Below are 58,186 nucleotides of genomic sequence, written 5' to 3'. Positions count from 1 at the left end.
AGTAGAAATTATAGACCCACATGGGTTAATGGGTTTAGTTGGGTATCAATCGGTCAGGTATAAGCGTAACATTACGCTACAATAGAAAAACAGCATCTTGTCGTTGGGCCTGAAATACACTGCCATACAATCCACACGAATTCAGATCATCAACAAACCTTAAGCTTGACAAACACATACAATTCAAACATGGGAAGCTGCGGATTCTGCCAAATTCGAAACCAATTCAGTATGGCTCCTTATAATCAGTAGCTCAGTCTTTGATTCAAAATGCAAAAATCATAAAATTAAATACTGCAGAAAAACAAATTCTTGATTTCCTTGGAAAACCAAATAAATTCCCGAACCTCAGTCACTGAAGGTAAGATTAGAACATAACTTTCTCTTCCAATTAATTATTAATTGGCCACAAAAATAAGAACCCTTTATTCTGTACTAATGAAAACAGACGTGAATACTCATTCAAAAAGAAAATATACACAATAATTACAGTCTTCCAACTCTATCTCTGTCTCTGGAAAACACACACACACACACAAGCGCACAAACATGACACAACCATGCGCTGCTATCCCTTAGAATGTCAGGTCCATCGTAGAGATTACCAACAAAAACTCTTCTCGATTCAGGCAGACCGATGTCAAATCTTCATGGCTCGATCACAAACAGAGGCTGCAAGTGGAAGTTCAACAGTTGAGAATAAATTCAGACAAATAGAAGTGTAAAAAGAAAGTTTTGAACGAACAGATGAAGCTTTACCGTGTCTACACTGACTGACTTGCCGTCATCCACAAGGATCTCAACTATTGTTCCTGATTGATCAGCCTGCCCAATTTACAAATTACATTGTTTAAGTGCTTCAAAAGCTAACCATCCTAATTGTACTGCATGCATGATGCGTGTGATATCCTCATGACATTTCATATCTATAGTTGGTAAAATAATGCTTATTGGGATTTCCACACCCACCCACCGCATATTCATGTGGGCACGCGCACACTCTTTTATGTGCTTTCCAAACACCTTTGCACGAATGCAGTATTAATTGATGAGAACCACACAACAAAGTGAAATATACTGACAAGCATGTAATAAAGTGCAGGACTCGGTAGTTTCAAATTTTCTCTTCTTTGATATCAACATATTATTAAAAGTGTTACAAGAAGAACATGCAACATTCCTAAGTGTTAAGTTTTTTAATGAACAACTAACATGACATGCCACTTTCAAAACGTGAATTTCACAAGATTTGACAGTTCAATGTTGAAAAATGGTATAAAGTTATAAACTTATTCTGCATGTCCTATCCATGGTTTTGTGCATGAAAAATGAATGGAAAGGTCGGTTCAGTATTCTAGAAGGCCTTCTCTCTAATGAAAACCAGGAATAGATGTTAACACCACAAAATCACGGTTAAGAGTTTGTTGATCATAAATAGGTCGCTGACTTGACCAAATTCAAAATCATTAACACTGCAATAATAAGCCACTAAATATAATTTCTCCGAGAAAACACTTGATATGTAAAGCAGGCTATTGGCAAATCATGATGCACAAACATTAGTAACACCAGAAAAGGTTGAAAGTATGGAATCAGGGTGCATTCCAAACTGCTCTAAAACTATGATGAAATCATAGGAAGTCTTTTCACACTATATCATGTGGTTAAAAATGTGAAGCACACGAATGCCCAAGCTAGAAAAAACAATAGCAATGCTTCAAGATTTCAGCAGCTCAACTTAATCAGCTCATGTCCTAGCAAATAGTAGGAATTTGAGAACTCAAAAGTCCAGAGTTCTTCAGCATGGACGTAGACAACCTAGTTTGACACTTGAAAGAACATGCCATATTGTATTTAGGTTTGTTGCATTGACCAAGATAAAATGAGATTGCAACTTGCATGCACTCAATCATATTTCACTAATTTGAACATTTGAATGACAAGTTAGTTACAAATCTAACTGACACTCAAGTTTATAGTCATTTAAGCTATGTCTCAACACCATCAGAAGCTACCACTAAACTACCACCAATATGATCATTTAACATAAAGGTATCACAAAGCCACATCTTTTTTATACTCTTTCACCATTGACATCTAACAAAAACAACTAACTTGGATAAATGCATGCATGATTCAAATGAAATGAAAGAAACCTTCATTTAAGTTACAAAATCAGAACAGTAGCAAATCAATATAATTTTAAATATAGCCATTGAAAAATATGCACGCAAGCAGATGGCTAGATGACTTTGTAAGAGAAACTATACGTCACAAATATGAACACATAAACTGCAAGAGTGACACAATTTCGATGTTCCAATCAAGCCAATACTCCATGGGTACAACACATCATCGATCTGCCAACAGTGTACATGCAAAGCAGATGCAATTTCAAATCTGTTCTTATACCACAGCTTTAGAGTCACATCATCTCAAGAGGAATCGCAGGGTTGAACTCCACTGAGGGCAAATACTATCTTGGCTATTCAGATATTTGGAGGGAAAAAAACCACAAAAACTATACAAAACAAAGAAGGAAAAAAGGGTCCTACAAAAAGCCACATTATTTTCTCACGTACAGGGGTAAACGTTACCTTTAAAAGTTACAAAACATGAGTATTTCACTTACATTATGTTTCCCATATTGGTGCAATATAACATAGACAAAAGAGGTGTTGTAACACTCTGGGCAAAATCAACTAGTGCTGAACACCAACAAAAACAATGTTCTTGACTTTGATAATGTTTTAATGAAATTCAACCTTATTTTGTCATTGGTGTTTCTCTTCTCTGATTTTCCATTGACATGTCTCTTTATAATCTTTTAATGATATATATAAGTAATTATATTTATTTATTTATAAATTCAAATTTCTAACCCAAGGCACCACTCAATCCTTCTTAGGAATTTATCTATGTTCTTAGTCCCAGTCTTCTTAGTGCAGAACATGAATCAGTTGTCAAGTTCATAAAAAAGAAAAGCCAATTCTTCAGTAGTACCACAAGGGCAAAACATTTTGTCCTATGTTCCAGTGTCACCAATATTGCCGATATTTTAAAAATATGGCAATAATATCGGTGATATCAAGTCAGCCAAAATTATTTGCAATTTATCGTGATATTTTCAAAATATTGTGATATTATTGCAATAATCATGATAATATCATGATACTTTTGGGGGAAAAACTCATTCTTTAATATTTTAAGCATACATTTTCTATTTGTTTGTTTCTTTTATATTTTAAAGCCATCTAAAACTTATTTTTTTATATTTTTGCAAGAAAAATCATGCAAGACTATTATTTTCTTATCTTTTTTCTTATTATTTTTATTTTTTTCCAATATCTTTAAACTCTTGAGATTTTTGAACTTTTGAAAATCCCTCACAGAAATACCCTTGCCGAGAAAATACCTTGAATGATATAGGTGACTATGCTGTGTTCTATCAACTGTAGATTATCCTTAGACAAATTCAAGTCTTCCAAACATCTGTGGAGACACATCCTTCTAGTCTACCTAAAACAGACCTCTGAAGAATCATATTTGTCTATAGAATGCTTACAGACAGTATGGTTCAATTTGAACAGAAATATCAGATGAACCACGACTGACCATCAAAACATGAACTGGTAAGTCAATCCATGCAAATAGATGTAGAAAAAAATAGAGTTGAGCTAAAACTATCTGAAATTTAGTTAGGCCAAATTGCATGACAAAATCCTTAACATAGAAGTTCTGGAGAGTGGCAACACCAAAAGTTCCTCCAGAGTTCTGCAACTAAAGGTCAACATTGTCTTGACAAAGCACATTCCCATACTCCTTGAGAGTTCTTGGATAGTTGCACTCATTCTTATTAGGTTTCTCAGTTCTTCTTTAGGCAGTTTTTGGATATAGAATTGGGTGAAATTAGGAAAACCAAATCCCATCAAATTCCACTTTTTATGTTTAGAAGGGGCTCAACACAATGAACCAGGTGTGGTTGGAATTCTCCCAAATGATTCCATCGAGATTCATCTTGTAAAAACAAAAGTGCATTTAGATAGGCCTCCCTTCAATGCATTGCATTTGCAAAAGTTTGATCAATGCTCATCGCCACCACATGTGACCATTTCGTCCTCCTAGAGCATCCAAATGCTCGAAACAGAATTTGCATTTTCAGTTCAGTCACTCTCCATACCATACTCAAACAAAGGAAAGTATTTAAATTATGAGAAACACCATCAATTAGGGCATGTTTGATAACGTCTCATGATATTCATGTAAAAGTATCTTCAAACAAGATACTAAGATCAAGACCTTAATATTCTTGATAATAAATCCGACACACATGCACAATAAGAACACTTTAGAACACTTGTGCACAAAAGTACAACTCACAAAAACTCACAAATGCACAAAGGCATAAAAAATATTGGAATCACTTTATTGAGCACTTGGGCTTTGACTCAAAGCCTTAAGAAAATACAAAGGGGAGAGCCCCTATTTATAACAACCAAAAGGAGCCTTGGAGGGGCTCCACTCATAGACGTTGGAGCCCCTCCAACGGTCACAAATGTGACCGTTGGAGGGGCCCAACGTCTATTTGAGTGGGCCCCCCAAGGTACCTTTTGGTACTTTTAGAAAAGAAATAAAAAAATAAAATTAATTTACAATCACATTCATAAAAATGAATGTGCGCAAAACAGTGAAAAAGACTAAACTACCCCTACGGCTAAACAAATAGAAATATATATTTTATATATATAATAAGTAGATACATATACATATATATTAATATATGTATATGTATTACCTTATATATATAATATATATATTAGGTTACATGATTAATTACATAATTTAACACCCCCCTTCTCAAACTTAGGGCATGATGACCGAGAGTTTGCTAAGAAGGAAGTTGAAGCGCGGAGCACACAAGGCTTTAGTGAAGAAATCCGCCAACTGATATTCTGACGTGACATATGGAAGGTCAATGACTCCTTTGAGATACACCTCCCGAACATAGTGACAATCCATCTCTATGTGTTTGGTCCGCTCATGAAAAGTGTGATTCTTAGCAATATAAATCGCACTTTGTTGTCACAGCATAGCTTGGTAGGCCCTTCAATGTGATCCTCATGTCTTTCAGCAACTGTTGAATCCATACAATTTCCATGGTAGTAGTTGCCATGGCACGATATTCGGCTTCAGTTGATGATAGAGACATTTTTTGTTGTTTATTGCATCTTCATGAGATTAATGAGTCTCCTAAGAATACATAAAAACCAGTCAGAATCAGTATAAGCAATTAATTTTAACTCAGAAGAGGATGATAGAAAAACTCCCTTATTAAGAATACGCTTTAGGTATCTTACGACACGTAAGACGGCACTCATGTGAACAGAAGTTGGAGCATGCTGAAACTGACTTGTCGTATGCACTGCATGTGAGATATCTGGTCTGGTAATACTCAGATACATCAACGATCCTACAAGTTGTCTGTAAGGAGTAGGATCAAAGAGAAGAACACCATCATCAATCTTCATTTTAGCTCCTACTATAGCAAGAGTTTCACAAACTTTATCATCTATAATACCTGACCTATCAATAATCTCAAATGCAAGCTTAGTTTAAGACAAAAAATACCCTTTATGAGAGTATGCTACCTCAATACCCAAGAAATAAGTTAAAAACCCAAGACAGACATTTCAAACTTATCCTTTAAAATCGATTTTATGCTTTTAATCCCTTTAGAGTCGCTTCCGGTTATAAGCATGTCAACCACATATAGAAGTAAAATAACAATCTCTGCATTAAATTTTCTAACAAACAAAGCAGTATCAGTAAAACAAGATAAAAAACCATTTTCTAACATTACAGAGTTAAACCTATCATACCAAGCCTTGAGAACTTGTTTCAAACCATAGAGAGTCTTTCGAAGGCGAAGCACTTTTCCTTTAGGGGACTCCATTCCAGGAGGAGTATCCATATACACTTCTTCGTTTAGATCTTCGTTTAAGAAGACATTCTTAACATCCATTTGATAGATGTTCCATTTGTTGATAGAGGCAACGGTTATAAGACATAGGACGGTGACCATTCGAGCTACTGGGGCAAAAGTCACTTCATAATCAATCCCATATTCTTGACTATATCCTTTTGCAACTAAACGGGCCTTATATCTCTCGAGGGACCCATCACTCTTAGTCTTAACCTTAAACACTCATCTACACCCTATTGTTTTCGTATCTTTAGGGAGGTCTTGAAATTCCCATGTCTTTGCTCTCTTTAGAGCTTCAAGTTCATTATTCATAGCAACTATCCATTCCGGATATTTTCGTGCTTCCTCGAAGTTTCTAGGTTCTATGTAAGAGTGAATGGCGCTTAGACAGGCTCTATATTTAGGTGAAAAATACTCATATGAGATAAACCTAGAGGGGGGTTTTCTCTGTCTTTCGGTCCTACGAGGGTTTTCCTCACTTTAGGGAGTAGTCCTACTAACATCATCATATCTTTCGAGGGCATTTCTGAAAGTATTCCTATCTCTATGAGTGTAGGTTATGGGATCTCTATGTGGTTCTTTATTGACATGTTGATGAAGCGTTGGGGGCACAGAATTGGTTTCATTATTACTTGAGTCATTTTGATTTGACTCATCATCACTAATATCATCATCTTCAGTCAACAGATCAAACAGAAAAGAATAGTCTATATTTTCATCATTACATTCAAATTTTTCGAAACCACTGATATTTTTCAAGAAGCTTACATTTCTGGAAACATATAGTTTATCATTTTTAATATCATAACAACGAAAACCTTTTTGAGTTTTGGAATAGCCAAGAAAGGCACAAGGAATGGCCTTGGGGGAGAGTTTGTCATTTTTATTAGTAAGGACAAAGCATTTACAACCAAAAACCCTTAACTTGCTATAATCAGGTTCTTTTTCATATAATTTTTCAAACGGGGAAACCTTGTTCAAGTTTTTTGATGGGAGTCTATTTATGAGATAGACTGAAGTAAGGGTTGCCTCAGCCCAGAGTCTTTTTGGAATATTTTGTGAAATGAGCAAAGTTCGTGTTGTTTCAATAATATGTCTATGTTTTCATTCAGCCAACCCATTTTGTTGTGGGGTTTTAGGACAAGACTTTTGATGGAAAATACCATGATTTTCAAGATAGCTTTTGAATTCATTGGAAAGATATTCGCCACCCGAATCGGTTCTAAGAATTTTTAAACTTCCATTGAATTGATTTAAAATCATCATATGAAATGTTTTAAAAATTGAGAAAACTTCATGTTTATGTTTAAAAAAATATATCCAACTAAATCTAGTGTAATCGTCCACAAAGATAACATAGTATGAGGAACCTCCTTTAGATATCACCGGAGTCGGACCCCATACATCGGAGTGAACAATTTCAAAAGATTTTGTTGTAAACATGGATCTTTGAGAAAAAGGAAGACTTTTCATTTTCCCAAGAATGCATTCATTACATACAAAATTTTCATTACAAAGATGCTTAATAAAAGACAAATAAGAGATTTTAACAATGTTGGGATGACCCAATCTCTTATGCCATACATGAATATCTTTGTTTTGAGCAACATTACAAAATTGATTCTTGGGAATTTTAAGAAAATCAATATAGTAGAGGTCTCATCTCCTAGAGCCTTCCCCAATCAACTTCCCGGACTGGCGATCCTGTATCCAACATTTATTAGAAGAGAATTTTATATCGCAACCATAGTCCGAGAGTTGAGAAACGGAAAGTAAATTTAAGTTTAGTTTTGGTATAAGATGAATTTTTTGAATAAAGAAGTCTTGTTTTTCAAAATTGCTCATTCCTTTAATTTCAAAAGGTGTTCCATCCGTCGTTGAGACAAAGGATGGAAGAGAATTTTTAGAAAAATCAGAAAAAGAACAAGAACTTGGAGTCATGTGAAATGAAGCACCGGAATCAAGGAGCCAAGATGTCTTACCGAGAGAGGAGGAGGATGACATAGTGGCTCCGGATATGCCTCCTTTGAGAAGAGGTTGAAGAGCATCCACAATTTTTTGAAGGGAAAGAGGTTCATTTGATAAAGAAGGTCGTTTTTCTGGTTGGGATGCCATGGCAAGAATTTTCTTCCATTTGGGGCAAATGGGTTTGATATGCCCGGGTTCTTTACAAAAATGACAACTTAATTTGCTATAGTCTCTTTTGCCATATCGATTGTTTCCTCTTTGTCCTTGATTTTTGAAATGAGGAGGTTTGTAGGCCTTCATATTATTCCCGGGCCTTGACACAGCATTAACCGCTTCATAATCATTTTGAGAAGGTGCAAGAAGGATGCTAGGATTATTTTTACTAATCCTCATCCGGGTTTCCTCACCACTTAGCTTAGTTATAACATCTTCAATAGAGGGGGATGTGAAGGCGGATAGAAGAGAGGACCGAATTTGCTCAAATTCGGGTCAAAGACCATTTAGAAAATTGAAGAATCGATCTTCCTCTAGTTGTTTGTGTCTTAACTCGATTGCTTCTCCGCTCCATTTTGGTTCGAGCATAGCAAGCTCGTCCCAAATAGATGATAGTTCGGCAAAATATTCTCACATAGAGAAATCGTTTTGTTGAAGGGTCAAAGCCTTCTTTTGGAGGTAATATTTGTGAGATAAGTCACTTAAAGTATATATTTTTTCAAGGTATAACCAAGCTTCGGAGGCCTTTTTAAACTTAATGATGTTAGCGTTGATCTTGGTTTCTACGGATGAAAAAATTCAAGACAAAATTTTGAAGTTCTTCATCTCCCACTCATCATGTCTTTTGGAATAATCTTCTGGGGCCTTTTGTCTATCTTCACCTTCAAGAATCTTAATATCCCCTTTTTCTATGATTGTAAGTTTGGGTTCGGGTTCCGATATTGAACCTTGAACGTACCCCCAAAGACCTTTCCCTTTGATATGGGCTTCCATATTGCCGACCCAAACATGGTAGTTCGAACCACTAAGTTTAAAACCAAGGGAGAAGTGAGAGTCTTTTTCACCCATTAGAGAGGGAAGAGGATAGAAAATAATGCGTACCTCAAATGATTATCAATCCTTTCTTGATAAAAGATGCTCCTAAAATATTGCCCAAAGAAGATGATCCACTTCAAAACTTCAATAACTTGAAGCACGTTTTTCGAGGCACTTCACAAGTGAAGAGATGCACGATCCTCCTTCTTCAACGAGGCTCTGATACCATGTAAAAGTATTTCCAAACAAGATACTAAGATCAAGACCTTAATATTCTTGATAATAAATCCGGCAGACATGCACAATAAGAACACTTTAGAACACTTGTGCACAAAAGCACAACTCACAAAAACTCACAAAGGCATAAAAAATATTGGAATCACTTTATTGAGCACTTGGGCTTTGACTCAAAGCCTTAAGAAAATACAAAGGGGAGAGCCCCTATTTATAACAACAAAAAGGAGCCTTGGAGGGGCTCCACTCATAGACGTTGGAGGGGCCCAACATCTATTTGAGTGGGGCCCCCAAGGTACCTTTTGGTACTTTTAGAAAAGAAATAAAAAAAAGAAAAAAAAGAAAAAAGAAAATTAATTTACAATCACATTCATAAAAATGAATGTGCGCAAAACAGTGGAAAAGACTAAACTACCCCCACGGCTAAACAAATAGAAATATATATTTTATATATATAATAAGTAGATACATATACATATATATTAATATATGTATATGTATTACCTTATATATATAAAATATATATATTACATTACATGATTAATTACATAATTTAACAATTCAAACTCATGCAAATGAGAGAATGAAATTCAATGGCATTGGCTAACCAAATATCAAAAAATGGGTGGTGAGAAATCAACTCTCATTTGCAAAGGCAAATGAGAGTCGTTTTCTCATTTACATGAGAATCAGAATCACAAGGAGCCTCGTGGGAATCTGATTCATACTCCAAATCAGATTTGATTTGGAGTCACATGTGGGACCGGGACCAGCAAACCATATTTACCCTTAGATTCCCATTTACATGAGTTCCATTTCCTCATGTCTCAGTACATCCTCAAACAGAAGGGGCCTTGGCTTTTCACCAACATAGTCTCAGTGAGTTTATCCGTCATCTTAGACAGTAGCAAGTGCCATCCTAAAGTAAATTCTAATGTTTTCTCAGTGAAGCATTACTTCATCTAAGCTACTCACATTGTCGATAACAAAAGAAAGAAATGTTGCCCGAAACCTAGCAGACAAAAAAGGTTAATGTGATAGTTGGACTGGCAGAGTTGAACCATCTAGACCTAGGGTTATTGTGTTTTGAATCCCATTTGAGGGCCACCAGCCAGCTTGGCTGACAAAAAAGAAAAAGTAAAAAGAAAAGAAAAGAAGCCTAATAGAAAAAGCTGATCATGAATTGGATTCACTGATTGTATTAATGTTCAACCAGGTTATCATCTTGAAGTCTTCTTGAATACTTTTACATCAAATATAAAGGTACACTTAAATGTACCAATACTAAAAACTGACTGCTAGATATGAGACAATTTTGTGTGAAAACAACCAAATTACGATAAAGTTTACACGAGAGGAAGGCTCCAAAAAGCATAATGAACATTACATAATTCAGGAAAACAGTTCTGAACCTTCAACATAATTTGATGGGTAAAGCATAAAAGCCTAAAGCTAAAACAAAATCAACCAGGGAAGGACTTACTTCAATCTCATTCATCAGTTTCATTGCTTCGATGATGCATAGAACCTGTCCTTTCTTTACCTTATCTCCAATCTAATGAATAACACCAACAAAGGTTGATGAAAACAAATAAAGCTACTATCAGACATAAACCAACAAATATAGAAAAGTTAGACAAAGCCACCTTCACAAATGGTGGTTCCCCAGGTGCTGGGCTACGGTAAAATGTTCCAGCCATTGGGCATTTCAGTGGTGGATGAGATGACTTGGAAGATTTGGCAGCAGGAGATGGAAGGGCAGGAGCTGACGGTGCTGAGGGGCCAGGAGTTGGTGCAGGAGGCAACTGAGATGGAACCACAGATTGTGGGGATGTTGGCTGCATCATAACCACAGGAGCTGGAGATGGTGGCTGAGGCAAAGCTTCCTTCTTTCTGACAATAAGCTCACAATCAAGTTGCTTCCACTGCAGCTCCACAATATCTCTAGAGTCAACCAGCCTGGAGAGATGGACATTGCCAATCTTGGTCAAATTGTCAACCACCCTAGACTCACGGCTAACATAATTGTGATCATGCAAGAGCAAAGGAAGAAAAAATGAGGGAAAGATAGTGTCTTTTATCAGAAATTCTATCGTGTTCATCTTAGCGCCTCTTCATCCCCAACAGTCTAACAATTAGAAACAACAGCACAAAACCTCATGGCCATCCAGAAAGTGAAGCCACCACATCCATAATGCTAAAACAAGACAAGGTGAAGGTGTTATTACTTGACAAGGGTTGCTACTTCAGCCATAAACTCTGAGATTGATGAGTCTGAGATTGGCGCAGATGACACTTTCTCCTTTGTTGAGTCCACATCCTTCTCTTCAGGTTTTGGCACTTCTGACTTGTTTGCAGAAGTGACAGATCCATCAACAGAAACCTTACAGAAACAAAATCAGTCAGTATAACCATCTATAGCTAACAGCAGCAATAGCAGCTCACCTCATTCAACTGTGCCTTAACAACAGCGGATCGATGCTGGAGGGAACCCTGCAATATGAACTCAAATTATTTTATGGAAAAAATTGACACACACATGGAGATATGCATGCAGTTAGCCATTCATGTGGAGGTAACATTTCCATCATTCTCATGTTTGACCTCTGCGGTTTTGGGCTTTCTCATGGAAGCCAAGAGCTTCTGTTCCTCGGATCTATGATTTTTTAGAGTGGGGTTGAAATTTTTTTAGTTTTTCTCCTCCCCATTTTCTGTATCATATCAAATTGGTGAATGTGAGTCGGAATCTGTACAATTGTTGAGGAAAATCATCGAGCCAAATGATAAACATCCATGATGCTATTACTTGGTAGGTTCGATAGCAAACAAACTACTGGATGCTTATTTGGTGCATTTTGTTACCAAATTGGTGAATTCTGGTTGAAACCTGTACAATTATTGCGGAAAATAGGAGAAAAAAGTGAGCGTCCACTGTTGGAGGTCCGTGGGTTTTTCCTTTGTTTGTTGGTGTGAACTATGAAGTTACTGAATCCTGCTTAACTCCATGTACAAGTAAAAGCATCTATGGAATCGTCTAAGTGAGCTCTATTTTGATCGTTTAGGAATAGGCTAATAGCAGAGCATTGATAGAATTGCGGATTAATTTTCAATTTTGAAATTTGTTGATTTTTTGCTTTTTGTGGCATTGTGGCTGGTTAGGGGAAAAACGTGTGACTATGGATATGCTAACATGGAATGAAATTTATGTTGGGGGGGAGTTAACCTTCGGACCGGAGTCGCCGACGCCTCAGCCACCGGCTCGTCGGAACCCCTGCAAAAGAAAAACATACAGAATGCATACCTGAAGCGGGCATTGCCGGAGGGCGGAGGATGTTGCCGGAGAGGGGTTTCCTTCAACTCAGCCGGTATGCAGCCACCACAAGCGCAGGCCTCTGAATGCCACCGATGAGTCGACCCTATTCCCTCTTTCACTGTGTTTTTCATTGTATACACAGTTTTGATTTTTCCACACTGTTTTTCTCCCGTATGAAGTTGCTCATGAAACCTCTTTCTTATAGTCACCGAATGAGAACGGTTGAACAACTGTTCCCCCTTTTATTCGATGATGGGTTTAACAGAAGGAGCATTTTATGTGGGGAAACGTTATCCACATCGTGGGTAACCACCACCAACGTGGTGGTTTAACCCAACATTCTCTCACTTGTTCTGACGATAAACCCTTTAACCAGAAAACCTTATGGGAATAACTTGATGAATAGAATGGTCTTTTTATTCTATTCTATAGGTCCTTAGTAGAATCTCTAATCTTTATGAGATTAACAACAATCATAATGAGAATCAAAAACTGAAAGTGGTCACTTTATTTGTGTGCATATGGCAAAAAGAGTTTAACAAGCCCATCCTCTTTACATGTTCGGAATATAATCCCGGTGCTAGCCCTTTAGTAAGAGGATCAGTGATTATCTCTTTTGTACCAATATTAACAATATGCACTAAATGATTCTTCGTCCTTTCTTTAACAACAAAATACTTCAATTTCATATGCTTGCATGACGTAGTATTTTTGTTGTTGTTCGAAAAGGACACCGCAGCTTCATTATCACAGTAGACCTTCAGTGGCTTCCCAATGAAATCGATCACCTTTAACTGTGATATGAAGTTCTTTAACCATATAACCTGCGAAGTAGTCTCGTACAATGCTATGAATTCTGCCTCCGTGGTGTGGGCAGCAGTGGTTGTCTGTTTTCCACTCCTTCAAGAGATCGCGCCCCCAGCAAATAAGAAGATGTACCCAGTAATAGACTTTTTACTATCAAGGCATCCTCCTAAATCCGCATCTGAGTAGCCAATAACCTCGAGGTGATCAACTTTATGATACGTTAACATATAATCCTTTGTTCCTTGCAAGTACCGCAAGACTTTCTTGACAGCCTTCCAATGGGGTAAACCTCGGTTAGACTGAAATCTGCCAAGTACCCCTACTGCAAAAAAAATATTTGGTCGAGAACATGTCTGCGCGTACTGCAAGCTGCCAACAACTGATGCATATGGATAAGCACTCATCTGTGCTTTGTCAATATTGTTCTGTGGACAATCCTTTAGGCTCAGTTTATCACCTTTTGATATGGGTGTAGAACTAGGAGAACAATTCTTCATCCCATATCGCTTTAACACCTTATCTATATAAGATCTCTGGGAGAGACCTAGAACACCTTTTGCTCTGTCTCAACGGATCTCAATGCCAAGAACATAAGCAACATCACTCATTTCTTTCATATCAAAATGTAATGCAAGAAATTGTTTTGTCTCTGAAAGCAACTTTATATCGTTGGTTGCAAGTAAAATGTCATCCACGTACAACATCAATATAATGAACTTACTCCCACTTTCCTTAAGGTATATACATTGATCAATAATGTTTTCTGTAAACCCGAAAATCACAATGAATTGGGAAAATTTAATATACCACTGTCGAGAGGCCTGTTTAAGTCTATATATTGATTTGTTAAGCTTGCAAACCAAACGATCATTTTTAGAGAAACCAAGAGGTTGTTTCATGTATACCTCTTCATTCAGATCCCCGTTGACAAACGTTGTTTTCACATCCATCTGATGTAGCTCTAAGTCATAATGAGCTACGAGGGCCAAAATTATCTTCATTGACTCCTTAGTTGAGACAGGAGAAAATGTCGCATTATAGTCAATGCCCTCCATCTGGGTGAATCCTTTAGCAACCAATCTAGCTTTATGTCTCTCTATGTTACCTTTGGAGTCCTTCTTGATCTTAAAGACTCATTTACACCCTATGGGCTTTACTCCTTTAGGTAACGTGACAAGATCTCACACTTGATTTTTAGCCATAGAGTCTAACTCTTCTTTCATGGCTTTTATCCAGTGCGAAGATTGTTTGCTTTCAACAGTTTCCATAAAAGTCAATGGGTCATCATTCATATCTATGAAATCATCAGGCTCCTGAAGGTACACCACATAATCAGGATGTATGGCAGATAACCTAATCCTTGTAGATCTCCAAACAGGTCGTTCCTCAGGCTCGGATTGAACCTGATCATCCTATTTATGCTCTTTCGCATCGTCCACAATAGGTTCACTTTGGATTTGTGCATTAACAATCGAATGATCAACCACACCATCATTAGGAATAACAATGTGGTATCTTTCGATGTTTTCCTTAACATGTGACGAAACTGGATCATGTACTTCCTCAAAACCAAGGCTTTGAAGTGCACTCAATCCTACTGAACCATCTTCTAGGAATTTTGCCTTATCCGTTTCAACAATCTGTGGTGAGTGAGATGGGCAATAAAACATGTACCCTTTTGATCTTTCTAGATAACCAATGAAATATTCACTGGTTGTTCTTAGATCAAAGGCTTTAATGTGAGGGTTATACAGTTTAGCCTCTGCAGGACATCCCCATATGTGCATATAAAACAGTGATGATTTCCTATCTGTCCACAGCTCGTAAGGAGTTTTAGGCACAGATTTCGTAGGAACCTTACTCAAAATATGCACAGCAGTCCTTAAGGCTTCACCCCACAACTTTATGGGAAGTGTTAAATAATTCAACATAGCTCTGAACATTTCTTTAAGCATACGATTTCTCCTTTCAGTTACACCATTATGATAGGCACTACCAGGTATGGTATATTGAGGCACAATACCTTCCTCTTTGAGAAATCGCGCTAATGGTCCTTCCCTTTGCCCCATCTCAGTAAATCTACCATAATATTTGTCACCTCTATCAGACCTGACTATCTTAATAACCTTATCAGTTTGTTTCTCTACTTTTTTCTTAAATTCCATAAACATCTGAAAAACATCAGATTTTTCAAAGATCAAGTAGAGATACATATACCAAGAATAGTCATCAATAAAGGTGACAAAATATTTTTCGCCCGTGTAACAGGGGGAAAACGGTCCACATACATCTGTATGGACTATCTCCAATATCTTACTGTTGTGTTTGGCACCCTCTTTATATGTGTTTGTATGCTTAGCCTTTATGCAATCAACACATGGGTCATTGTCGGTAAAATATAGAGATTTCAAGATCCTTTCATTTACGAGTCTCTTTATTCTCTTTTTAGAGATATGACCCAACCTTCGATGCCAAAGCATGTAAGATTTATCATTTATCAAGCTACGTTTATTTCCAACCAATGCGTATTCAGAAGTCAGAGACTCCGGAGTTTGGATCTTCACATTCAATCTATATAAACCATCATAAACTGATGCAGAACCAATTTCAATTGAATTTCTGAATATAAACAATTTGGAATTTTCAAACTTAAAACAATATCCAAATTTATCCAACTTTGAAATTAAAATTAAGTTTCTACTATATGATGGAATAAAAAAAGACATCATAAAGATCTAAAACTACGCCTGTATCCAGAATAATCCTACAGGTTCCAACACCCTTCACATGTGAACGCATCTTGTTTCCCGAATAGATGTTTTTCTCATGCATTGTTGGTTCCTTTCTGCTCAGGAACAGCTGTAGACAGTTGGAAATATGAACAGTAGCACCAGAATCAATCCACTAGCTATTTTTAGAAATATGTAATAAATTACATTCATGAGAAACTAATGACAAATTACCTCTTTTTTCTAACCACTTCTTGTACTTTATGCAATATGCCTTTATGTGTCCTTCTTCTTACAAAAAAAACACTTTATGGGAGCAGAGTTAGATTGTTTGTCTTGGGATGACTTATCCTCAGTTGGCTTTTTCCTAGCATTTCTCTTAAATGCATTCTTCCTTGTTCCTACTTTAGATGTATGATAAGCCATATGTGCACTCTGCACCTTCTCTCCTTTCAACCTCTCTTCTTCTTCAATACACTTGGACATAAGTTCATTGAACGTTTATTCATCATTATGTGTGTTGTAAGAGATTTTGAAAGATCCGTATTCCAAAGGTAAGGACGTTAGAACCAAATACACTAAAAAAGAATCAGAGATGGTGAGCTTCATGTCATTTAGCTGAGACGCTATGTTCCTCATCTCAAAAATGTGTTGGCGAATGTTTTCCCCTCCAATATATTTCATATATATGAGTTTTGACATCAAGGTACTGGCTCTGGCCTTGTTTGAACTCATAAACTATGCCTCAATGGCATTCAGAAATTCCCTCACTGTTCTGCATTGTGAGATAGCATTACGAATGTTCTTAACTAGTTTAGATTACAGAAGCAACAAGCTAAGCCTATTCGAGCGCTCTCACTTTTCAAAAGCAATCTTTTGATCAGCAGTGCTCTGATCAGTGAGGGCAGCGGGTTCATCTATCCTTAGGACCAGATCTAAATTCATATACCCTAATGCAAAAAAATTAGTTTTTTTTCAATCACTAAAGTTAGATCTATCAAGAAAAGGTATAGAGTTAGAGTCATCTAAAATCACAGAACTAGAAACTGCATGACAAAAAACATGTATCAAGAAGCATTCGTACGAGACTAAACTTTAATGAAAAAAGCAAAAGAATAAAAGCCCTTGATATGCTTATTTCCAGGCGAGTGAAGGGGGTCATCGGAGTTCTGCTTTGGTAAGAGCTCCGACACGTGAAACCACTTCGCCTACCGACTATATTCGGTAAAACTAAGGTTCTTGTGAAGTTAGACCATCAACACAAGGTACCTTTGGATACTCATATGTGATCTATTTCAACACATTTATCTTATTTTACCCTACTTAAATTCCAAACATGATAAAACTACCTTTGGGTCGTTTATCGTTTCATGAATCAAAGTACAATGTGGATATCGACTTAAACTGTATGATAGTATAAAATTCTTTGATGACATACGTATTTTCAGTCACTTCGGTGACATGAAAACACTAAGCCATCTAACTATCCTTAATGCCAATATGAAAACAATATCTTGAAATGGTCCGTAAACCAAATGGACCAGTCATATGACCTTCGAAATGGTTCGAAAACTAAATGAACCAGTCATATGTATCACTAACCGGTCTTAAAGCACTATGAACCGGTCTGAAACAGCCCTGAACCGGTCATCTAAAGGTTCGAACCGGTTCTGAACCTTATGAACCGGGTCAAGTATGAACAAAAGTTCATAAAAACCCTATAACCACATGCCAAAATCCCTGTATTTTCTTATATTTAAGAAAACAAGGTCTTAGCATCTCGGAACTGGTGAGAAACTGGAAGAAACCGATCAAAAACGGCTCTGAACCGGTCCCGAAAGGGAGCCCAATCCGTCCTTGATCCGGTTTAGGCCAAATAGTGCCTGGACCTTACTGGATCCGGGTCGGACACGGTATGAATTGGATCCGGATCGGACCCGACTTGGACTGGATCTAGGTCGGACCCTGGGTTTAACTGGATCCGGGTCGGGCCCGGTACTAACTTGATCCGGGCCAGACCCGAGTTGTGTCTGAATTCAGGTCAGACTCGATATAACCGGATCCGAGTTTGACCCGGAAAGAACTGTATCCGGGTCTGACCCGGTATGACTTGATCCGGGTAGACCCGGTATGAACCGGATCTGGGTCCGAACAAACACCAGACCCGATCCGATTCCACCCGTTAAAAAAAAACTGAAAAGGGGCAAAAAAAAACCCGATTTTTCTCAAAAGAGGGGTTTTCCCCATCTGACAGTCGGCGACTAATGTCGCCCGCCGGCGACCAACGTCGTGTGTCGGCGAGCCGCCACATCTTTCGACGACCCTCACGGAGTCCAGACCCGGCACAGCTGCTTTACTGGAAACCCAAAGCGCCGCCGGCTGGATGCTTGCATCGCCGGACAGTGGCTGGCCAAAATAACGGCGACTCTGCGCGGCAGTCTCAGGCGACGGCGAAAGAACCAGCAGCCTAATGGCCTCAGGTAAAAGCCCGAAACCCCTGATTTTTTTTTTGATTTTTTTTGCTGTCTGTCGCCCAACGGCGACATTCGCCGGCTGTCAGATGGGGAAAACCCCTCTTTTGAGAAATCGCCCCCACGACAATCTGCTATGTCAGACGGCCAGAGCACACCCCGCAACGGATGAGGGGTGTGGGCCCACAACCCAATGTTGGGGGGGGGGAGAGTTAACCGTCGGACCGGAGTCGCCGACGCCTCAGCCACCAGCCCATCGGAGCCCCTGCAAAAGCAAAACATACACATACATAATGCATACCTGAAGCTGACATTGCCGGAGGGCGGAGGATGTTGCCCGAGAGGGGTTTTGTTACTCAGCCGGTCTGCAGCCACCACAAGAGCAGGCCTCCTAATGCCACCGGTGAGTCGACCCTATTCCCTCTTTCACTGTGTTATTCACTGTATACACAGTTTTGATTTTTCCACATTGTGTTTTTCTCCCAGGTTGCTCATGAAACCTCTTTTTTATAGTCACTGAATGAGAACGGTTCAACAACCGTTCCCCCTTTTATTACGTGATGGGTTTAACCGAAGGAGCACTTTATGTGGGAAAACGTTACCCACAACTTGGTGGTTTAACCCAACAATTTATTCATTCCCTATGGTAAAGTTAAAACAAACTTGGGTGGGTTAAATTATTTCAAGATCTGATAGAGAGGATGATTCCCAAAGTTGTTGCTGTAAGTCGTAGAATTGGCCGGAATGGAGATTAAAGCTCATTTCCTTGTTTTGAAGAATTACTAATAAAATTTTGAGCAAGCAAAACGGAAATCATCTGTTGAGTCCGAAAGGTGTTCATTAGATCCCCGCTATGACTATTAGGTTGTTTGTATGCTTGGACAGGATTGATACAAAGCTTTTTGAAGTTCTAATTGTTGATTCTATGTTTTTTGAGGGAAAAAGAATTAAACAAAACCCAAAACAGAGCTCAAACGAAGCATCCCCACGAACCCTAAAAAGAAGAACAAGAGCCCGGCCAGCTCCTCACTCACCTGAGAAGAAGGAGACGACGATGCAGAGACGCCGAGATTCGTCTTGAGGGAGGGCCGGAACGAGAGGCTAGAGCTGGGGAGGCGTCGCTGGACGGCGTTCTGCGCCGCCTTGGCGGCCGCCGGAGCGGCCGATGTCGCCGGGATCGAAGTCGACGACGCCATCACCGAACCAAGAAGAAAAAGAAGAAGGAAGAAGCAACAACTTTACTTCTTCTTCCTTCCTTCGGCTTTCTCGCAGAGAGAGAAAGAGAGGAAGAGGGAGATACGGACAAATGGAAGGGGTCACGCTTCACTCGCTCTCTCTCATCGTCGTCCTTATTGGCTTCTGTTCGATGCGATCGAGAGGCGGATCAGACGAAGCCGAGATTCTTGGCTTACGTCACAGGGACACTCCAACCAAATATAGTGTCGTGTCCTACTGTATGCAAGTTTCGGAATAAATGACTCAAGAATATCGTGTCTCGTGTCCTGTTTGTCTTGTTCACGTAACGTAGGTTTTGGGACGGAAGATGCCCTTCATGGGTTTTTTTGAGCTCCTGAAATGACATATAAACCCTTCACGGACCTTGAGTGCATTTGAATCCTGAATGTCAGATTCAGGGCACGTTTGGAGGAGAAAGATGTAGAAAAAGTGATGCAAAATAAAAAAATGGTATGATTTTTTCGCTCCTTCCAAACAGAACGAGACTTTTTCAATAAGAAAGTTTTCTAAAAAGTACATTTTTCATAGAAAATATTCTTCCGTGAGAAGTGGTTGAGGAATGTTTTCTACCAAGAAAAAAAAATTTACACTCCCCACCACCATCCATCTCACCACCACCCTCTTCCTCTTCTCTCATTTTTTTATATCTTTCCACTTTGTTTTTCTCATGCTTGGCAGACAATTGAAAAACTTTTTTTTAAAAACTTCTCATATCAAAAACTCTGATAAGCAAACTTTTTTTCCTAAGAGAGTTTTTCTCTCTTCCGAACGTGTCTGGGATCCTTGGATCCAAGATTCGAAGATCTCTAGAGCGACCCCAATGAACCTGCCTTTATCTGATGCTGTTTAGTCAAATTTGGTAAGCCAAAATTATATTGTATTATAATCGAAAGCTGATATAGTCTTGCTTTTTTTGCTAATGAATCTATCAGATATTCTAATAGTTTGGCCAATGATTCAGGTGAATCTGTCGATAATGATTAAAAATATTTGTGTCACACTTGTTAAATCTATAAAAAAATAAAAATGATATTAAAAATTAAATTTAAGTTTTTTTTATATTTATTAAAAATATCCAAATCAAATTAGTACCATATCGGTTTTCTGCAGATACCATACAAATGGGCCAATTCAGGCCGATTCTCACAGATAGTGACAACATTGTTCGTATCACCATAATAAAGGTGGATATTGGAAAAAACACCATTGGTGGTGACCCTTTTTTTCACGTACAACAATGCAAGTGGACCAGATCCAGTATGAACATTGATTTTTTCATACTGATTTAAATCTGACTTTCCTATGTATTTAACTATTCTGGATATGATTCGTTTTCATCCTACATAATTCGGATGAGAAACCAGACGAGTAGCTTGTTGTTTGGCTATGCTCAACTTGGCTGAAGAATTGTGAGCTATGAGCCTCATCTTATATATCATATATATGTTTATGCATATACTATATAATATATATTATACATATCAGTGGCGGAGCCAGAAGTTTTTCCTTGGGTGGGCAGACTTTGGGTCTCAGAGACAATGCTATGGTCTTAAAGGACAATCCATTTATTCGGACCAGTGGCGGAGCCAAAAAAATTTCGCTGGATGAACAGTCATTCGTGGAGAGATAAAACTTAAATAAGCCTTTGAATTAAAATTACAATTGTTACAAACACAAACAACTAAATTTATGAACATAATAAGATAAAACCTTAAATTGTACTTTTAAACTAAAATAAAAATTGTTCACTTAAGAAATACAAACAACTAAATTCATGAAAATTTTACAATTGGCATCTTCTATTTTTCATATTTTGAAAGCAATTCATAATTGCATCATCACTGATGGTATCAAATGTCTCCTTCTCTATGTAAGTAACCAAAGCATCATTGATCCATTCATCTCACATTCTATTACGTAGACGACTTTTGATATTGTTCATAGCTGAAAATGCTCTTTCAACACTTCTTGTTGCAACTGGCAAAGTTAATGCCAACTTAATCAATAGATATATATGAGAAAATACAATGTGCTTTTGAGTTGCTACCATCATCTCTGCTAGCTCTGCTAAAGATTTTAAATTTGAAAACTGATCATTGTTTCACATGTCTGCAATATATATATATCCAATTGATTTTCCAGTCTAATTATGTTTACTTTAGAAAAGTCCTTAGGGTAAAGCTCAGCAAGACGAATCAACTTATCTTTATCAAAAGCAGAAAAAGAATTCTTTGGACTCAAGCATGCCATTGAAAGGAGGAGCTCTGTATTTGCTTCAGTAAAACGATCATTCAACTCTTGAAGTTGCAAATCAATAATAACATAAAACACATCAATATGATAATGATGCAATGTGGTGATCTTTTCAACCTTACGTCTTGGTTGTCCTTGAGGTGCATATGAGTCCCCTAGATCATGAATCAAAATATCAAATCTCTTACAAAATATGAACATTTTGTTTATGAGAGAGTCTCAGCCATTGTCTCTCAGACCTTGAAGGCACTGTTTTGATATAGTGACTAAACTCATAGCATTCACAATGTCTTGATCTTTTCGCTGAAGTGCTTGTTAAAGATCATCAGTTATTCCCAAAACTTTACACATCAAATGTAAGCAAAACACAAATTCAAAATCTTGCAACTGATGATATAAAATAATTGCATCTGAACTTTTTCCTGAATATGTATCTTCTGCAATGAAATCTAACACTTGAATAATAGAAGAATACATACTGAGTAAATTAACCAAAGCATCGTAATGAGAACCCCACCGAGTATCACCAGGTCGTTTGGAACTTATTTCTTGATTTAATCCTCATCTTGTTTCAAGTTCACCTAATGCAAATGCTTCAGCAATTCACATAAATTCTGCTTCTCGAATAAGCTCAGATCTCTTGCATGAAGTGGAGAAAAAAGTTGACAACCTGCCTAATATATTGAAAAACACATCAAGCAATGAATTTTTTTAGCAACACCAACTAATGCCAATTGAAGTTGATGTGCAAAACAATGAATATAATATGCAAATGCATTTTCATGTAATATAAGACTTTTCAATCCATTAAACTCTCCTCTCGTATTACTTGCTCCATCATAACCCTGTCCACCCAAACTTGATATGCTTAATTTATTCTTACAGAATGTTTCTTCAACTGCTTGTTTGAGTGACAGAGAACTTGTTTCAAGAACATGCACAAGAGTAAGAAATCGCTCAACCACTCGACCTTTTTCATTAACAAACCGTAAAACAATAGCCATTTGTTCTTTAGTTGATACATCACGAGAATCATCAAGTAAAATAGAAAAAAAAATATCTCCAAGTTCCATGATAATAGCATTTGTGGTTTGTATAGATGCAGCCTTGACAATATCCTTTTGTATATCAGAAGATATCAATTTGTTATTTTCTGGAGCACTTTTCAATACAACTTTATTTATGTCATCATTGATCTTTGCAAATATCTTCAACAACTCAATAAAATTTCCTCTATTAAGAGATTCTTCAGCTTCATCATGCCCTCGAAATGCCAATCCTTGACTTAACAAGTATCTGATTGCATTAACAGTTGCCCAAAGCGAAGTCTATATTCATCTTTCTGTAGAACACTTTGTTGATAAAGTATAGAATCAATATGTTGTTTTTGTTGCATCAAATTTTGACACTTCATTCGTGCTGAATTGTGAAAAGTGCCAGAGCTTCAAACATGTTTATCAAACATCTTCTTGTCTTTCCAGTTATCAAATCCTTCAGATACGAATGCCTCTACACTAATCTTCTTTGTGCTTTTTGGCCTGAAAAGATAACACTGCAAACAATATGTTTTATGCTTACTTGTACTATACTCCAACCAATCCTTATACTCATCATACCAAGCTGGAATGAACCTTCATTTTTTATGGTTTAGTTGAAACATACAATCTCAAGGTTGACAAGGACCTCAGATCATATATGCTCTACGAACATTATCTTTGATATTAGGATGATAACTAGAAATAGAAGGACGAAGTGCAGGGTCTGCAGGTAACTCTGATTCATCATTTTATGTTTTGCATATTTTCTGACTTAGTTCTCCTTCTCGAGTTACAGAAGATTTATCAAAGATTGACCTTTTCGTTATAAACTTATCCATTCCTACGCAACGAAAAAAATATGATAATGTTATATAAGCCAAATCTCATTGCAAAAAAGGATCGAGTAAAATGAAATGAGAACAAGAACAAGGCAGGAGGCGAAGCCCCCTGTTGGCAATCAGAGGAGGCAGTAGAAGCAAAGTCCAGTGTCAGTCTAAAAAATCAAGTTCTTGATCAATGATAATTCATTTAGCCAACTCATAACACATAAAATTGGCCATTGAAATCAAGATAAATAGGTTTAACTTTCTTTTATAACAAGCTGTCAGAATGCCTACAGCCTATGTCACATGGATACAACTGCAGATACAGGAATACAACCATTTTTATGAAGTTTTCAGTATGACTTGTATATAAAGGGATATGGAATAGCAGTCAAAATGGAGTACCCATGCGACATAGCCTACAGCAGAACTCAATCAAATTCTCAACTTTTAATAACTTCTTTTCATAAAAGTAAATAAGGCTGAGCCTAAAACTAGAGAAACAAAATAATGAAATATTAGGTGCATAATCTTGCTAGTCAATACTTGTTTATTTAATTAAAAGACTTTTCTCTGAATACTACTAGTTGTTTTCCGTGATAGATATGAGATCTCTGCAAAATATTGGATTCTTTTTAACCAGTCTTAGTTGTTTCTAGTGGTAGACCTGGTATCACCAACCAAACATGGAGGCCTTTTTTGGAAATTATGAACATCAAATTAGTCATAAAACACAAAGAAGAAACAAGATGTCATATGGTCCAAACCAAGGATTTATATATTTAACCCAATATTCTGTTGTTAAGATTCTAGAACATCCCAAGGCCAGTCAAACTTTTGACCCTAAATCATCTACCAAAAGTTAGCTACAAAGGTTTGATGAATCATACCAACAAAAAGGAAAAACAATGAGCTTAACATGCATGCCATATTTTTCCTAATTTGACAACATAGAAAGACATAACAGTTCATTATATCTAAAAAGCATTTCTGGCAGAAGTCACACAAACATACAAAAAGTAAAGCCACAAACAACAACGCCCAATCATACCAGTTCAGCAATACGCATATCCAGTCCTACTCTGGCCATAGATTGTTGTAAGCATTCTGCAATATTTTTTCCATAATGCAAAGCAGAGAAGAAATAAGAAAGCCATCATTCACTTATAATATAAAAAATGCTTAATAACTAACATATAAAATCTCGAATCAACATGAAGTGAGAAAGTTTGTTGATCAAATGCATGCTAGTGTATCCTGAAATTTAGATGAATATGGCTCCTAAATCCAGATAACATATATTATACCAATTTAAGATCCATTTCATGAAGAGGGAAAATGAACTCATACTAGAAAAAATTGTGAATCTCCAATGACTGATAAATCAAAGCAAAGCAGAGAGATCTACTCTCTGACGTGAGCTAAGGTAAGCAACAATCTACTCCAAAACCCTGCTTTTTCTGGATAAGTGGTTGCATCCAAACGCCAAAAGAGAAAATCTTGAAATACTTGAATCTAGAAATGGAGGGAATGAATTCAACTTCCCGGGAAGAACAAAAAGAAACATAAAGAAAAAGAAGTTTGAGGTAATCAAAAGTGAAATAAATCAAGGTAACTCCCAAACATTCTGAAGCTCCACGAGCACAAACCCTAAACAAAGGACCATCTCTCAACCCCGAAAAAACCCCCTAAACCCTAACAAATTTCAAAAAGTCCGCAACATGAAAACCAAACAAGATTTTTCATGTTCCTCAGTTCGGATTAGAAGTAAAAAAAAAACTAGAAACCCATTCTCTCGACAAGGAACCGCCGGAGATCTCACCTCCCAGTAAGAGACGCCCTTGCTGTACCAATCCCTCTTCCTGGCGGGGTTGTTCTATCCGATCTTCTCGCTCCACATCTCCCTCGCGCTCCTGAACTCCCGGCCGTCGGAATTCGACCCGTCGACGTCCATCGATCGCTGGGCGCAACCACAGTGGCGGAGCCAGGGGTGGGCATGACTGGGCCTGGGCGTTGTGTTGGCAGTCGTCGCCGGCAGGTCTTTTGGTCGGCGACATTGGCGACATGGGTCGTTTGATGCTTTGCAGTTTCTGAGAAACTGAAGGCTTCAGTTTCTCAGAAACCGCAAACAGGGTTATCGTGTTTGTTGATCGACAAGAAAAGCAAAAGAGGGGGGTAGGGACTAGGGAGGTTACCTGAGACAGTGCGACGGTCGGATGCTAGCGATGGTCGTTGGAGATTGGCGAAGGTCCGACTGACTGCGACATCGATGCCTCGCGTCGTCGAAGATTACAGCAAAGAGGGAGAAGCTCGGAGGGGGGCATCGCCACCGCAGGTTCACCGAAGGGAGGCCGACGACACTGTAGAGCACAGGGGTTGCCGCCTTGCCTGTGACAGAAGGGGAACGCCGGAATGGAGGGGCAGAGCTTTAGAAAACTGGCGAGGGTTTTACCCATCGCCCCTTTTGGCAGGCTCTAGACTCATCGAGAGCCCGAGTCCCGGTCGACTCGGTTTCACGAGTCCCGATTCGACTCGGTTTCCCGAGTCATGAGTCAACTTGGTTTCAAATTTTAGGGTGGGCGGCCGCCCACCCCTGACTCCGCCACTGATACATATGTTATATGTTATGTATTATCAAATTTCAAAAAACATTTATTTTTTCAAAATGAGCCATCTCGTGTCAACTTGCAAGCTAATTCCAAGCAAAGTTTTACTATTATTGAGCCAAGATCAGCTCATTTAGCTCGTTTACGAGGTCTTATATTAGATTTGGACCTGGACTCAACTCTTCTGGGTTGGATCTAATTCATATTTGAATTTATTGCTTAAAAGCTATATTCGGGTTCGGATCTACTATGATATGGTGCTTGTCAGACGCATCGCCACACCTATTTGGTCCTCCATATTTTGAAAATGAACAATTATTTGTCATTGGATTATGAGGCATCTTCTACTGACTAAGCTGACCAATTCTCAAATCCAAATCCAGACCCAAGTCTGAGTCAGGTGGTGGTTTTCCCTTTGTTATCACATAGGTAGGATATGTCCAAAAATCCAGTTTCGTAATGACCAAAGAAGCCTAAGGGATAACCTTCTCCATTCCATGAAGTATATGGGATTGTTCAGTAATTTGCAGAACTGAGACAAAGTCGTTTCTTCCTGTACGGTCCAACTTTTATGTATGGTTCACTATGGGTATCGATGGGTAGGGTTTGACTTGGACCCAACCCTAACCAAACCCTATAAGGTCAAGGTTTGGTGATAAAGAATGAGGTCTGATAAGAATCTAGGTCGGACCTAAAAGTGTCTGATTAATATATGGATCTGGGTATGGCTTGTAAAATTTTATATCAGACCTGAGCCTAACCCGAGTTTTGGTTAAGATCCATGATTTTTCAATATAAAAAGATAAAAGAATATTATTTTACAGGGTATGGATCAGGTGATTCTTGTAATTCTTATAGGGTCTGGGTATGGTTTTTCATATCGCAGACCCAATAAGACCGATCCAAGAGCCACCTCTAGTTGGATCTGAGTTTGAACTTACCTGGGTTCGAACCAGATCTGACCCGTTGACACCCCTAGTTCACACTATTGGGATGGACGGGGAGTGCAGAAAAAAATGGAGGAAAAAGAAAAAATTGAACTTTTGTGAAAATGACCGGAAGCAACCTACAAATGTAGGATGATTTCCTAAATTGTCTGGTTCCGTTATTCCAACTTCAAACCAAATGGGTTGGATAATTCTGGCCGGATCCTGCTAGATTCAAATATAAAATTCAAACAGTAGTTACAGAATTCTTATCCAGTTCTGAACTAGATTGAATACAAGTAGTAATATTGGATCCGGGAAAAATAAAGTACAACAGGTTATTTACATGTAAAAAAATGCAATACTGTCGGATTTTGATTCTCATCAACTCAAGATTAGACTTCAAATGCTGATCTGAATCCAAAATTGATCTCGTTCAACGGACTTGAATCCACATTCAGATTTTACTTAAAAGAATCCATATGAGAAAGAAAGCATGTCGGACTCTGATAGAATATCATACCATATTTGATTTCTTTGCAACCTTACTTCCAACCACTTAGAGGATCTGCATGCAATTTTGAACAGAGTTAGGATGATTTTGGTAATTCTATATAGTTAAAAAGTAGTATAAAGCGAAAAGATAGATACAATTGTGAAGGGATTATGCAAGAGAAAAAGTATAGTACTCTACCACAAAAATGAGGTGTTTATAAAAAAAAAAAACTACAATTTGCCAAGATCTATTGGATGACCAAAACTACAAATGTTAGGCATTAAAATGAGATATGTAAATTTACTTTGTGATAATCTTTCCTATTGATTTTTTACTCAAAAATTGAAGGATTTCGAAAAAACACATAAAGAAACAAAAAAAACTAAACAAAAATACTTTTTATTTTATGTTGAACGAGCATGGTTGCACCTAACTTGATTATTTTATGTTATTTTTTGGATACCTGAGCCAGTAATCAAGAAAAATATTAAAAGGCACAGATAGATTGACATGTTAGCTTTCCAACACCACTAAGATTGCCTTCATTTGATGAGCAGTTTGAGAAAAAACTCTTCTAAAATATATATTTTTTGGTTATATCACACCCTTTGACTAAAAGGTAGATTTGCCTAATTTTTTTTATGAACCTCATAAAGTGCACATAAAATATAGGCAAAAAATGATGAATATTTGTGAGTATGAGAAAGTTCACATATATATTATGCGAGGATAAGTAAATCTATTTATATTTTATGTAAGAATGAGAAAGTTTGCATAAAATATAAGTGAGGATGAGAAAGTCTACATATATTTTACGTGAGGATGAGAAAGTTCATATATATTTTATGCAGACTTTGTGAGGTTTTCTACATAAAATATATATGGACTTTCTCGTGCTCGCATAAAATATATGCAAACTTTATCATCCTTGTATAAAATATATCAGATTTTCTCATCACATATGTAATGACCCCAACTCATACCCGTGAAAATGTGGTAAATTTTTTTTTTAAATAATTGCGAAAACATTCTCAGAGACCCAAGCCTTTACAATTATAACACATTCACACCCACAAGGGATCTTATATTACCATCATCCAAAACAAACCAACTTTATTAATTAAATTTATAAAGTCCAAAAGACATGTGAAAAAGTGCGGAGCCACGTTATCCCAAAAGAATATGTAAAGTAGTTGCATAACCCTCGTAGCTCCTCGCAAAGCAAGTCCCCTCACTGAGCTTCAGAGACTAAAAAAATATAAAAGTAAGAGTGTTAGAATCCAAAGATTCTACGTACAAGTCTTTCTAATAAAATAAATAAGAAAAAAGAACATAAATAAGAATCATGCAATATTTTAGAAAAATACATTTATAATAAATTCATAATTCAAATAATCATTCAAGCAATATAAAATAATTGTCAAACAAAAGAGAACAATTATTATCAATAGAGAACTCCAATTAAGCAATAAAGATATTTATCATGCAATAGAGAGCAAATATTATGCAATCACCATTACATCACAAGTAAGAAAATAAGTAAATATGCATGATCTAATGCATAACAAAGATATGCATGATTTAAGTGAACATGCATGAATAAATTATTGTCTTTTATCAAAGTTTTCTTTTACATGCATATCCTTATTAAGTGCACACAAACTTTAGTTCTTCTTTTTATTACTACTACCCGCGGATACTCAAAACAGGTAAAATTTTTTGAGGCCAAGTTAAGTCTCTAGTTGTAGCTTAACATGTAATTTGTATTTTATTATTGGGTTCCACACCCAGCCCTCGACCAATATAAAAAATCAACATCATTCATCAGAGTATTAGAAATCAACATCTAATATCAGGACATTATGGAAATCGACATCCACTAATGTCACTTTTCTTGGTATACCAAAACAATAGTTGTGTTTATACACCACCCCCCGGCAAAGTGACGAAATCTCTCTAAAACCGTAGTCGGGAGAGGAACCTCCATATCGAGTTCAGGGGCACAACAATGCACACGAAGTTTTAGTATCCTCACGGTTTCCCAAAACCACAATGTCCAGGATTCTCATACTATAAAAGAGACATCGAGGAAGCGTAAATTACATTGTTCTTTACTTTTCTTTTATCGTGTTATTAATTCATTTTTTTTAATATGCAATTCAACATGTAAGAATTAAGAACACAGGTTTGCAAATCAATATGTGAAGTTCTTCACGCGACCATAGCCCGTGACAATATAGAACAGTGTAACTAAAACAATAATATCAAGTATGATTTTTGTCATGCATAAACAAATAAACAAGGAACAACACATGCTCAAGGCTCACACGCCCCACAATGATCCATTTTTTATCATCCATGTATTCATATGCAAAATTCATAAATAACATGCAACTATGCATTTATTTCACATGCTTTGTCAATGCACAATCATGTATGCTAATTCAGATATGTGCATGGAACAACACTATTCATATGCATATGTTCAATATTCATATATATGTGTTCATATAATCATGCCAAATACATGCTTTCATTCATGAATTATTTTAATTAAACATGTGAACACTCTGACAATTATTTACATGCAAAAACATATCAATTTCATGTATACATATGCACATGAAAACAACTATGCATTACCACTATGAACATGCAGAGCATAACAAGTCCAAACATGTGAAAAAATATCATTCTTTTGCATGCATAAAACCAAGACCAATTCAAATAACAAATCTGAAAATTTTGTGTGCTTAATCAAATCTCCAAGAATGTAATGCAACATATCCACTATAGTCCAATTCATGGTCCATTGTTGAAATTCTTGAAAACATGCACAATCATAATTTTGCATTCTCTATGCACGAGAAGTTCCCATATTTCTAACTCAATACAAAACCCAAGTTCGCTTTTTATAATATATACACTTCTTTTTTTTTAAAGAAAACACTTACACCCATTCGACTGGGGTTCGACTCAGGCCCAGTCGGCTGGGTCTAGACCTAGGTAGACCTGGCCAAGCTTGGCAGGGGCTGACAGGCCTGCACCAGTCCAGCCGAGTGGCTGGACTAGGCTTGACATGGCTCAGCATGCCCAACTGAGCCACTCGGTTGGGCTGCCGACTGCTCAGCGAACATCAGGCCGGGTCTGGTCTGACCTGACTAGATCCCAGCCAAGCTTGGTAGGGCCTAGCATGTCAGGTTATGCTGGCCTGATAGCCAGCCTATCAAAACCAAATTTTATTATAATATTTTTTTTGAAACACCAAGATCCCTTTTTTCTCTAAAAGAGAACAATCTCCTCATTCAACCATGGCTATAACTAAAGATTTACATGGCAAGTATGTATGCATAAAAGGAGCTTCACGTTTAAGACTGCATGCAGATTTAGATTAAATTTCAGGTAATCATATATAGCTAAATTTACATTCAAGCATATGCAACTCTTCTTCAATTAAGTATGCATGAATATATGTATTTTCGATCAGAATACAAGAATTTACGATTGCATATTTCAAAAGTACATGGATAAGCAAACATGTATTTAGGTATGCATAGATAATAAGCAGATTTACATGTAGATGCATCATGTATGAACAACTTTTCTCACAAACCTACATGTATATGCCGATTTTTGCATTAGGTTTTCAAGATTTTTTATACACTAAATCTAAGCTAGATTTGCGCATGTTACAAACATGGCAAATCTGTCTTGATTTAGGGATACAAGCATTAATATATATATTTTTCTGAACATAAATCCCAGAAAAGCTAAACATAAAACCCATATTAGAGTAAATATACAGATTTACTCTCTCCTCATAGATTTTTACTAAAATCTTACATGAAAATCATATTCATGCTCTTTTTCTCATTCGAAACAAGAGAAAGACCTGTACCTTGATCGTAGATCGAAAAAGAACTAGAAATCAACAGTGAAAACGTCAGATGATTGGAGAAGCTTCTCGTCTTCTTCCTTCTCCTTCCTCTCTTTCTCCCTTTCTCTTCCTCTCTCTCTCTCTCTCTCTCTCTCTCTCTCTCTTGTTGGCATTGACATTTTTTTAGGCTATTGATAGAGAAAATGGGGGTGACACCCCCTCTTATCCATCCAACATTCTAGAGATGACTGGAGTTAATATTTAATTGGGACTCTCTCACTTTTCAAAACTTTTGAAACTCTAAAGTTGACTTTTCAAAGCTTCTTTCCTAATTCAATTTCACTTTCTCAAACCTTCTTTAGCCTAAATAGACATATATAAGGACTCTATTAAGGAGTCCTAAACAACCATCAAAATTAAATTTCAAAATTAATTAATTAATTATTAATAATTAAATACCTAAAAACTTTCAAAGGGTACCTTATCCCTCTAGGTGTCTTTCTAACTCTAAATTAACTTCAATTTAAATATAAAAGTGAATTTAAAGCTGGATTTTCTTTGGGCATGGGTTTGGATCTAGATTCATATTTAAGATCTAAATCCATATCTAAAATTTAATTGGGTTGGATCAATCCCAGATTAATATGGGTCTTGGATAGAGTCTAGATCCATATTAATTTGGATCAAATACATTAGATCCAATCCGATCCAAATCCGAACCCAGCCCGTCGAGGCGATCCTTTTTTGAAAAATTATGAGTTTCGAGCCAACTGTAACCCGAATTTAGAAAAATAAAATATTGTTATGCTCAGAATTTTGAGACACATTCAATGATATATAACTCGAATTTCGCTCGAATTTAAAAATTGAAAATAATTTTTTTTCTCACGTTTTAAGTGGCTCATTAAGGCCTTGTCGATGAGACCTGGGCTACGCCCAAACTCAATTATTGCATCCTAATATTGAGGGTTTTCTTATCTTTCTACAATACTTAGCCAAATTTCAGAAATCTCTAATTTAACTAAGTATAAAAATATATGATATTACACTATCTTTTAGATAATGTTTCCTTCAAATGGCTTATCAGACTAAGTCAATCTTGGTGGCATTAAAAAGCTAACATGTCGATCTATCTGTTCTTTTTATTGTTTTTTTTGAATTTGCAGTACAGCTGATCAAAAAATAGCATAGAATAATAGGGTTTGGGAGAAACGTCTTCTAGAAGAATGACTTTTCGGTTGTATCACATCCTTTGACTAAATGGTAGATTTGCCTGATTTTTTTATGGACCTCACAAAGTGCACATAAAATATAGGCAAAAAATAACCAATATTTGTTACGATAAGGAAGTTCACATATATATTATGTGAGGATGAGGAAGTTCACATATATTTTATATGAGAATGTGAAAGTTTGCATAAAATATAAGCGAGGATGAGAAAGTCCACATATATTTTATGTGAGAATAAGTAAATTCATATATATTTTATGCAGACTTCCTCGTGCTAACATAAAATATATGCAGCTTCATCATCCTCGCATAAAATATAGCAGATTTTCTCATCCTCCAAAATATTGGTCATTTTTACCTATATTTTATGTGAATTTTTTCATTCTCGCCTATATTTTATGTGGACCTAGTGAGGTTCACAAAAAATTAGTGTGAATCTACCTTTTAGTTAGACGGTGTGATACAACTGAAAAGTCTATCTTTCAGATGATGTTTCTTCCAAATTGCTCATCAGATCAAGGCAATCTTGGTAGTGTTGAAAAGTTAATGCATCGATCTATCTGTCTTTTTTATTGTTGTTTTCCAAAATTGTGGTGCAGGTGATCGAAAAATATCATAGAATAACAGGGCTTGGCACAACCGTGCATGTTTGTCTTCATTTTTTGAAATGTTGTTGAAATTGTATCTCAGCGTCCATTCATCATTTTTCAGCGATTCATATGTCATTTAAAAAGTATTTATGTCTAGTTTATTTATTTTTTTATTTTTGTGTTTCTTTGAAATCCCTAAATTTTTGGGTCAAAAATTAATAGTAGAGTGTATCATAGAGAAAATTTGCATATCCTTCGTAGGTTTGCACATGCGAAGGTTAAAATGATTATTTTAACGCTCAACATTTCCAATTTTTGACATCTGACAGATTTTAGCAAATTATAGGTTATTTTTAAGAAACACATTTTCTTGTGGTACGGTAGTCATTTTCCATCAAGCAAGTGCGTCGTAAATTTGATTATCATCTTTCTTCTAATTCTTATTGCATTAGCTCTTCAAAAGCTTGAGCCTTGAGCCCCGGTAGAAAATGGAGTTCGAGCATCGTTCAATTAATTAACAAAGCCTAGATTCATCAAGCCCTGCTCAGGCTTGGCTGGTGTTTCGTCTGCAAACACATTGGATATGAGACAGATTCTGTCTGATCCCATTTTGAGTTCAGAATTTATGCAGTAGATCCGAATCTAAGTCCAAAATTATATAAGATATGATGACGTATGGTTGAATCCAGATCCAAAATATAATGGTAACACTGGATCAGGTAAAAGAAAACCAAAATCAAATTAAAATGTGCAAATAGATCAGATCTGATCTGATCTGAATTCAAGCATAGATCAGACATGAAACACTGATCTGAGTCAAACCCACAACTGCAAATGTTCTGAATGTGTAGACCTGAATCCATTCCGAATAACATTTCAGAACATACTTTGAATCTATATACTGAAATAAATTCTTGGATTTGGATTTTGGAATGGAGGTCCAACCAAACATGATCAGTTTACACCCCTGGCAATATGTGCAATGCCAAGGGACTTTTAGCTTTGGAAGGCTTCGAATAGTTCATGATTCCGGTAATTTTTTGGCTTAAACTTCCTAATTAATCATACTTTCTTTTTTAATGGCCACACCCTACGGCTAGGATTAAAATATCATGGGTAGGGGTGGCAATTTCTGACACGACCCGCCAACCCGCCTCTTAGGCAGGTTCGGGTTGGGCTTAAGCCAACTCGTTTAATAAAGGGGCGACCCGCGCAACCCCTTTATTAAACAGGTCGGGTTCGGGTTGGGGGTATGCCAACCCGCCAACCCGCCAACCCGGCTGACCCGTTTAATAAACGGGTTAGGCGGGTGGGTCAACCCGCCAACCCGTCTGCCCGACCCGCCAACCGCCAACCCGACCCGTCAACCCGACCCGCCAACCCGACCCGCCAACCCGTCAACCTGACCCGCCTACCTGCCAACCCGATCCGTCAACCCGACCCGCCAACTTGACCCGCGAACCTGAAAACCCGTTTACCCGACCCAACCCATTTATTAAATGGGTTGGCGGGTCGTGTCGGGTTACCCGTTTATTAAACGGGTCGGGTTCGTGTTTGCCACAGCTGACCCGTTTAATAAACGGGTCGGGTTCGGGTTGAGGTATGTTGACACGCCAACCCGCCAACCCGACCCGATTGCCACCCCTAATCATGGGCTTCTAGTTTGGACTATAACATGCTCTAAACTAGGGGTGTCAATGGGTCGGGTTTGACCCAGACCCAACCCGTACCAAACCATATAGGGTCAGGGTTTGGTGATAAATAAGGAGGACCAATTAGAGAAACAGGGTCAGACTCAAAGGTTCTGATTAATATATGGAGTCGGGTCCAACCCAAGTTCTGATTAAGATCCACAAAATTTTAATGTAAAAAAGATTTTATATATATATATATATATATAATTTTATTGGGTATGATTTGGGTCTGGTTCATGTAATCGTTATAGAATCCAGGTATGGTTTCTCCCTGGTCCAAACCTGGTACCAGCATATCAAATCAAATCTGTGTTTGGTCCTACCTGGATCCAAACCAAACCCGACCTGATGACACCCCTACTCTAAACCAAGGGTCCACAACAATATAATGTTTGCTACAAATGTTTATATGTGCATATGCTTCTGAATACCATAGTGCTAGTTGTTTTGATCCAATCAGACCGGTTGGAGCAGTTTGTGCAGGTCATCTTATGATGGGGACTTTGCAAGTTCAAAACCCAATGGTACGATGTACAACTGGTGGGGATCTGCCTAACCCAGCTTGCCTATCAAAAAAAAAAAATAGGGATCATGATAATATTGTGATATTTTTATTTTAGCAATATTTGAAAATTATTGAGATATTTTGTCGATATTAATGGCAATAATATCGCAATGTTTTCAAAATGTCAGCAATATCGATGACTGATGTATGCAAATATAGATATATGTGTGTATGAAGAGAGTATCAAAGCAAGTACAGTAGGTGCAAGAAAGAATTGTGGCATTTTTTTCTTCTTTATAAGCCCATTTCAGAAACCGATTATGCTAAAAATGATCGTATGTTACACCTTTTCTCTGTATCAACACACTGGCTGGACCATTTCACCAAATCCAGTTTCTGAAAAAAAAACTCATCTTACACTCTCAATCAAAAAACCATTTAAGTAAATCTGGTTTCTCTTTTTTTTCCTCTTTAGCATTCTCATAGGTGTCCAGGCCTCATGGAAATTTTCTTTGATCAGAACGCCTATGCTTACACACAAATTGAATTTGATTGCGTGTATTTTCTCCTGAATAATGATATTGCATATTATTCTCAAGGAAATTTTCCATTTAAACTTTTATTTCCAAGCAATAACATGTGCTGACAAAAAAATGAAAATCTCAGCAACTTACCACGTGAGAAAATCGCCAAACCCTGATTAAATGTTTTATGTCAATCTATGACATAGCAGTTCAAAATAAAAATTTCAGAATTTCATAATAAGGGAAAAATGGACACCCACAAATTATATTTTTACTTCAAGCGATAATATGGCAGATCGAAATGAAAGTTTTGGAAATTTACAATATGGCAAAACGACAATTATTAACATGGCTGATCAAAATACAGAATTTCAGGAACTTATAGCATGAAATAATAGCTGATTTTCACTAAGAAAAACTTGTAAATTTACATCTGTAAAGTTAAGATAACATTCAAAACCTAATAAATTAAAGAGAGAGAGAGGCATTTGTACCTATAAATGGCTAATAAGATCCTTAATACTCTGCCCTCCTAATCAAACTATGAAAGAAAAATGATGATATTTGTGATTTTGGTGGTTTCATCTTCACTGCAAATGCGCAAATAAATTTATGTGAGTTCGTGAGGTCCGCATAAAAAATGTGTGATTCTGAATTTAAGTGGGATAGGAGTATCAACGGATTGGGTTTGGTTTAGACCCAGGTGAAACTAGAGTTGGACTAGATTTTTGGGTATGGTATCGGGTGAAGACTTGGGTCTAATCAGGTCCACTATAAGAAAAACCATACTCGGACCTGATCAAAACTACATGAACCAAACCCGATAAACCATATTTTTTACATTTTTACATTGAAAAATTGTGGTTCTCAAGCGGATTGGATATTAATCAGATCATGGCAATCGAGATCCAAACTATGTGATAAAACTGGATCTGGTAAAAAAAAGGTTAGAATTAAATTTTACAGGTAAACATTTCAACCAGATCAGTGTTGTATCCGAATCTGAATTAAATCTGTCCTAAAAGACTCATTTGAATGTGATCCAGATAAAAAAATAATCTATTTAAGCAAACTTGAACCCTATCTGAATGTACATTTTGATCTTGTTTTAAGGATCCGAATCTGAAATTAATATACCTTATTTGGATTGGATATCCAACTGCATCCAATCCGTTTGCACACCTAAGGACAGCCTTATCACCCGTGTTGCCTATTGACCTCTTGATATTGTTAGAGACATTGATCTCGGTGCAGCAGATCCGGATGCAGTAGGTCCAGATCCGATCCGAGATCAAGATCAAGACCGGCTCAACAGCCCCCACACGTCTGAACTCCTTAACACAACATGATTCTATAACCCACATCAAACAAGATCAAGAAGGATTCAGAAAAAAGATAAAGATCAATGAAGATAAATACAATACTAACCCACGTCAAGTGACACTCCTACCTAAAGTATTGAGACGCACCCCGAGAGTATTCATTATAGATAAAGCTGAACTTTTCTGGTGAATGCAGGAGAGAGAGAGAGAGAGAGAGAGAGAGAGAGAGAACATTCACCATTCAACATTACCAAAATACATCCAACAGAATATTGGATGGGAGAGACAAAAGAGAAACATAAGAACAAAGCAACCACAATCTAGATGGTGATTGTGCATAGATCAGAGTACAAGCCGATCAACCCCTCCCCCCTACTATGTAACTTAAGAGCCAGATACACATCAGACATGACCCGTTGCCGAAGCCTTCCGAAATCGAATGTGATGCCCCTGAAAAAGATGTCGTTTCTTTCGGTCCATATGACCCACCATGCTGAAAGCAACCAAACCCGCCACAATAATCTCCATTTTTTTTGTGTCGTACAATCCTGGGACCAAGCAAGAGGTCACGAATAACGGAGCACGGACGAGTTTGAACAGATGGCGCACCCCAAGTTTGAAAAAATAAGTCTAGAACGACCGGGCAGAGCCAAAATAGGTGAGTTGTGTCCTCTACAGCCTTCTCGCAAAGAACGCACATGCTTGGAAATTGAATCCCCCGTTTCCTGACATTAATTTGGGTTTGAACACGATCCAGAGCCACAAGCCACGCCAAAGCTTTTGCCCTTGGAGCTGGCCCCTTACCCCACATACAATCACTGGGAAACCAGTCCATCCCTGACGGCAACAAGGAATGGTAAACTTGCTTAATGGAGAATCTATCTCCGCTCGCCATGGCCCAGTGAAGCCACAGCAGGCCATGGACTGGCCTAAGATCTCTACCACTGAAGGATCGAAGTGTCTTCCGCCACTCCAGCCAGAGGGACGAGTGACACACTGAACTTGGTGTGGAAAGAAGGGATTCATGTAGACTACCATATTTTTGCCTAACAAACGTAGCCCAAGAAGATTGAGATGTGGAAGCTTCCCAAGCCCACTTCAAGACTAAAACGATGCTCCTCTTTCTCAGAGCTGGAATCTCCAAGCCGCCTCGCTGCCTCGGGAGAACGATCTGTTGCCAAGAAACAAGCGGGTACTTTTTGTGTGACACATTCCCAGACCAAAGGAAGTGCGAAAGCAAACGGTTAATCGTCTGCTCTACTATCGTCGGTATAATAGACATGCTCATTCAAAACTCTGGTAATCTGGCTAAAACATGGCGAATGAGCGTCACACATCCCGCAAAAGATAAATATCGAGCCTTCCAAGTCTGCAATCTCCCTTGCACCCGCTCTATGGTAGACCTCCAAGTAGAAGTTCCTGCTGGCTGCCGAGAGTGCAACGATAGACCCAAGAAATTGACAGGAAGGTCGGATATTGGGCAGTTGAAGATCCTTGCAGCAACTGATTGGAGAAGAGGGTCAACATTGAGTAAGACCAGAGCGCACTTACTCTCGTTCAGGCGAAGGCTTGAAATTGCAACAAAGACTTTAATAATGAAGCACAACCTGAACATTTGATTAACATTCGCATGTCCAAAAATTAATGTATCGTCTGCATATTGAATTGTGTGACCAACAAAACCAGGAATGCCCAAGGATTCCAAGAAGCCTGTTTCTTCTGCCCTTTTCATGAGAATAGGTAAACCATCTACCGCGATATTAAAAAGGATAGGTGCTAGAGGACAACCCTGTCGTACACCTCTAGCCAACTTGAATTTTCCCCTCTCATTCCATTGATGCAAACTGATGATACGGATTTTGTGACCAACTCCTTAACCCATGCTATAAACCGGCTGCCAAACCCCATATTTGTTAGAGATTCAATCAGAAAATCCCATGCCAGACTGTCATAAGCCTTGTGAAAATCCAATTTTAGCATGAAGTGCGGTGATCCAGTCGACTGTAAAGAGTGAAGAAGCTCAGTTGCACAAATAAAAGATCCTTGCAAACTTCGACCTGGAATAAAAGCACCCTGGTTCGGAGAAACAAGTTGATCAATGACAACGCGCAATCGATTAGCCAACACCTTAGATATAATGCGATACAGAGCCCCCATCACCGAAATCGGCCTGAAGTTGGATATGTCTGACGCCCCTTGCCTCTTAGGAATCAAAGAGATGACTGCCACATGATATGGTTTAGGCAACCTCGCATTACGATAGAATTCATCGAACAAGTGGAGCAGGTCAGTTTTAACACTTGACCAAAATGCTTTAAAGAAGTCGATGTGAAACCCATCAAGGCCTGGTGCCTTCCATCCCGATAGTTCGTTAATAGCATTCGAAATCTCCACTTCAGTGAATCTAACTTGCAAAGAAACAGATTGGTTTGCCGCCAACCGCTTATAGCCCATATCGCCGATGACACCCCCGACGCCTAAGTCGGCCGAATACAACCTGGAGAAATAAGAAGTAATAGCTGACAGGCAATTGTGCGGACCAAACTGACATCCATCGATCTCGATCGAGAGTATCCGGTTCTTACTGTATTTATTTGATGCGTTCATATGAAAAAATCGTGTATTATCATCGCCATTAGCCAACCATGCAACTCTAGCCCTCAACTTCCATCTAAGCTCATCTCGTGCTCTCCATTCTGCAACGAGAGCAGAGAGTACGACGATACGCTCCTGCAACTGAAGCACTTGGCCCTCCGGTACACCAACAAGACCGACCTGACGTTGAGCCAAATCGGAGAGCTCGGCTTCCCACTGGCCGATGAACCTAAACTTGTTCAGGTTATTAAAACTTAGTCATTCCTTAATACGTTTTCGAAGACGAAGAAGCTTAGCATGGATGCGGATGGCCACCCAAGATCCCGTAGCAGGTTGAGTCCACGATTGACCTACCAACTGCTGAAAGTCTAGCATCCGAAGCCACCATTCCTCAAAGAAGAACCTACGACACGCCTTGAAGCCTGCACCCCACGAAACAATCATTTGTCCATGATCGGACATGGTCCGTGGCAGCAGACAAGAGTGACATCCGGAACTGCGTGAAATAGTTCTGGGGAGAGAAAAACGCGATCAAGTATCCGCAAGCAAGGGCGAGACCTCATATTTGACCACCAGAATTGCTCCCCCATATGAGGTACTGAGTAAAGTTGGTTCCGCTGAACAAACTCCTGAAACCCCCTAATGGAGGGGTTGAGAAGAACCGGTAAACTAGAATTCTGCGTGGACAACAGGCAATTGAAATCCTCTCCTAAACACTGAAGAGCTCCAAATGTAACCAGAACTCGATCCAAATCAGCCCAAAAAATTGGTCGCGAAGTAGACACGACAGGACCATACACAAAGGTGAGAACAACATCTTGCAGCGACGACAACAAGTTTGCAGAAAGGGAGATTGAATAAAGACCAATATCTACTATCGCCACCTTAAGAGAAGCTTTCCAAAGAACCAGGATTCCCCCAGCAAACCCAACGGACGGCTTAAAAGCATATGCCGCACCTCTCCATAAGAAAGATACCACTGTTAATAGAATATCCTCCATTTTGGTTTCACAAATTGCAACGACATTCGGACTTTCATACCTAATCCAATTAGCTAAAAACAACCGCTTACGGGGGCAATTCATGCCTCTAATATTCCAAATACACATCTTCATGATAAATAATCAGACAACACCCTAGCACGCCTTTGCCTGGCTGAGCGTCGAACTGAGCTGGAGCCATCTGCCTGAATCTGGGCTTGCGAACAGGCCAATGATTTAGCTCTACGAAGACTATTTGTGACCCTGACCGCCGATCGTGCTCGAGGAACAATCTGTTGTTGGATCGAAGAAAGCTGCTCGATTGAAATCTGCACTCCTAGTGCCTGCACAGCCTCGACGAATGACATACCCCATATGTCAAACAAGTCATCGACCCCCTGCGGCTCACCCCCCGAACTTGACGAATCTGGGCAAGGTTGTGGATGCACTGGTTGCAAGCAGGAGGCCCCCGAGTTCCCCTGAACCGATGCTCTGATACCCTCCATGGGACAACCCTCGTCTTGATCGGGCAAGCAGTCCGCCGAACTCAAAAAGTGAGTTGGGCGCAACATGCAAGGTGACAACGAGACCACGCAGGTAAAACCCAAAACACACGTTGGGGCAGACCCCATGCACACCAGGACGCCTTTGCATGGTAGAAATATCGTCATAATACGAATTGTAGAATCGACTGAACATAAGCTCCCATGATGATCGAAAAATGAACGGGCCCAGGATCCATCATGAGCGACAGATGCAGCACAACTCCCAGAAACAAGATCGTGCTGGCGGCCCAATAGTTGAAGAGGCAAACCGGATGAACATATAGAGCCCGAAGAAATCTCAACGCAAGTGGACCCACACTCCATCTCGAAAGCAGTTTTACTCATTAATTTATCAGAGCAGATGAGACAGATTGTCGGCTTGGAAGGACGCTTCTCAATGGACGCTTTAGGATACGAGCGATATAACTCTGACGAACGACCGACATCATGGGATGGACAGACGGCACTGGATGCCTTCAACGGTACCCAAAGCGAACCTATCTTAACCGCCGAAAATGAAGAGGTACCTGCCTCCATGGTACACACCTGCGCCACATCACTGAAAGATACAACAGGTCGACGAGGGTCATGGACCCGGTGCCTGGCGTGTGATGAATGTTCCGGCATACGAGACTTGCTAGAGAGGTAAATAATATGACGAATTTTTTAACGATCCGAGCCACACCTGTGACAGAAAACTCTTGAACGGAAGTTGCGATTGAAACAGACAGTACACCACCAGTCTCCCGGCTTCGCCCGACACGTATCCGCCCGTCGCCTAAGGCTGCAGAAAGAAGGTTGCCACGTCGGCCAAACCAGATTCCACCCCTCTAGTACATCCTTGTTAGAGTAGGGCCAAAAGAAAGGAGCATTGAGCGACCCTTGAATCTCATTTTCTTCCAAAGCTTCCCTGTGAAGAGACTTGACAAACCACCGAACATCCCTTATATCAAGCGCTCGTTGACACAAACCGCGGACCAAGAACCCAGATAATGATGCGAAGAATCCCTGAGATAGCCTAAACGGGACCTTAACCGAAACTCCCCACTTCTGGAGCGACACCGCGAAGGCCCAAGCATTAATACCCTTCGCTAACTCCAAGAGAGCTTTCTTGTTGTGCGAAATTGACCGACTACACGAGAGACTCCAAAATCGATCCGACCCCCGCAACTTGCCTCTCATCATCAGCAAAGAGAGAGAGAGAGAGAGAGAGAGAGAGAGAGAGAGAGAAGAGTTACCCTGCTGCTTCGACAAGGATGCCTTTGTGATGAAGGCGCGGACGGATCTGAAGGCGGTAGACGAGAAACTTTTTCTCTCGAACAGGAACAGGATCCACCAGAGCTCTTAGGGCACCGAGGGTCGCAGCGACAAGATGGTGGGGTTGTTGGTGCAGTCGAGGATGAACGCTCTCCTGGCTTCACGGCCGGCGGAAGGTAAGGCTCCGACAGTGGCTGGAACACCCAACAAAGAGAGAGTTCTGAGTGAGGAGCGACGAGCGGGAGCGATGCACAAAACCCCAGTGGTGGGGGCAGTGGAGACAGGCGGCGAACGGGGGAGGACGGCCTCGCTGGTCTCTGACAGCGGCTGAAGAGGGTAAAGGTAAGGCTGCCCTCCGGTCGGCGCTCGAGCGGAGAAGAGACGCAGGGGGAAGGAGAAAAAAAGGCGAAGAAAGAACAGAGGAAGAAGGGGAAGACTGCGTCGAAGGGAAGAGTCGGCGACAGACCGGAATGGTGGTGCCCCTCGGCCAGCAAGGGGGTTGGCGACGATGCGGCTCCGGCGAGGTCACGGACGGGGAAAGGAAAGAGGAGGATGGGAAGAACGGGGAAACCCCAGTGGAGGGGGTCAGAGATAGATAGATAGATAGAGAGAGAGAGAGAGAGAGAGAGAGAGAGAGAGAGAGAGAGAGAGAGAGAGAGAGAGACGGCCGGCGGAAGGGAAGGCTTCCGGCAGTGGCTGGAACACCCATCCAAGAGAGAGTTCTGAGTGAGGAGCGACGAGCGGGAGCGATGCACAAAACCCCAGTGGTGGGGGCGGTGGAGACAGGCGGCAAACGGGGAAGGACGGCCTCGCTGGTCTCTGACAGCGGCTGAAGAGGGTTAAGGTAATGGCTGCCCTCCGGTCGGTGCTCGAGCGAAGAAGAAACGCAGGGGGAAGGAGGAAAAAAGGCGAAGAAAGAACAGAGGAAGAAGGGGAAGACGGCGTCAGAGGGAAGAGTCGGCGACAGACCGGAATGGATAGAGGAGGATGGGAAGAACGGGGAAACCCAGTGGAGGGGGAGAGAGAGACACAGTAAGAGAGAGGCGAGAGGGAGGGGACAATGGCCAAAATCGAGGCCAGCCGGAGGCCTTTCTCCGGCCAGAGTAACTGGTCAGAAAAGGGTCATACCGAATCCCCGATGTTCTGTCAGAGAGAGAGAGAGATCAGAGAGAGAGAGGTTTCATTATCGCCAACTTAGATCACAATATTGATCGAACCATATAAAAAATTGTGTCTTTTTTATGTGTGTGTAATCCGATTCATTGTATGGTTTGGCAAGTATGATAATCTTACGTATACTTATATTTTTTATAAACGTGTTTGAAAGCGAGTTTAGCTCTTTGCTATATTAGGTGCATAACATTGCAGGATTTTAATGTAGTATTGCACCTAGTCACCTGCTATCTACTGATTGACTCCCAAACTGGCAAGCTTTATCCAATATTGCTAAAATTAGTTCACTAGGTGAATTGGTTTCTTAAAAAAGCCAAAAATTTGAATCATTTTTTAATTAGAATATTTAAATCGGATTTTTATTCAAAAATTCAGAAAAATACAAAAATTGTAGAAAATAAATGCAAAAATAATAAAATAATAAAATAATAAAAATAATAGGTCCATATGTATCGTATGGGTAGAAAATCCATAGGATTCATCCCTAAATTGACTATTTTTTAATAAATATATAAATACTTGAAATTATTTTAATGGCTTAACACACATAATATTTTTTAATTAGTTTTTAGCTGATTCTGAAATTCATTTGCCCATTCACCTGAATCGTTGACCAAATGATACAAGGGCTGATACCGATACTGACAAAATTGCTTTTTTTTTATGAGGATGAATGAGTATTCTTCAATTTTCAAAAGATAATACAAAAAATAATAATAACTCGTTTTTCAAAATAAAAGAGATGTTTTGACTGTTTTCACTAAAAAAACTATGGCTGATGTTTGAAATTTTATAAAAGTAAGCCGAATTTGGGAATTAGAGACAAAAGGTTAGACCCTAAATCAAATTTTCCTAAAAGAAAACGGTGGCCTCAATTTCATCCCATATTTCTGTGGCTTTGTGGCCACGACCAACCCTCCTGGACTCATAGCCAATCTGTGGGCTCCATTTTGGCGAATATTCACAACAAATAACTCGATGACTCTAATGAAAATCCATAGATCAAGTCCCACTACTAACATACACAAGATCACTGAAAAATCCATGGACTATTAGGAAGACTATCCACTAACTTGGACGTGGCGTTAGGATAGATGCACAACTTTTTTTATTGGATACTTCTCTTGACTACGGGGTCATTTCCCAGCATCCACGGTGCACACTACTGCCTCTCTTTCCCATCCCTGAGCTATTTAAATGCTGCCTCGGTGATTTTTATCTTCTGAATCACAGATTTTAGAGGGGGGGAAGTAGAGAAGAGGAATGGCTCTGCAGATTTCGATCTCGTCTCCTCCTTCGGTGAACTCCTCTCAGATCGTCTCCTCCTCCCTTCGCTCGAATTCCCTCGCCTTCAACCAGCATATTTCTCCCGCCGATCGCCTGCCGGGGTGGAGGAATAGGGTGCTCGGCCTTGCTAGGGTTTCCAGGAGGTGCGGGAGCGGGAGGAGGAGGGGAGCTGCGGTTTCGGTCTCTGCCGAGAGCCTGGAGATTGCCGGAGCGGAGGCGGTCGTCGGGCAGGTGACGGAGGTGAACAAGGACACTTTCTGGCCGATCGTCAATGCCGCGGAGGGGAAGGTCGTCGTTCTGGACATGTACACTCAGTGGTAATGTGGAATTTTCCTCTTCTTTTAGGGTTTTCTTTTTGCGTCTGCCGTGTTTCGGCTTCTGTTGATGGATTGAGCTTCGTTTGTGCTTCCTTCTTCTTGTTCTTCGTCTGTTTCGTGATTGTTGGGTTAATTGGCTACTTGTAGTTGTTTTTTTACTCCCAAGCAGCTTGAAGCAGAGATTTTTTTTTTCTTGGTAGCATTTTACTGATTATCAAGAAAGTATATCTCTGCTATCATAATTATGTTTCTTGCCAGACATCTATGGTTATGATGCTATCACTTCTTGCCAGACATCTATGGTTAGGATGCTGTCACTGGTTCTAATCATAGTCAGCTATATCGATCAAGGTGATTTCTGGGCGAGGGTTTTTCTGGGAGTTATTTTATTTTCTCGGAAGAATCTCGCGAAAGTCTTGAAAACTTTAAAAATTGAAAAAAAATGTAGCAAATAATAAAATATCAAGAATAGTAGGTTTTGTAGTATTTTTCTTAGAAAAAACATAAAGAAACAACTAGAAAAGCTATTAAAATATAAAAGAAACAAAAAAAAAACATGCTTAAAATATAAAAAATAAATATGCTTTTGAATATCTTGGGAATATAATATTTCCAATTCTAGCGATATTTTGAAAATATTGGAAAAATCTCGAGAAAATATCGGCTGACCTTGAAATACCGATAATATCACGACATTTTCAAAATATCGGTGATGTCGGTAACACTGGTTCTAATGCCAATGGTTTCTGTTATTTGTGTAGCAAATAGGTGCCTTCTCTTACACTTCTGACTTGCTTAAGTATTGTTCTTTGCCTTCTTGCTACCCTTCAGAAAGGAACTTCACATGTTGTCTCATTGTCTCTGGTATGTGTATGACTCCATTTTATCTGGGAGTGTCCTTTTCATCTCCATCTATCTTTGCTTATGATCACCTCAAACTGGTTAGCTCTGGACCCTTGACCCAGATGAGTTCTCAGCGTGATTGCAGATACCTAGCTAGTTAACTCGCAGTGTTGTGCATGCTGACAAGCACATGATGATGCAAATTGTAGCTGAATTCGGTTGAATCACGGGTGTAGCTAATCATATCGATGATTCATGTCACCAGCTTACTGAGTAAAGTCATGCCTTATCATCGTTAAGCATATTAAGTTGATTATGTGTTCACTATTGGACTTGTTTTTTCGTAAATTGATTAGCAATGGTTGATTGAATGAATAAAACACTATATATTTTGCAGTAAAGTGCATGTTTTCTACCCATACTGTAGTAATAACTAAGCTTTCTCATGCTATTAAATGAATCCTATACAGATTAATTGAACACCAGAGTGTATCTCACTTGGATTGGGAGTAAATTTTAGTCAATGCTTCTAGATACATGCATTTATGTATCCGGTCAAGCCTTACATTATCTTTGCTTGTTAGTTGTCATAATTTGTTCTCCACTTTCTCTGATAGATCCTCTTAAAACTCTATAGCGATACTGCATTATTTTGATCCTTTGCGGAACTGAATCAAATAGTGGAACTACACAATTAGATTTATGGTCAGAGTTTTCTGAGTTCAGACAGTCCTCCTAAACAGTGTTGCTCAAATGTTTGTCATTGTGCTAACTATACAGCTGCACACACGCCTGTCAGGAGCACATTAAATGTTCTGATACTATGCAAACCCCAAAGCATTAGAGCTTAAATTAGTGGAAAGGCCAGAGCTTAATACTTATAAAAGTAAGACGAAAGAATACTTGGTAGAGTTTTGTCATCTGCTTCCTTGTTGAATATGTCCAGCATGTTGGAGGATGGGAGGCACAACCTTCCTACAGAATTTCTTCCCACTTCAGCTTTTTTGTGAAACTTACCACGGCAGCTATAGCCATTGTAATTTGGTGAAAGTAAGCTGAATCTCAAATAATTTAACTAAAACAAGAACTGGCCAATTTCATTAGGATTCAAATGTGTCTCTTGTTTTTTACTGTTTTGGTGGCTCTCATCACAGGCTGTGATGAAATCGAATAACCGAGTCAGTTACACCAAGTTTTGAATTTTGATAATGACTCAGGTTTTTAGCATCCCATGTATATGATAACGTGCAAATATGGACAGGATATCATGCTTTGAATCTAGTACCCAATGATGCTCCTTTTCAGCTGAAAGAGTAGGAAAACAAACTTGCAGGAGGAGAACATAATTGGATATCTTGTCCATGGAATATTCTGTGAATCAGTTTCTATGGGGATTTACAAATAAGCAACAATATCAGTTTATATGAGGATCTACATATAAGCAACAGTAATTTTTCTAGAGGAAGGAGGTCTAATTTAGAAGATTGAGTTCTTTCTAAAGCTCTGTGTGGAGGCAAATAAGTTATATGGAATGACACTGACGAGAGAAATTGATGAAAATAGTCAAAACTGTACCGCAATGCCAATTGGGTTGGCATCTGGCAACAGAATCTCATACCACTGCTTTGTCAAAGAACCTTTTTGTTTTCAAGAATCTTATCTATTTCAGCCTTCTTTTGAATCCTAATTTGCGCATAGAAAGACGAGTTAAGAAATAAAAAAATCTGAACTTTCAGAAATACTCTATTTCAAAAGATAGAGGAAGTTGGATGTGCCATCTCTTGCTTCAGAAACAAACACTTCAGAAATTTTCTAGATTCTAGTATAACCTTGTGAGTGTGATATTTCTGAGTTCAATGGCATTTCCTTCTGTCTTAGTGACAATACCCTTGTTGGGTAACAAGACACTAGAGAAACTCAGAGTGAGAGTGAATCACATTACTGTCTTAGGATGAGGAAGAAGTGATATCAACTGTGGTTGGTTGTAGCTAACTGAAAAACGCTAGGTGATGTTTTTCCTAAAAACAAGCCTTTTTCCTAAAATGAGTTTCATCTTTTCCTGTTAAAAAGAAGCCCCTTTTTTTGTACAAGTTGTAGCATGGCAATGCAGGCTTGATTTTGGGTTCTGTTGTTGGTCACCATATTATTAATTGAGTTGCCCTCCAAACAGATGTGCCTGTAGAATATCCCAAGGCACCATCTGCTGTGATACATTTAGTGCCTCAGAAAATAAATTGATTTTTTTTATTTATGTCACCTTCTAGGAATGACATTTGATTCTTTAAATTTTGACTGCAAAATAATCTCTCTTGGTTAGATACATCATGTTACTCTGCATTCTTCTTCTTTCTAAGGAATCAGGTTAATAGTGTCAGCCTGCCATGCAAATGGGTAACCATGCTGATGGAGTCAGCATGCTTCCTGTGGTATTGATAACAAAATATCTTTTTTTATCTTAATTGCACTAAGGAAGCTGCAATGACAAGGTATCACTGTACACTCTGTAGAAAGCAAAAGTGTGTAAATGGCTGCCAACTTTCAAGAACCAATGAACCACATAATTTGAAGGGAAACCTACCTGCAAGCGCCTATCAAAAAATTATCTTCCCTTGGCTATCTAATATTAAGTTATTAACCCTGTGAAGTTCTATTCATGTGCGATATTAATAGCCATGTGTTGTTGCAAGGTGTTCATAAAAAGCTTATTATTTTCTCTGAATTTTTCACCATGTTGTTGCAATGGGGAAATATATTAGTTAAAAGAGGTCGGGGTAGGCCTAGGAAGACATGGATGGAGGTGATAAGAAAGGATATGAATGCTTTGAACCTCACCGAGGACATGGCATTGGATAGAAATGAATGGAGGAGAAGGATTCATGTGGAAGACCCATAATGATTTTCTTTGTTGGTTCATATCGCCGACCCCAATTGTTTTGGGATGAAGGCGTAGTTGTTGTTGTGGTGGTGGTTATTAACTTCCTAAATCCACCTGTACGTTGTACTGTATCCAACCTCCCATGATATTAATTAAAAATCTATATTTACCTCACATAAAAAAAAAATCTGCCAAAGCAGTCTAAGCATACCATTAATATGTTAAAGTGGCAAAACTCGCCATAGTTGAAATAATTATTGTCTGACAAGTGAAATTGAGGTCCTGGACAAAACGCAATCCAAAAGATTAATGACATACAAAATTATTATAACAAGATTAACCCTTTCTGATGGGATAGTATCAAACAGAAAAATAGAAGTGCATTATGTGGCCAGACATGCTACTGAACTGACTAAAAATGTGATCCATGGGTTGTTGTGGGGATAGGGGTGGCAATCGGGTCGGGTTGGCGGGTCAGCATACCTCAACCCGAACCCGACCCGTTTATTAAACGGGTCAGCTGTGGCAAACACGAACCCGACCCGTTTAATAAACGGGTAACCCGACACGACCCGCCAACCCATTTAATAAATGGGTTGGGTCGGGTAAACGGGTTTTCAGGTTGGCGGGTTGACGGATCGAGTTGGCAGGTTGACGGGTCGGGCAGACGGGTTGGCGGGTCGGGTTGACGGGTCGGGCAGACGAGTTGGCGGGTTGACACACCCGCCTAACCCGTTTATTAAACGGGTCAGCCGGGTTGGCATACCCCCAACCCGAACCCGACCTGTTTAATAAACGGGTTACACGGGTCGACCCGTTTATTAAACGGGTTGGCTTAAGCCCAACCCAAACCCGCCTAAGAGGCGGGTTGGTGGGTCGTGTCAGAAATTGCCACCCCTATGTGGGGAGGAGATGGTTCTTATCCGATTTGCCAAAACATGAAGCAAAATGGATTTCCTGTATATTTGTGATTTAGATGTGAACAGGTATTTTTTTGCAGTTCTTTCTTTTACATTCAATGTGGAAAGAAATGCTTTTGAAAGTAGACACTCTCTTGTTTCATTTGTACTGACAGTCCTAGTGCGCCCACACTCACACACAGATATACGTACACATATGGTTTGCACTTATATTAAGAAATTAGTCTGATAATCAGTTATGTACTGCAGTGTTACACTTCTCCAACTTGGTATGTTCTGATCTGAACTACAAACTACAGAAAATTAATGAGTCAAGTAAATGTTTAGGTAGATTTCCTCCTATGGTACACTAATGTGCTGCATCTTTTATGTTTTTTTCATCTGGAAGATATTTATAGGATTTTAACCCTAAATCAGTAACAGATTTGGTTAAAATGAAAAAATAAGAAAAAAAGTTCCTACGTTCATCCATTTTGTTCATTGAGATGAAACACTTCTACGTAACCATGTCATGTTTTTGGCTTGTAAAAACTTTTATTCTTGTTCATTTACAATATTGCTGTTATTTATTTCCTTTTTGGATAGACTTTCACTTGAATATGGACTAACACTATTTTTACCCTTAATATTATTCAATGATTGTTTGTCTACATTCGATGACTTTTTTTTTGGCCTTTATTCTAATTTGCGTCTTTAAAGGTGTGGCCCATGCAAGGTGATGGCTCCTAAATTCCAAGAACTATCAGAGAATCATCTTGATGTTGTCTTCCTAAAGCTTGACTGCAATCAAGAAAACAAGGTCAGTGAGAATTTCTCGTTTTCCTCTCCGCTTACGTCTTCTGATTCTTCTTACAATAGTATTTTCTGTTGATTACCTTGATTGATAACGTCTGAAGTCAAAATTTCTGATGTTACGCTGGAATCAGTCAAAAATTACATGAATCTTGGCTGGGTCCAGCTGTAATACTGGTGAGTGATGTGCCCAAGTTTTTTGGGTCTTAACTCTTGAGCCCGTCAACTCCTGTTTCAAACTTGGGCCAGGTTATTGCTCGGAAGGAGTTGCCATGAGTAGGCTTACATTTATATAAATGCACTGCTTTGGAAGAAGAGTAAGATTTTTTATGGGTCTTTTTCTATTTTCTCAATGTACTGCTTGCATCGACTCCGTGGTGAGTTCCTTTTTTTCTTTTGGTTTTATCTTCGGTGAGTTCCTTTTTGTTCTTTTGGTTGTATCTTTTTGAGTAAATTTTCTCTGTTTGAGACCTCACAAAGTGAAGAATAGCGTAAAAGGGTTTTTTTTTAATTGCACCAGTTAGGGTTTTATTTTCTAAACTTAACTTTTATGTTTTTCTATATGGCTTGGTTTTGGTTTTCCTTTTGTAACATTGATTTTTAGTTTTTTTCTTTAAGACTCTGTTTGGGAGCTGGGAGATGGGAGTTGGAGGGAGTTTATGGATTTGGAAAAGTGGAAGTCATATCAATTCCTGGAATTGGCATCTACCACCATAGGAGGTGGTAGTTACAATCTCTGGTTTTGAGTTCAATCTAACCTCCTTTCTCGTATCTGTGAACTACCTTCTCAACTTCATTCTCCCAAACAACCACCAACTTAGTAGTTTGACCAAATTTAAACTCAAATCCTTCACTCCTATTCCATCTACCAGTTCCCAAACATAGCTAAATTGACTTTGTTTCAAGTTATTTTCTTTGACATGAATTTTTGATTTGTCTGATGACATTTTTAGGCTTTTTTTACTAATAATTTATTCACGCAATGTGAAACGCATAGTATGTTGACAAACGGAACCTGCTACCAAAACATTGGCTTTAGAAGAGTGTTCAAGGAACCATGGAGATCCTGCAGTGCTGCATCTTAGATGATACTGTTTCTTACCGGGAGAGGATGATGGGATCAACATTCAAAAAATGCCCAAAACCCATCTTTCTGACGGATTGATGGCTGGGGATTTGCTGCTTGTCTGTTTTATTTACCGCCAGATTATGACGAACCATCTATTTCGTATTATGTGTCTGCATCAGGTACTTAAGTTGGCTAATTGCACATTGATTTTCATTCTGATTGCAGCCTTTGGCCAAAGAGTTGGGCATAAGGGTAGTTCCCACCTTCAAGATCCTGAAAGACAGCAAAGTTGTGAAAGAGGTCACAGGCGCAAAGTTCGACGACCTGGTGGCTGCAATCGAAACAGTTAGAAGCAGTTGACAGGAGTCAGCATGGCCCATCGACAGTAAGGGGGCTAAGATGTTAACCATGCCCAAGTCTGGAATGCTGGTGACTTGCTGGGGTATAGTCCTTTAATTTACACCCCACATTGCTCCCACTTTCCATAGAAATGTATTGCTTAGTATCAAATTTGTACCAGCAAGGTGATAAGCCAATCTTAATTATTCATGAATGTGTATTGTGAAAGAACTCTTATTGTTCGGAGAAGCTCGATTTTTCTCTCTTGTACACCGAGAGGTAGACAATATATTTATATACAAACTCTTTACAGTTTACAAGAGTTAATAACAAGAGAGACATAACGATAATGATAAAAGAGAGACAGAAAACGATAACTTAAGGGTTATCGTTTTTATCAAAAACTCGGTGCAGAACTCTTTTAATGTTGGAACTCTTCTACGTTATGCTTGGTTTAGAACTTCTTGAAATTTATGGACTCTTACTATCTTCCGAACCGAACTCTTATTTACACTGAAATTTGGTTGTTCTACTCTCTTTTGGAACGACCGAATTCTTGCTGGCACTAGAATTCAGTTTTTGTGAGTCTCTTCTGGGTTGAGCTATTGTTGAGCTATCGAACTATCATTATCCTTATCATGCCCTTGCAAGCTCAGCATGGGTTTAACGATGTTGAGCTTGTCATGAATTAATGTGAAATGTGAAACTGAAAGGGGTTTTGTAAGGCCGTCAGCAAGCTGGTCTGCGGAACGAATAAATTGTAGTTGAAGGTGTTCCTTTTGTATATGATCTTAAACAAAGTGAAAGGCAATTTCAATGTGTTTGGTGCGTGCATGAAAGACAAGATTCGCTGCGCGTAGATTGTCACATCAAAGAGTGGGTGGAGAAGAAGAATCAAAGTCAAGCTCAGTAAGAAGTGACTTTAGCCAAAGAAGATCAGCCGCTGCACAGGTCAAGGACTTATACTCGGCCTCAGTGCTGGACCGGGCAACAGTTCGTTGCTTGCGAGAGGACCACGACACCAGATTAGAGCCAAGAAAGACTACAAAACCACTCGTGGACTTCCTATCATCAATATTGCACGCCCAATCAACATCAGAGAATGCACTGAGATGGAATAAAGATGTGCATGCAAGAAACAAACCATGATGAATGGTCGCCTTAACATATCAAAGAATGTGTTTGACCGCAGACTAGTAAATGACCATGGGGCTATGCATGAATTGACAAACTTTATTTACTGCAAACGCAATGTCTTGCGATGGTGAGATACTAGAGACCATCCACAACACTACAATATAAAGAAAGATCTTGGAAGAAAGTAGCACCATCCTTGGTCAGCCGAAAAGTAGAGCTTAGTGGAGCAGAGATCGGCTTAGCTTCAGACATGACGACACGTTGTAGAAGTTGAAGTGCATATGTGCGCTGAGAAAGGAGAAGTCCAGATGAGTGATAAAGAACTTCAATATCCAAGAAATAATTTAACCACCCAAGATCTTTGATGGAGAAGGTCCCACTAAGGCACTTGATTAAATCCTGAATAGCACTTAAAGAGTTGTCGGTAATAATAATGTCATCAACATAGACAAGCAAATAAATGACTAAGTCTCTGACATGAAAAATAAATAATTAATGAAGTATCCGAAAGCGAAATACGGAAGCTGCGAGCCAAAAGATAAGTATTGAGTCACTGGTATCAGGCACACGGGGCTTGTTTAAGGCCATACAACGCGGGATCAAGTTTGCAAACATAGTGAGGGTGGGATGGATCTTCAAAACCTTGAGGTTGGGTCATATAAACATCTTCAGACAAAAGACTACTGAGAAAGGCATTATTGAAGTCCAACTGATGAATCGAATAGCCTGAAGAAACGGCAAGAGCCAGAACAACACGAATAGTGGTAGGCTTAACTACGGGACTAAAGGTCTCAAAGTAATTGATGCCCTCTTCTTGATGAAAACCTTTGGCAACTATACAAGTTTTATATCGAGCCACAAATCCATCAGCATGACGTTTAATGCGAAATACCCACTTGGATCCAATGACATTATAATAAGGCAAAAGGGGAATAAGATGCCAAGTGTGGTTAAGTTGGAGGGCATGAAATTAGTCAATCATAGTTGCACACCATTTAGGGCTAAGGCTAGCATGTTTGAATGAGGAAGGTTCGGGAGTGAGGAGAACAGAGCTAAAGCAAGCAAGGGAAAGAGGATAACGGGTGATGGAGAAAACACGAGGTTTAAGAGAGTTAGTCATGGACCGGGTAACCATGGGGTGAGTATGGTCAGTGGGATGACTGACAAACGGTTCAGTAAAGGATGAGTCAGGTGGGTCAGAAGCAGAAGTGAGGCTCTCAGGTGAGGGTGGACAGGGTGACGAAGACGACAGAGTGATATCGGACGGGGCCATCAGTGGGGTAGGGGATGGGGAAACGGGTTCAGGCATAGGTAGCAGAATCGGGGAAGGAAGCCCCCACTTAGAGATGTTTGGTGAGGAGGAGCAGGCATACATATTGACAGGGCCAAAAACCAACTCATTAAAATAAACATACTGAGAGTTGTAGGTGTGTTGAAGGGAGGGGTCAAAGAAAAGATAACCTTTATGGCGAGAGGCATAGCCCAGGAAAATACATGGAGTGGTCTTCAGCTGAAACTTTGAAGTGTGATTGGGTGTCAACAGGGGTAGCAATGGGCACCAAAAATACGAAGATGATGATAGTCGGGAATTTTATGAAACAGGAGTTCATACGGGGTTTTGCGATTAAGAATAAGGGTGGGAAGAAGGTTAATAATATAGACAACGGTGTGAAAAGCATCAACCCAAAAGGTATAAGACAGGGTGGCAGTATGTAACAAACTAAATCCAGTTTCAATGACACGCAACCTTCATGCTTTGAAAATGAGAAATATCTAGAAAAAGTCTACAAATTAAAAAAAGCTTTGTACGGACTCAAACAAGCACCAAGAGCGTAGTATGAAAGACTACAAAATTTTCTAAAACAATCTGGTTTTTCCATTGGTCGGGTAGACTGCACTTTGTTTATTAAAAATCTTAATTCAGATATTCTTATTGTGCAAATTTATGTTGATGACATAATATTTGGTTCTACTAATGATTCTCTTTGTAATGAATTTGCTAAAGCTATGCAGAAAGAGTTTGAAATGAGATTGATGGGCGAATTGAACTACTTCCTTGGACTTCAAATAAGCAAACTGAAGAAGAAATCTTCATCAACCAGGCTAAGTATACAAAAGAACTTCTTAAGAGATTTGGGATGGACTCATGAAAATCAAGAAGAAATCCTATGAGCACAACTAATTCACTTGACAAAGATGAAAATGGTAAAAATGTAGATACTAAGCTCTACAAAGGTATGATCGGATCTCTATTATACTTAACTGCTGATCAACCTGATATAATGTTTAGTGTCTATATATGTGCTAGATTTCAAGATAATCTGAAGGAATCTCACTTAACTGCAGTAAAACAAATTCTTCGATACTTGAAAGATACTTCAAATTTTGATTTATTTTACCCAAAATCATCTTCCTTCGATTTAGTTTCATATAGTGATGCATCGCTCAACTAGCCCATTTTGTTCAGGAGTATGCAGGCATGAAAAACATTAAAGAATACCATGGTCCCGTAAAAAGCATTCAAATTCACAACTAGTAAATTGACCACCATTATCAGATTGAAAAGCTCGGATGACAAGTTGAAATTGTTTTTCAGTGGCTTGCTTAAAAGACTTAAAGCACTCAAATACTTGTAACTTAGCATATAATGGAAAAAGCCAAAAAAAATGAGAATAATCATCCACTATAAGAAGATAAAAATGAAAGTCGTCATGAGAAGCAACTGGAGCAGGCCCCTAGACATCTGCATGTAAAAGCTCAAGAGGAGATGCAATAGAGGAACAAGAATGACCAAAAGGCAATTTGTGAGCTTTGCCTATCAGACAACTCTCACATACTTTTATTTTGCTGTTTTTAAGAATAAAAATAAAAATTTGTGAGTTTAAATAGGAGACAATTTTTTTATTAGCATGCCCAAGATGTCGATGCCAGATGTCAAAAGGAGTTGTTCTGCTAGCATATGTCGTCACCTGCGTAGTGTCATCAAATTTGATTGGATATAGTCCCGCGCTGGATTTCAGTCTCCAAAGATGAATCTTGCCTGTCTGTCGATCCTTAACAAGGAATTCAGAAGGAGTGAATTCAATTATACAATAATTATCTTCAGTAAACTGGCCCACAGATAAAAAGATTCTTTATAATGGAAGGAACATGAAGAACATCCTTTAAATCAAATGAAGATCCATGAGCTTTCAAAGTAAGATTACTAGTATGTGAGATGGGAAGCATCTTACCATTGCCAACCATGATTTGCTCACCACCATGATAAGGAGATTTATGGGTGAGTTATTGATAATCTATAACAAGATGATTCATAGTACCGGTGTCAGGATACCGATAGTCATCAGCAGATTACTGAAGGGACATGGCAGAGAAAGCTTTTGGGATGTCTCGATAATTTTTAGCAATATGTCCTCATTTTCACAGTATTAACAGGTAACAATACCACGACCACCTTGATTTGAATTATTATTGGTTGAATTTGGTGAGAAGTTTCTTTCTTGGCCCCGAACATGATCGTAATAAAAGTTGCGGACACGACCTCGCCCTTTGAATAATGTGAAGGCAGTTTGTTGGAGTTCAGGGGTTTCAATGGGCTTGACGTGCATAAGGACACATTTTTCTTGGTTAAGCAATAGATCATATAGATTTGTAAAAGTGGATAAGGTCGGATTAGTGGTGACAGAGGTCACACAACTTTCATATTCAAGGGACAGACCATTCAGAGTGATCTGGACTAACTCTTCATCTTCAATAGGATGATTGGTAGCGGCAAAAGAGTTTGCTAGAAACTTTATGTGGCCAAGATATGACATCTTGTCCATACTCTCTTTCTTAATAAAAGTTAGATCCCTTTTTAGAAGCATGAGTCTAAAAGAAGATTGAGATCCATATGCTTTTTTTAGAGTAAGCCAGGCTTCACGAGCCATTTTTGTTCTCATGATTTGCCCGAAAACAACTTCAGCCACGATGACTTTAATCCAACTGAGGGCTAATTGATCAGAATGAATCCAAATAGGATAACTTGAATTTTTGGTCTTACCTCCATCGGCTATGGTAATGAACGGTTCTGGTTGAATACATGTTTCATCAATGTACTTGAGAAGTTCCTGGCTGATCATGATAGATTCTAGTTGGGATATCCACAGTAGGTAATTGTCTCATTCTAGTTTTATTGAGACTAAGTTAGTGATAGCGTTCCACTGGGTTATAGGGATGATAGGAATGACGAAGAGGCCATTGATGACTCGTTTGAGGTTGCAGACTCTGATACCATGAAAGAACTCTTATTGCTTGAAGAAGCTCGATTTTTCAAGAATATATTTATATACAAACATTTTACAGTTTACAAGAGTTAATAATAAGAGAGATACACATAACGATAATGATAAAAGAGAGAGAC

General features: G+C 38.8%; 2 protein-coding genes across 4 annotated transcripts; one reads left to right on the top strand and one right to left on the bottom strand.

The window, feature by feature from the left end:
- Positions 1-436: 436 nt before the first annotated feature.
- LOC149843025 (biotin carboxyl carrier protein of acetyl-CoA carboxylase 1, chloroplastic-like) lies at positions 437-36,843 on the bottom strand. 3 transcript variants are annotated; one of them, XM_089999544.1, is made up of 8 exons: positions 36,828-36,843; positions 35,736-35,870; positions 11,660-11,707; positions 11,443-11,597; positions 10,861-11,173; positions 10,698-10,769; positions 760-825; positions 437-672 (listed from the first exon to the last, which is right to left on the bottom strand). In XM_089999544.1, exons 2-8 carry the CDS (start codon positions 35,790-35,792, stop codon positions 649-651), a joined length of 735 nt encoding a protein of 244 aa, XP_089855670.1. In that variant the 5' UTR covers positions 35,793-35,870; positions 36,828-36,843; the 3' UTR covers positions 437-648. The 3 variants fall into 3 exon arrangements, with proteins under 3 accessions (XP_089855670.1, XP_089855668.1, XP_089855669.1); XM_089999542.1 differs by lacking the exons at positions 35,736-35,870; positions 36,828-36,843 and adding an exon at positions 19,569-19,925; XM_089999543.1 differs by lacking the exons at positions 11,660-11,707; positions 35,736-35,870; positions 36,828-36,843 and adding an exon at positions 19,569-19,922.
- Positions 36,844-45,425: 8,582 nt separating this feature from the next.
- On the top strand, positions 45,426-52,964 carry LOC149843024 (thioredoxin F-type, chloroplastic-like). Its single transcript, XM_089999541.1, has 3 exons — positions 45,426-45,809; positions 51,147-51,246; positions 52,534-52,964. The coding sequence occupies exons 1-3, from the start codon at positions 45,469-45,471 to the stop codon at positions 52,666-52,668; spliced, it is 576 nt and encodes a 191-aa protein (XP_089855667.1). The 5' UTR covers positions 45,426-45,468; the 3' UTR covers positions 52,669-52,964.
- Positions 52,965-58,186: the final 5,222 nt, after the last annotated feature.

The sequence above is a fragment of the Nuphar pumila genome, chromosome 3 (assembly GCF_984573655.1).
Source record: "Nuphar pumila chromosome 3, dmNupPumi1.hap1.1, whole genome shotgun sequence".
In the NCBI taxonomy this organism is placed as follows: domain Eukaryota; kingdom Viridiplantae; phylum Streptophyta; class Magnoliopsida; order Nymphaeales; family Nymphaeaceae; genus Nuphar; species Nuphar pumila.
The sequence above is the reverse complement of the archived record's forward strand: the minus strand, read 5'-3'. Positions and strand labels throughout refer to the sequence as shown.

Coding starts and splice junctions, on each gene's coding strand:
- LOC149843024 (XM_089999541.1), top strand. CDS start 45,469: ATGGCTCTGCAGATTTCGATCTCGTCTCCTCCTTCGGTGAACTCCTCT. Junction 45,810..51,146: donor CTGGACATGTACACTCAGTG/GTAATGTGGAAT, acceptor GCGTCTTTAAAG/GTGTGGCCCATGCAAGGTGA. Junction 51,247..52,533: donor ACTGCAATCAAGAAAACAAG/GTCAGTGAGAAT, acceptor TTCTGATTGCAG/CCTTTGGCCAAAGAGTTGGG.
- LOC149843025 (XM_089999542.1), bottom strand. CDS start 19,730: ATGGCGTCGTCGACTTCGATCCCGGCGACATCGGCCGCTCCGGCGGCC. Junction 11,598..11,659: donor TTAAGGCACAGTTGAATGAG/GTGAGCTGCTAT, acceptor TGTTTCTGTAAG/GTTTCTGTTGATGGATCTGT. Junction 11,174..11,442: donor GAAGTAGCAACCCTTGTCAA/GTAATAACACCT, acceptor CCATCTCTCCAG/GCTGGTTGACTCTAGAGATA.